The 64,155-nt window shown below is 49.9% G+C and overlaps 3 protein-coding genes across 5 annotated transcripts; 2 read left to right on the forward strand and 1 right to left on the reverse strand.

The window, feature by feature from the left end:
• The first annotated feature begins 1,288 nt into the window (after window positions 1–1,288).
• NKX2-2 (NK2 homeobox 2) lies at window positions 1,289–3,607 on the forward strand. Its single transcript, XM_066314399.1, has 2 exons — window positions 1,289–2,308; window positions 2,767–3,607. The coding sequence occupies exons 1-2, from the start codon at window positions 2,053–2,055 to the stop codon at window positions 3,327–3,329; spliced, it is 819 nt and encodes a 272-aa protein (XP_066170496.1). The 5' UTR covers window positions 1,289–2,052; the 3' UTR covers window positions 3,330–3,607.
• Window positions 3,608–24,486: 20,879 nt separating this feature from the next.
• NKX2-4 (NK2 homeobox 4) lies at window positions 24,487–25,673 on the forward strand. The gene is given in 3 exon segments (XM_066314400.1): window positions 24,487–24,635; window positions 24,637–24,857; window positions 24,972–25,673. Coding segments are annotated over 3 exon segments (1,020 nt in total). The 3' UTR covers window positions 25,622–25,673.
• Window positions 25,674–28,079: 2,406 nt separating this feature from the next.
• XRN2 (5'-3' exoribonuclease 2) lies at window positions 28,080–60,748 on the reverse strand. 3 transcript variants are annotated; one of them, XM_066316653.1, is made up of 30 exons: window positions 60,610–60,748; window positions 56,479–56,606; window positions 56,290–56,401; window positions 55,898–56,009; window positions 55,093–55,151; window positions 54,924–55,013; window positions 53,860–53,932; window positions 53,712–53,762; window positions 53,397–53,554; window positions 52,929–53,003; window positions 52,709–52,842; window positions 52,565–52,622; window positions 52,368–52,475; window positions 52,024–52,068; window positions 51,594–51,725; window positions 50,474–50,592; window positions 47,906–48,041; window positions 45,662–45,769; window positions 45,486–45,575; window positions 44,958–45,030; window positions 44,109–44,192; window positions 43,417–43,514; window positions 43,251–43,330; window positions 42,067–42,123; window positions 41,440–41,508; window positions 41,210–41,341; window positions 40,235–40,362; window positions 35,972–36,032; window positions 32,020–32,158; window positions 28,080–28,855 (listed from the first exon to the last, which is right to left on the reverse strand). In XM_066316653.1, the coding sequence occupies exons 1-30, from the start codon at window positions 60,682–60,684 to the stop codon at window positions 28,793–28,795; spliced, it is 2,847 nt and encodes a 948-aa protein (XP_066172750.1). In that variant the 5' UTR covers window positions 60,685–60,748; the 3' UTR covers window positions 28,080–28,792. The 3 variants fall into 3 exon arrangements, 2 of the variants coding, with proteins under 2 accessions (XP_066172750.1, XP_066172751.1); XM_066316654.1 differs by lacking the exon at window positions 54,924–55,013; XR_010743324.1 differs by lacking the exons at window positions 28,080–28,855; window positions 32,020–32,158; window positions 35,972–36,032; window positions 40,235–40,362; window positions 41,210–41,341 and having other exon boundaries at window positions 41,443–41,508; window positions 43,233–43,330.
• Window positions 60,749–64,155: the final 3,407 nt, after the last annotated feature.

A 64,155-nucleotide genomic window follows, 5' to 3' on the forward strand; every position in this document is an offset into this window, starting at 1 on the left:
AAACAAGAGAAAGGGAAAAGGAACGGGAAAGCGAAAGAGGAAGGAAGGAGGGAAGGAGGGAAGGAAGGAAGGAAGGAAGGAAGGAAGGAAGGAAGGAAGGAAGGAAGGAAGGAAGGAAGGAAGGAAGGAAGGAAGGAAGGAAGGAAGGAAGGAAGGAAGGAAGGAAGGAAGGAAGGAAGGAAGGAAGGAAGGAAGGAAGGAAGGAAGGAAGGAAGGAAGGAAGGAAGGAAGGAAGGAAGGAAGGAAGGAAGGAAGGAAGGAAGGAAGGAAGGAAGGAAGGAAGGAAGGAAGGAAGGAAGGAAGGAAGGAAGGAAGGAAGGAAGACGATGAGAGCCCTGCCCCGTGAGCTCCTGGGGAGGGGGGTGCAGAGAACAGGAGGAAGGAAGAAAGGAAATTAAAATAAAAGTTGGTGGCAGAGAGAGAGATTGAGGCGGGGGGCTGTTGTCTCTGTATCCGGCGCCGGGCGGGGCGAGCCCCCAGGGCCGGGAACGCTGCGGGCTCCGCGGAGCCGAGCGCGGCTGTGCGAGCATGACCTGAGCTGCCGGCCTTCCACTGGGAAGGAACACCTTCTTTGCCCCTCTTCCTCCTTCCCCAGGTCCTGAAAAAGAATGAAATAAGGAAAAAAAAAAAAGATGGAAAAGAGAAAAAATAATCAGTCGTGCATGTGTCCATCGGGTTGCAGCCCATCGAATGATCCATGAATCCAACTGGCTGGATTCATTCCCCTGGAAGAAGGTGGCAAAATCAATGAGACCTCTTCAAATAAGCACACACTCCCCCCCCCTCCCCAATAATCACCTCTCGGATCTCGCCGGGTCGCGCCTGACGATCGCGTTTTGCCAGTTCGCCTAATTTCGGAGCAAACTAGAATCAATTACTCGCTGTTTAATTTCCAGCGCTCATCCCTAAGCCCCAACCAAAATATTGACCTAGGCGGGTTAGATAAGTTGGGCTCTTGCCATCTGAGCCGCCTCGGTCCCACGCGGGGCGGGCAGCGCGGGACGGGCAGGTCGAGCGCCTGTGAAAGCAGCCTCCCTCGTAATATATATATATATATATATAAAATTTTTTCTTCTTCTTTTTTTTTTTTTTTTTTTCCTCTCGGAGGAAAACACGGGTGGAAAACACACTTTGGATAGTCCGGAGCGTCGGGCTAGTGCGGAGCTCTTTGTATGTAAATAGTGCCCTTAAAAGAAGCCGGGAAGTCGCCCCCCGCTCCGTGTCTGCCCCCCTCCTTCCCTCGCCCCCTCCCCCGCCCGGCGCCGCCCGTCCCCCCCGCGCCAGGGCCCTCCCCGCGCCGGTAATTAACTGACACGTTATACCACTCATCACCAATGGTGGAAGCTCGGAGCTCGCCCAAAACCCGCAATTTCACATCTGCAAACACTGTCTTCATCCACTTGACTTCCAAGACCCGCCCACACGTGGCCAACCTTTCCTGGGTTTAATGTAGTTTTTTTTTTCTCCCTCTTCTCGGCAGGTTCATCTGTGGGGACCAGCCTTATATGGACTCCTCGCTCCAGCAATGGCTCGGGATTTTCCAGCGGCAGGCGCGGGTTCGGCGCGGCTGAACAAGATCCAGAAGTGATCTAGTGATCTTTTCTCTCTCTCTCCCACTCCCTCTCTCTCTCTCTCTCTCCCTTTTTTTTTTTTTTTTTTTTTTTTTTTTTTTTTTTTTTTTTTTTTTTTTTTTTTTTTTTTTTTTCCTTGGCGGCTTTTCGCCGTTTTTCCCTGGAGTTACAAACTATTCCCGCAACCAGCTGCTGCTCCTGCTCTCGGAATTTTCCCCCGTGGCAGAACAACCACCACCGCAGAGACCTGTCGCCGAGGCAGCTTCTCCCGCACAACCCCCTGCCGCTTATTTTTCTATAAATCCACATTATAATTCTATTTTTTTTTCCTTCTCTACGCGTGCCGTGCCCCCCCTCCCCTCATCCCCCCGTGTCCCTGCGCAGTGTCGCTGTCGCCGCTCGGCGTGTGCGTGCCCAGCCGTGACCCGGCGACTCGGCCAAGCTGCGGCTCCAACTTTCTCAGGCGGAATTTGGCCGGAACATGTCTCTGACCAACACAAAGACGGGCTTCTCGGTGAAGGACATTTTGGATCTCCCCGACACCAACGATGAGGACGGCTCGGCGGAGGGAGGCGAGGAGGAGAGCGAGGCGCCCGAGCCGCCCAGGAAAGCGGGAGTTTTGGGACAAACCCCCTTGGACACTGTTCCGACGCTGCCCTTGAAGAGCCCTTTCTATGATAACAGCGATAATCCCTACACGCGCTGGCTGGCGAGCGCCGAGGGCATCCAATACTCCCGTGAGTGCCGGGGGGATGGGGCAGAGGGGACCGGGGCCGTGGGGGACGGATGCGGTGTGCGGGGGGACTTGCGGCTCGTCCCGGCCTGGGACGGGGCAGCGCGGCTTCTAGCTGGGAGTTGGGAGGCAACGGATGGATGGATGGATGGATGGAGGGATGGAGGGACGGATGGATGGATGGATGGAGGGATGGATGGATGGATGGATGGATGGATGGATGGATGGATGGATGGATGGAGGGATGGATGGATGGATGGATGGATGGATGGATGGATGGATGGATGGAGGGATGGATGGAGGGATGGATGGGGGTTTGCCTCTCCCCGCGGCTGGCCTCTATCCCGCTACAGCCGGGCAGCGGGAGCGACGCGGGGCTCGGCGGAAGGGAAGCAGGGGGTGGCGGAGGGGCTTCTCCCCGGCCAGTCCCCCGCAGCTGACCGGGCACGGCTTGTCCCGCAGTGCACGGGCTGGCGGCCGGAGGCGGCGGCCAGGACCCCTCGGCCAAGTCCCCGGAACCGTCGGCCGACGAGTCTCCCGACAACGAGAAGGAAGCGGCGGGCGGCGGGGACGCGGGCAAGAAAAGGAAGAGGAGGGTGCTCTTCTCCAAGGCGCAGACCTACGAGCTGGAGCGGCGGTTCCGACAGCAGCGGTACCTGTCGGCGCCCGAGCGGGAGCACCTGGCCAGCCTCATCCGCCTCACCCCCACGCAAGTGAAGATCTGGTTCCAGAACCACCGCTACAAGATGAAGCGAGCGCGGGCCGAGAAAGGTATGGAAGTGACTCCTCTTCCCTCGCCGCGGCGGGTGGCCGTGCCGGTGCTAGTCAGGGACGGCAAACCCTGCCACACGCTCAAAGCTCAGGACTTGGCAGCCGCGACGTTCCAGACGGGCATCCCGTTCTCGGCGTACAGCGCGCAGTCGCTGCAGCAGCACATGCAGTACAACGCGCAGTACAGCGCGGCCGGCAGCCCCCAGTACCCCACAGCGCATCACTTGGTACAGGCGCAGCAATGGACTTGGTGAGGGCTGCGGGCCCCGAAAACGGAGGAAAGCACAGAAATAACAGGCACAGAACGAGAGAAAGAGAGAGAGAGAGAGAGAAGGAGACAGACTGATGCTCCAAAAAATTTGAAAAAAAAAAAAAAATCGAAACTGTGGGGGAAGGAATGGCGAGGGAAACGCTATTATTATTATTATTATTATTATTGCTATTATAATTATTATTGCTATTATTATTATTATTATGGGATCTGTTCCCTCTGCCGTTTCTTTTCCCCTTTTTTGGGGGTGTTCGGTTTCATTTCGGGGGGAGGCGGGGGGTGAGGGAGGGGAGGTGGTTTTTGTGCGTCATTGTTTACAGAATTTTTTTGCGCCATTCAGAGTGGTCCTGTCTACCTACAACTAAAATAAAAGAGGAAAAAGGGAGGGCGGGGAGATCGTCAGAATTAAAAAAAAAATAAATTAAAAAAAAAAAGAAAGAAAAGAAAAAAAAAAGAAAAAAAAAAAAAAAGAAAAAATAAATAATAAACACCCCCCCGCTGCTCCTGTAATTTTTGTGAGGAATGAGGGTGCGGCCGCCTCGCGGGGTACCCCAAAAGGTACTCCGGCGCTGCCCTTGGAACGCGATTTTCGGCCCCGACAGCTGCTAGCGGGGCTGTTTTTACACCTTGTCGCTGTCGTTGTAGCTGCTGGGAGCCGCGGTCGGGGTGCTCCGTTCGCACTCTCCGATTTGGGGGTCGCCTCAACCATTCTCGAATGTAGGAAAAAGCCCCGCGGACGCTGAAATCCTCCCCGCCCGGAGAGGGGCTCCTTGTGTGCGCCCCGCCCCGGCTTCCCAGCCATTTAATACGAATTTTATTTTTTTTAAAAAAAAAAGCTGCGTTTCTAGGAAAAGTTGTAGAGAAATAACCGATAACAACGAGCGGAAGATTCTGTGCCACTTCTCGTGGCGGCGGCGGCCCGCATCCCTCTGGCCGGTTCTGCCCTGCCTGGGGCCGGCCGCGTCCCCGCGGGGTGACCCTGCCCAGCGGGGCCGCACGCACCCCTCTCCATCCGCCGGGCTTCTTTATTTGGGCAAAACCGGCTTTTTATTTGTGGGGCCAGTCAGCTTCATCCCCGCCACTGAAAAACCGGAGCGAGGGGAATTTTTGTTTTCCTGTTTTTTCATCTGTCAGCGCTCTTTTCTATTCCTCAGTGCTGCTGAGATTTGGGTACCGCTATCCCCACGGTGTCCCCATGCCGGGCTGGGGGCCCTGCCAACCGGAGCGACAACAAAACTTCGCGGCCAGCCCTCGGGGGATGAGCCGCCGGCCCAGGCAGGGCAGGGGAAAGGGTTAACACCTGAAGAAACCCCCTAAAAAAATCAGAGGAGGAGGGAGAGGGGCCGAGAGAGAAGGCGAGGCGGGGCTGGGCTCTGCCGGGCTGTAACGAGGACCGGGACCGAGCCCGGCGGCACCGGGCGGGAGCAGCCCTGGCTCGGAGCGGGTTGCGGCAGAACCGTGGCTTCCTAGCCCGCCCTTGCGGCTTTTAGGCTGCTAAAGATGCTTGAAAAAACGAAAACAAATACAAACAGGCTTTTGTCCGGAGGAGCGATGCGGCCGGTGCAGCGCCCGCCCCGTCCCGCGGGGTTGAGCCCGGCCAGGACGGGGCAGTTCAGTGCCAAAGAGACGATCGGGACCGGCCCCGCAGCATCCCAATCCTGCAAAATCCCGACCCTCCAACATCCCGGCCCGCAGCACCCTGTCGATCCCGGCGCGCTTCTCCGCTCCCAGCGCATCCTGCGCCGGCCACGGGTCCCCGCACAGCCTGGGATATTTTTATCTTTTTCGCACATTTTTCCTCCCCTCTTTTCTCATCCCTCCTTCCCCCGCCTCCTATCCCCAAACCACCGAGGCTCCGCGCAGCGGCGGAGCAGCCGCCGCCGTTCCACTCGGCAAACACTTCCAACCCTGGGAAGCTCCGCTGCTGTCCCGGACCCGAGAGGGGCACAGGGACGAGTGCTGGTTTTCCCTTCTCCAAGCTCGGTGTGCGAGCCAGGAACAGAGAGAAGGAAAACCATCAATTTTTTATTTCTTACTTATTTTTGTTTTTTCATTTTTTCCCCTAATTTTTTTCTTTTTCTTTTTTTCCCCCCCACTTTTTTTTTTTTTTTTTTTTTTTTTTTTTTTTTTTTTCTCCCTCCTTCCCCTCGGATTGTGCCGAGTCTATCAAACCAGTTGTGTGGCCCTAACCTCCGTGGCCTTATATCTGCCCTACCGCCGGGCCAGTCTATCTTTGCACAATATACAGTAGACTTCAGAGAGCAGCACAATGGGGGAGGCAGGGAGGTGAGCATGTTAGAGGCGTGCATTTTAACGAGTCGCAGCCAAGGGAGCCAAAGGAGCTGGCGAAAAACCGGGAGAGACGGTGCGGGAGGGGGCAACACCCTCCCTGCGCCTCGCCTGCCTCGGTCTTGGCTGTTTTTGGGGCTCGGCATTGATGCGAAGCGCGGAGTCAGGGAGCGGTGTCCTTCGCGTTTTGTTCGGGCTGTCACTCGCGCTCATTGTTCGGCATGTTCTACATGTTGTATCCCATATGGCCAGCTGGGCCGGGGACCCCTCACAAAACCCAAATTGTGCCCAGCTTTCAAACCCAGCATTGTTGTCTGTGAAAGGCAGGCGAATTAAAAATTCGTGCTATATCTATTCTGGAAAAAGAAGAAAAAAAAAAAAAAAAAAAAAAAAAAAGGGGGCGCAGGCAAAAAGAATCCCGCTCTCTTCCCTCCCTCTCTTCTCTCTCTTTGAAGGCCAACAGAGACTCTCCTCTTCTCCCACTCCCTGCTGACAAGTTTCTCTCTCATTTCACAGGAAATTACCCCCTCCCCGAAGCTCCGAGCGCGTCCACCCGCAGCAGCCCGCGGAGCTGCGCTGAGCCGCCGCGCTGCGGCGCGGATGCCGGGGCAGAACAAGGCTGTATTGAGGGCGGGCTGGGCTGCAGCTGCCGCCTCCCGGCGTGGCCCGGCCGTACCGCCAGCCCGGCTGGCACGCCCGCTGCCTCCCGGAGAAATGGCCCTTTCTTGTCCGCGCTCCTGGTTGTGCAAGGCGGGCCGGCCGAGGGAGGAAGGGACAGGGAGGGACAGACATTAAAGAGAAAAAAAAATATAAAGGGGAAATAAATAAATTCTTTTAAAAAAAATAGGAAAGAAAAAGAGGGGAGGGGGGAGGGAGAAAATGGGGAGAAAAAGAAGAAAGAATGAAGACATTTCAAAAGGAAATTCGATGGAAAGGAAAGGAAAGGAAAGGAAAGGAAAGGAAAGGAAAGGAAAGGAAAGGAAAGGAAAGGAAAGGAAAGGAAAGGAAAGGAAAGGAAAGGAAAGGAAAGGAAAGGAAAGGAAAGGAAAGGAAAGGAAAGGAAAGGAAAGGAAAGGAAAGGAAAGGAAAGGAAAGGAAAGGAAAGGAAAGGAAAGGAAAGGAAAGGAAAGGAAAGGAAAGGAAAGGAAAGGAAAGGAAAGGAAAGGAAAGGAAAGGAAAGGAAATAGAAAAATAAAAGGAACTAGGAACGAGAAATAATGGAGAGAAGAGAAGAGAAGAGAAGAGAAGAGAAGAGAAGAGAAGAGAAGAGAAGAGAAGAGAAGAGAAGAGAAGAGAAGAGAAGAGAAGAGAAGAGAAGAGAAGAGAAGAGAAAGGAAAAGAGAGGGAAGAAAAAAATAATGTGAGAAAGAAGAAAAAGAAAACTAACGGATAGAAAGGAAAATAGGGGAGAAAAGAGAAAAAGAGCCGGGAGCAGCTCCCAGCCCGGCCATCCTGCGCGCCCCAGGCGGGGCGGAGGCGCTCGGCGCTGCGCGGGATCGCTGCGGTGCCCGAAGCTGCTCAGGGCTCGGAGCCCGCCCGCAGCGCTCGGAAGAGGCTTTCCCGGGGGGGTCCGGCCACTCCGGTCCCCAGCAGCCCCGGCGAACTCCGGGAGCCCCGGCCAGCCCCTCTCGGCCGCCAGGGCGGGGCTGAGTCGCGACACTGCCCCCGGGTCGCGATCTGGGGAGCGAGCGGGCAGTGAGATCTGAACCCGAGCTTCAGGACCCCTCTGCGTTTCCCTTTCCCCCCGGTTTTCCCGGTTTTCTCCTCCGGCCGGATCTCCGGGACGCCGCGGTCCCCGCTGAGCCCGGCGGTGACTTCCCCCCGTCCCCTATTGACTGTAGGGCTTAGGCGGCAGAGCTGTGGGTTTTTCGAGGCTGCTCGAGGAGCCGCTCGAGGGGAAGCTAAGCCAATATTTACCGAGCGCAAGGGCAATTCTCGGCGGGGTTCATTAAGGAGCCGGGGGGGCTCAAAGGGCTGCGGGGGGGTGGCGAGGGTTGGAGCGGCGAGGCGCAACCCTGGGCCGAGTTCCGGGATATTTGCGCAAATAACAACCTCCAAGCTCCCCGAAAAGCACCCCCGAAAGGCTTCCTCGCTTTACACCAGAGCTTGCGGTCGATTTCTTTGCCGAGGGCCGTGCTGGCCGCGGGGAGGCAGCAGAGCCCCGCGGAGCCCGGCGCAGGACGGGGCACAGGCTGCGCTGCTCTCCGCGGCCCCGGGCACGGCAGAGCCGTGGGGGACCCCGAGGAGCCTCGTCCTTGTCCCCAGAGCCCCCCCAAAGCCGGGCTGGCCGCGCGGCGGCGCTGCTGGATAAGGGACGCGCAGCGGGGAGCTGGCGGGGAGGGGATCTTCGCCCGGTGACACGGAGAGGAGGCACGGAACGATGGGGACAGCCCCGAGGGGCAGGGGGTGCCCTCCCCCGCCCAAACCCCTGCCTCGCCCTGCTGCTGGAGGAGCGGGTTTCGCCCTAAACCGACGGCCCCGGGGACATCGCTTTGAAATCCAGCGCAGAGCTCGTGTCCTGACTCTCACGGGGGGCAGGACACCCCTCAAGCTCCCCAAGTCCCAGGACCGCACCTTTGAGGCAAGCAGGGTCCCCCCCAAACCCCGGGAAGGGTTTGGCCCTGTGCACTCGCCCTTTCCGTTCCGGAGGAACAATCAGACCGATGGCGAGGACAGCGTGGAATTCCGGACGGCTGGAGAGGATAAGGCAGTTCATCCAGGGCGTCCTGCCAGCGCTCCCACCCCACAGGGAGCCACAGGGACTGTGACAGCTCCCTCCCCGCCCTGGGGACACTGGGGACAGCGCAGCCCGCACACCCAGAGAGAACCAGGCACCTGGGCACGGCAGGTGAGTGCCTCAGGACAGACTTGTGCTTCTCCCTCACCAGGTGATGCCTCACTGAATTTTGGGTTTCGTTCAGTGCTGGCGAATTTACTGCACTTTGCACAATACCGTTAATTAACGGTAATTATGTAGAGAATCAGGGACTCTTTGACGAGAGGGACACAGGAGAGACCCTTCTCTTCAGCTCCCCTACGGCCCTTGCAGGCAGTGGTCTCCCTGTTTCCCTCTCTCCCTCTGTCCCTGCGTCCCTCTCTCCCTCTCCACCTCCTCTCCCTCCCCAAAATTTAAATAACCAGCAGACTCGGAGAACCCGGGATGCTCCAGCTGCAAAGCACAAGCGCTTGACTGGGGAAAATAAAAAAGAGGATTTAAGGCTGCAGAGTGGTTGGGCGCAGCATCTTTCCATCCCACAGGCCCCACAGGTCTCACCAGCCACAAAAACCAAAGTTTGTCTGAATCTATTTTATTGGGTCATACAAAGGTTTGGGCAGTTTCAGTGGTGTTCATGCACTGCCCCTGAGTTCCACTGACACGTCTGGGGTTAAACCACCAGGAGTCACGTCCATGCTCTCGATACAAAACATCCCAGATCTGATGGGAAAACACAAGAGCTCACACAAACCTCCCTGGAATTTTTCCAAGTTCACTCGGACAAACAGAGTGCCTCGTTCCTGCCTTGGGATCTGCTGCATTCCACGGGATTTAGCTCCAGTTCAGGTAGAAAGTTCTCCATCAGATTAAAACGGCAAGAAATAAATTGTGTCAAATCATGCTGTCATTGCCTCAGATCAGGTCTGGCCAAGCAGGGTCAACTATTTCAGGGAAAAAAACAGGCTTAAGATGTGCCTGTGTCCTTGTATGTGCAGGGACAGAGCTGCTCCTCCCCACCACCTGTGGAATGCATCACTCTGGGCTTCTACACACATATCCTGCAGGCAAGAGGGGTCTGAAGGAAGAATCTAGCTTTGGTTGTTCGAGAGCCTGAAAAAAACCAAAAAATCCCTGAAATATTTCCCCCATCTTGGAACTTCCCAGCTGTTATCTAGACATTATTTTCCCCCTCTTCGGTTAGTGTTGTCCCACAAAAAGTCACTGACTCCTAAGAGAGCTGAAAGCACCACACAGAATTCTTAACCCAAAATCAGGCCAAGTGATTCAGCCTCAACAAACTTTTGGTATAAATGGCCATAAATTCCTCCTATTTTTGGGTGATGTGTCTCCTGAGTTCTTTCCCAACAGCACAGCAATCCGATTTAAAGTGGTTTTGGAACCCCTTTGGTGTAAGGCAGAGCCCTTGGGGTGAGCCCAGGAGTAAACCAGTGACTCCTAGGCCATCCTTGCCCTGTCCCAGGAGCGAGAGAAGAGGCTGCCCCACGTGTATCCAGCGGGCTTTGGAATTCCTCCAGCGGGAGAGAGGCTCTGGCTGTGCATCAGAGCTGTCACAGGTGAGAAAGGGAAGGGATCAGCAGGGATTTTGGACACGAAGCCAGATCCAGGGGCCACCCTCCTTCATGAGCCTTCAGCACCTCCCAGGGAATGATGTTGGGAATTCCCTGCTACCCACTCCACCCTCATGGACACCCTTGGGCCCACTTGCACTCGTCGATCGTGGCCATCCCAATCTGTGTGCACTCCTCTGTGCCAGATCCATGGATTTCCACACCTGAGGGAAGTGCTGTCAGTGCCAGGCACTTAATCAAGCTCCTCCTGCCACACTGCAGCCAGGATGGGAACACCTTGTGCGAACCTAAATATACAAAATGCCCAAAAGACAAAGGCCTTAAAGGGCAAAACTCTCTCTGGGTCATGGGATGCTTTTTAAGTGCTGGATAAATGCAGGATTTGGCTTTGATGTCCCTCTCAGAATCAGGGTACAGCTGGATGAAAACTCATGACAAAAGTGGATTCAGTGTTGTCATTAGGGGTGACTTGGGGTGGGACCTGTTTGTTGTGGGTTTCAGGCAGCTCCTTGATTGGTCCTTCTCAAGTGAGGCCACTTAAAACTACAGAGGGAAAAGGCAATGGCAACATCCCCAGCTCTTTTTGTATTTTAGTTCTCTGAAGGGCTTCTGGATGAGAGGAGAATAAAACTCACCCCAGAGCTACCAAAGAGCAAAGGGAGCTGATTGTGGCGAGGAGTGAGGGAGAGGAGGAATGGTCATTCAGCGTGTATCCAATCCCTTCCTGGTGTATCCTGGAGGAAACCACACCCAGGAAATCCAACCTCCCTTCCCATACAAAGAAGTCTTGGGTGAAATTAATCAATAAATAGATCACATGATGTATCTAAAATGTCAGAGGAATGGTAATGTTAAACGCAATTTTACCCTGGTGGAGTCCATTCAGGATAAATTTTTATTCTCCTCCCTTCCTCTTGAACCCAGGGTTTGCAAATAATCAACAAATAAGAAACATCTGAGTATGAAAGAGCAGCCCCAGCGCTGTGTGGTCCTGTCTGACAGAAACCTGCCCAAAATTTGGCCTGTCCAAAGCCACTCTGGAACACATCAGGGTCTCCCAGCTGAGCCACACAGCCACATCAATATAGTCACCTCCAGTGCCAGCAAAAACGTTCAGAGGGGATTTGGCGGCACAGTGGCAGTGGGTACTACCTCTGCAAAAACTCGTATGACATCCAGCTCCATCTATCCTGGTGCATGTGGGTGCCCAGAGACACCAACTCACCTCATTTGCCCTTGGGAGACTTTGACTTTGGAAAATGTGAGGGTTTTTTTCCCCGTGGATCTCCTGGCACCTGTAAAAGGATAAATCAACACAGTGGCATGCCTGAAGCCACCTGGCTGTACACATCATTGGGTTTTTACCACTGGAATGAAGAAAATAATAAATAAGCCCAGATTTTCGATGTGGCTGTTGCTGTTGTGCTGAGATTCAAACAGGAATCCAGGAGCAATCCCTGTGCAGCTTCACCCTGTTGTCCCAAAGGCAGGCTTTGTTCACACCCCTGTTCAAAGGCAGGTGAGGCCAGGGAACAGCATCTACCTGAGATTGGGATTTTCCTGCTCCAGCTCAGCCACAGGGGAGCTGAAGAAACTTTGCTGTTCCTGCTCCCTAATTGATGATAATCATTGATTATCAGACAGGGAGAATTCCATGTGTCCTTCCAGCAGTTCCTGCCCCTGGTCACCAGCAGGGACAGTGGGGACCTCTGTCCAGTGGCCCATAGAAGCAGCAATTATGCCCCTAAATACTCACTCTCTACTTTCTGCAGAAAGTAGATTTTAAAGGCAAACAGCAGCTTTTCTCCTCACCATCAATAATTTATGGGCTACTACGGATAGCCCAAATATATATATATATATATATATATATAAAATATATAATCAAAATTAAGTTAACATATCTTGAGGTGTGCAACCCAAGGTTTCCTGCCTCAGCCCACAGGACGCCTGCCTCTGTTTGGGTTGCCACTTAATCACTGCACAATATTTGTTTTGGCTTGGCTGTGTGTGAGGAGAGATTTATCCTGTCCCATCTGGCTGCAGTGCGGGAGTCCGCAAGGGGAAAAGCCACCCTTAACTCCTCCACTGGCTGCCTTAGGGACCTTTGGGGATGAACACCACAGTGGAGCAGCTAACAACCTTCAGGCTACCTGCTTTGACACGTTGTTTATTCGCACTGTCAGTTTTTAAGGAATAACTCCCACCACTCCAGGCTTCTTCCGCCTCCTGAGCTGCCCACACAGCTCTCAGAGGTAACTGCACTCAGAGCAATCCCAGCTTCGTCTGTGCCCCTTCAAACCCCCTAAAATAACGACAAGGGTATCATCTGCATTTATTTGGGATTATTTCGGCACCGCTCAGCACAGCTCCTGGGGAACTCAAGAGGAACAATGAGCCCATTGTGCCTCGTGTGCCACACTCAAAGCCCATCAAAGCCAGCGCTAGCCTGGAGGAGCCTTGACTTGAGATCCACTGGAAAAACTCCCAGTTACTTCAGGAGACTCTGAATCAGGTGCTCCAAGGAGGATAAGCCACACTGGTGGTGGCAGGCTCCATGTTCATTGCCATTTGGAGATGGTACAAGGAGTTCTGAGAAGCCACAGAGGCAATAAAACAGAAAATATCAACAATAAACCTCGACACCATTGTCTGTAATCAAGTGTGAAATGAGAGGAGAGAGCGTCAAGTGCTTTCCCAGATCTGCCCTGAAAACTTTGGGATTAGGGAGTATCAGAGCAGAGAACTCACACATTGAGCTGGGTTTGCCACAGGCTGGGCACAGAACAGCTCCCAAGGAGGGAAAACCAGGAGCAGAGAGAACATCAGCCCAACCCCACCTGCTGGGTGAGGCACGGGGGAGGAATCAGCCCCAAAACAACAAAAAGCAGAAGGGCGGGCACCTCGGTGCATCCTCCTGAGAGACCAGCACCTTCCTCAGGCAGCTTTGCATCCAGAAAACTGCCTGGAAAACCTCTTATCCTTGGAATGCTTGCGTAGGGTCTCCAGCCAGTGCCTGGGTGGGGAGGGGAAAGAGACAATTTCAGCTGTTATTCCAAAGGAGGGAAAGTGGTGCCAGCAGGAGAGGATCCACTAAGCAGCAGTGGCACTTTTACTCCTTGAGCAGTTTTTACTCCTTGAGTGGCACCTGAGGCACCAAGGTTTGCGCTGCTGAAAATTCCTGGCCCCCACTGTGCAATAGAAGTCATTCCACAAGACCATTCCCTGGCTCCAAGCAGAAGGGATCTGAATTGCCACAGAGACCCTTTTCCCTCCCATCTCTGGATCTGCACTCCGTGGTTCCTGTGCTTGGGAAATTGCTGCTCTCTCCTGATTAAGTGCTTAATTGTGACCAGAGCTTCTCAAGTGTTTCCAGTCCCGAGCTGAAGTCCCACTTCAAGCACATGCTGTTACTGACTCTCTTATCAATTTGCTCCCCAGGGATCCCTTCCAAAGGGGGTCTGAGGGGCCCCGAGTGCATCCCTGTTCTGCAGGGAGCCAAGTGGAGAGCTGGGTGCACCAAGAAACAGGGAGCGCTCACTAACGTGGGCTCCAGCCAGATGTTTTCCTTCAAGGAAAACCTGGACGAAACTAAAGGAATGATGTTGGAGTCCAGGACATCCCCTTGGATGGCCTGGGACCCAGGGAGGGAATTTGAGCCCTGGACAGGGGGTGTGGAGCTGGTCCAGGGGGCTCAGAGACCTTGGCACAGAGCCCAGAAGAACACCGGGTTTGATTTTAATCCATGGGAAAAGCTTCCAACACTGGGAAAGGAATTACAAACCACCGGGATGTGAAAACAGTAGTTTAGTACAGTAGATGATACAGAATTCAGTAGTTTTAGGGTTCATAGAATAGAGGTAAATGGGGACAAGATGGTGGAATTTGGGTGGTACCTCATGTACTTCTCCTTCTTCCTCGTCCTCCATCTTTTGGGGTGGTGATGGCACAAAGGAGTTAGAGTGGATTGGGTCAAAGTAGAAATGTCACTTTTAGTGTGGGCACTGGGCACTGGCACAAAATAGTAAATAACCAATATGTAGTTATCTGTGTAAATGTTAGGGAACATCCCCTCAAGAGGCAGTCTCCTCATGTCCCAGCCACTGTCAGCACCTCGGCTGGGAGAGGAGAATATTCTGAGCTATCAAATAATAAACATCACGAGAAACCTGAAAACAGACCTTGAGGACTCTGCTTTTTTTTATACCAACACAACTCAGGGCTTTTAGAGGGCCAAGGACTTGAAACAATCTAAATCTCGGGTGAGGAAACCCTCCCTGAGAAATTTAACCATGATTTTAGCAGGTGTCCATCCCTGGAAATGCTCAAGGCCAGGTTTTGAGTACCTTCGGTTTTTTTCAGACAGTTTTCACCTGTGAACTGTCCAGGATCACCTACAGCTCCCCAAAAAGTTTCCAGCCACGGGGAAAAGCTGAGGTTAAAATCCACTAAGGCCTCATAATGGTAACACCAGCCCCTGCTCAGAGCTGCTTAACGGTTAATGGAATAATATTTACATCCATTGTAGATGAGAAAAGATAATTACTTGCAGGGTTTAAGAACCAAATGTGTTGATCCAAATGTAATCTCGGTGTTTTAGCATCTAATTATTACATCAGAAACACAAATGTCAATGGGCTGCAGCAACCGAGTTGTCAGAAGGGGGGAAAGGGAGATGTGTGACTTAAATAACACACCAGGGGAAAGACACCACCAAGGGACTTTTAACTGGAGTTAATTAAAAATACTCAACTTCCCTGAAGCATTTTGGGAGGTGAGAGCTTGTGGTTTTTTCCTCAGTGATCCTTCTGCTACACCCAGAACGAGATACAACTAGAGGGGACAACTCTGGGTCTTTCCCTGCTCACCCAAATCAGGGATACAAACCCCAAATGGCACATTTCCTACAGAAAAGGATGGCTGCAGGAATGTTATACAGTGAGGTGTATTCGGTGCCTCCATCCTGGATCTCTTTTTTCTGGAATCCAGCTGGCACCTGCCTCCGGTATCTTCTGTCACCTCCGTGGACCCAGATGGGCCTGTTTTTCCCTGCTGTCCCACACCTGCTCTGACGAACCTGGAGAACACAGCAGAGGTTTCCTTTTCAACCCCAACCCCCCTAAAACCTGCAGCAGCAGCCCATCCCTGAGGCAGCTGGGACAGGATGTGCCAGGAATCTCTGTTTTCCAGGAAGAGTTCCCTATCCCGATTCCTATCCCGCACCCACAGGGAGCGGTGCACAACATTAACACGAGCGTGCTGCCGAGAACCGACTGGAATCGTGGTGCTTTGCTGCTGAACAAAGCCCTTACCTTGATTTCTCCCCCAAGTTCAAGTTCCCAGCAGGCTGATTGTCCCCCCCCCCCATCCCTGAAGCACACACTGCTGTATGGAATTTTATTAAATTGCCAGCACGGGCGGCCGTTCAAAGTTTGTGTGGCTCAATGCGATCGATGGCAGCAAAACATGGGAAGAAAGGAAGGGGGAGGGGGGCACCCCTGTTTGTTAAAGCTTTTTCTTTTCCCTTTTGAATAAAATGTCAACTCCATTATATAGATGTCAACTCCATTACTGCAACACTCCTGTGGCAGCCTCAACATGGAACTATCTGCTAATAAAACAACTTTCTCGCAGGGGGAGCAGAGGGCAAGTTACCTGCTGGAGGTTCCAATCTGGTTAAGAAAATTCCTGTTTATCCCTGCAGGCACAAACACCATTTCTATTATCCTGGTTTCCTCCTCGTCTTTGTCGGCCCCAAAGTAAAAACCTGCTCTTGTACCCCGATGAGCCTGCGGTGGTCACGGACCTGTCCTTGTTAGAGAAGGCAGAAAATGGGGAGAGTTCTGCCTGGCGTGCTGGAAAAAAAACATCTGGGTTAGAATCGTGGAATGGTCTAGGACTGAAGGCACCTGGAAGATCCCCTTGTTCCTGCAGCAGCAAAGGTGGGGAAAAACAGAGGAGCAGCTTCCTGGGGGTCCTGCTCCAGGGGGATGTGCTGCCAAACACTCTGAGGGGAATCTGGGGACAGATGCCCCACAAAAGCAGCAAGATCTGCCCACAGGCAGAAGGCACCACAAGCACCACACCAAAAACACTTCCAGAGAAGCCCCCTGGATGGAGGGGTTCGGCATGTTTGTGTGCCTGGGAATACAGGATACACTTGGGAAGAGAATTTGGGGATGTGAAACTGAGGGCTCCTTTGGAATATAAATTCTATTTTCAAGCAGCCAGGAAGGCGGGGAAGCCCCTCAACCTTGCCAAGGCAGCAGCTGTGAGAGACCAGGGCTCCTCCCTCGCTCTCAGGTTTGCTGGCTGCACACAGCCCCACGCAGACAAAGATGAGCACATATTTAGAAAAGAATAAAGAAACCCATTCCACGACAGGAGTTGTTTAGATAATTGATTTCCATTGGACTTACAAGCACTAAATTACACCTAGTGAGCCACATCTCCCAGATAACCTTTTCCTTCAAATCTCTCTTCCAAAGGATTGGCCTTTGACAGAGGCGTCTCTGGGAGTGCGGCTGTGGCAGGCTCTGAGGCAGCTCGTAGGTAGGACCTTGCTGAGAGAAGGCCGTGATGATTCCTCAAGCAATTATTTTTCCCCGGTATCCTTTGCATAGAGAGAGCTAATTAACTGCCTGCCAGGCTCCGCAGATCCAGGGCGCAGAATGAAGTACCACAAATGTCATAATTAATTAGCAGTTTAGCGGCAGAACGAACACAGCGAAGGTGCTGGCGAGCGGAGGGCCATGCCGTGGGGCAGATCCAGCCCGGACAGCAAAGGGAATTTCTTCATGGAAAGGGTGGTCAGGTGCTGGAAGCGCCCAGGAAGGTTTGGAGCCGCCATCCCTGGAGTGCCCAAGGAAGGTCTGGACGCGGCACTCGGTGCTCCGAGTTAGGAACAAGGTGGGTGTCGGGCACAGTTTGGACTCCGTGGGCTGGGAGGGCTTTTCTGACCTCAGCGGTTTGGTGATCACACCACAGAGCCCCAAACTGTGGGAAGCTCAGCTGGAAGGACAGAGAAATGACGAATAACCTGTCATGTCCCCCTGTGGAACTGCGCAGGGACAGCCCACGCCAGGCCCGGGTCGTTCCTGTCCCAGCCCCAGGCCCTGCCCTTTCCCAGGGATGACACCCTCCACCTCTCCGCCATCCACCAGGACATCTTTTTCCCACGTTTTTCGTGATGTTGACCCTGCCAGTGGCCCCCAGGCAGCTCCCAGCCCCTCTCCCGGCCCACCTTGCAGCGAGGACAGCGATGTACTTGGCACAGAGACCCAAGGCTGGAACACAGACCTGAAGCTGTCAAACACCTCCCATGGGCAAGCAGCTCCTTTCCCAGAGATGGAAGAGGGGCTCAGCAGCATGGAATTACCAACTTCTCCCTGGACCAAAGCTGACAGAGCAGGGGTGAGACCTTGGGCAAGCCCAGCACCAGACCTGTCAAACAAATTAAAACCAATTCAATTAAAGTCATCAAGGCTGGCTCCTAGCAAGAGCCAAAACCCAAGAATTCCCTGAGAAAACTCTCAGCCCTACCCCTCTTCCCTGAACAGGTGTTCCCAGTGCTGGTGGGCACTAGGGAGCGTATCCCACATACCTGGAGCCCCCAGCATGTGGAGTCCCACCAGGGGACAGCTCCCCAAGGGACACCTCAAGTGGCCCTTGCACGCTCCACAGCCCTGCAAATAACACCCCCAGGACACAGGCAGGATTCCCAAGGGCTCCAGAGCAGGGCAGATTCCTGCAGGAAACTACGAGTGAGGACTTACAGGCATCCATGTCTCCTTCCATCCTCGGCTCTCTCTTCCCCATCCACTGTGGGAGAGCTCCAGGGAGAAAGAGCAAAGCAAGAGAAGCCCCCCAGGCCTGCATCCATTTGGAATCATCTCAGAGCCAGCACCAGGCTGTGCCAGGCGGAGAAGGCAGTGCTGCGCCTGGTTTGGGTTACTGAAGTGCCACTGCCGCCTCGCAGAGCCAACTCCATGGTGACAAACGGTGCTAGGGAGCTGTGACACCAGTGGGTCAGAGCCGGCACAGCAGCACCGGGAGGGAACAATGAGCTGGAGCAGGAACCCGGGCTGTGGGAAAAAGAATGGCCTTGAGGAGAAAATGTACGGCACACGGGAGAAGGTCCTTAACTTCAGTTTCCTCTTTTTTTAACCTAATGAATTCTTTCATTAACCCCATCTGGAAGAGGCCAGCACCTCTCCAACATCTGCTCAGGAGCTTTGTTCAAGTGTGAAACTTCTCTGCAGTTTTTCCAGGCGTGGCTTATTACAGCACTTCAACAATGGCATGTTTTCAGGGATTCCTCCCCTCTCCCCAAAAGTCCTGACTCCTGCAGGTGAGAGCCCAAAGCAGTGGTTCAGGAATGTCTGTCAGTTGTGAGGGACCGTGCACCACAGAGTTCCACGTGGGAATGTTGCTCCTCACGACGGAGCAGCCAATTCCCAAAGCTTCCCAAAGGAAGTCATCGGCAAGGCGCTCATCCTGTCCCTGCCTCCCACGGCCCAAAGGGAATTTTTCTTTGGAACAGCTTTGTATCCAGGCAAAAGAGGCTACAGCAGCAGGGATTTCAGTGGAAGAAGCCTGAGAGACATCTCCCACCAGCATGTGCTCATCTGAGAGCAGAACTCATCTCCTTCGGGGTGACATCCTTCATAAATCTGCTTTAACAGAGTCCTGCTGACCCCATCTTGTCTTGCTCTGCTGTTCCCAGCTCTGGCCATTCCCCATCCAGGATCTGGATCACTTCCACACCAGGCTGCCCCACAAACCACGGGATGCTGCCCCACAGCTTCTCTGGGTCCCTCAATAGGCTTTAAAGAGTGGTCGTGGGGTGTTTCCCAGCCCAGCACAGGACGGAGCTGCCGGCAGGACCCAACAGGGCCAGGAGGAGTCAATATCCGACCATGGAGAATCCAGCAACACGAGAGGCCAGCTCAGGGGCCCTTGGCCACGTCCTGTCTTGAGGTGATCCCACAGCAGGCCTGGCTGTCACACCTCAGCTCCCACAGGTTTGTTTGTCCCAGGTTTGTTCCACCTCTCCAGCTCCTTCTGCTCCAGGGACAGCAAGCAAGCCCTGAAGTTGCTCCTTAGCTGCCATTGGCAGGGGGATAAATATCCCAAAATCCCAGCTAACCTCCATTTCGTACCCACAGCTGCACCACTGGACCATCTTCCTTGGCTCTCCACATCCCTGGGAAATGACACATTCCATATTTCCCTGTCAGGTCTTGCACCCATCAGACACAATCCTACTCCTCAGGGTTGCACGGAAAACAGGGATGGATTTTGCCTCACTTGGATGTTCCAGAGCCCCAAGTCACTAGAGTTACTCCTAACTGTACACAGAATATTGCTCTGAATTTAGAAGTCATAGAGATTATCCTTCAGGAAGTCTCTCTACTTCATGACTTCCTTGCACAGTATCTAAATGTAACACAAACGGAGGTTTCTCCATTTGTTTTCCCCCTTTCCCCAAGAAAACTCACGTGCTTGTCTGGGTTTTTGTGTGGGTCCAGCTGTCAGGAAATTAACTTCCTGGCTGGACACAGGCCACCTCTGGCTCCTTTGCCCTCCTTGCCAACACAAGGATCTCTCCTGGGCGGCAGAGGCAGAAATAGAACTCATCCCAAGTCCCCAGCAGCAGTACAGTGTCCTGGACATGCACTGAACCCAGCTGCCACAGAGCATGGGAACGCTGGATAACACTGGAAGTGCCCCAGGCCAGGCTGGATGAGGTCCTGGCAATCTAATCTGGAGCTGGCATCTCTGCCCATTGCAGGGAGCTTGGAACAGGATGGTCCTTTCCGTCCCTTCCATCCCAACCCAGGCAGAAATTCCATGGTGATCCTACAGCCCAGGCCAGGTAAAACTACTGGAAAAACATCCATGTGCCATGTGGAAGGGCTCTCATTCCAAAGGCAGGAGCAGTCGTGAGCAGAACAAACCAGGAGAGAATTTAAACCTGAGAATAACTCAGAAACCCGGATTTTCCTGGCATTCCCTCACCCACACTGCAGCCACAGGGAAAGCCAGCCTTGTTATTCCCACTAATTAAACTGGGAAAACAATGGGAAATGAAAAACACAGCCTCAACAAAGGGAGAGAGGAAGTGGCCCCAGCACAAAGGAGCCGGTGACACACGCTGTTGCCAGGTGGGAACAGGGAAGGGATCAGGGATTGGGGATCAGGGATCTGGGCACAGAGCTCTGTGGTGCCAGAGAAATATCTGTGTTCTGTTATCTGAGGAAAAGCTGGAGGAGATGCCACAGGAATATCATGCAGCACTGGAGTATTTTCTGCAGCCTCAATCATTAGGAAAGCCTTAAAAGCAGCTCTGGGATATTTCACTTTCCTGCTGCCTGCACTGGAACTGGCTCTGCTCCCATCCACACACTTTTCCCTTTCCAGAAATTTTCCCAGCTGGATCTGAGGACACAAGACATTTACCTGGGAGCTCAGTGGTTGGAAACATCCTCTTCCACAGGCAGGAGGAAAGCTAGTTTGTCTCCTCTCTGCCACCCAAGCCCCACAGGAAAACACATCCATCCAACAAGCGGGGAAAGGTGTAAGAGACTAACATATATTTATTGGGAGGAGGGGGGGAATTCACAAAAAAAGTCGCACGACAAAAACCTACAACCACAAAACCCTATAACCACATTATGCCATGACAGTCATCATCACGTAAAAGGGGCAGGGAACCCTGCAGGTGGACAGGGAGATAACACTCCCTAAACCTGACTTAGGGGTAAGCAAACCCCCTAACCTGCCACAGGGTCTCCTGGTGGGGCCGTGCCACCGCCGGGCATTCCTGATGGGCATTCCTGATGGGCATTCCGGATGGGCATTCCGGATGGGCATTCCGGATGGGCATCCCAGCCCCCAATTCCTTGTTCAGGGCTCGATTTCCCCAGGCAAGGGAGAGGCGGTGGCCGCAGGAGCGGCCGTGTCCCTGTGCCAGGTTAATTTCTTGCCTCGCCTGTGAACAGCCCATTTAGCGCCACTTCAAACTCTTAATTCCGGGCTTTACGTGGAAATGATTTTAGAGTGCGCTGGAAACCCCGGGTTCCTTTTCCAATCCTGCGACGTCTTTAGAAAGCAATTCTTTAAGCCTCCGTTTCCGAGACCCTTTTAATCTCTGCAAATTATTGGTGAGAGCTGATTCAAGGAAAATTGCCACCGCAGCGCTGTCACCGTGTGGAAAAAGGCCACCGCTGATTATTTAGACAAAACCACCGCTTTCGGGGCAAGAAATAAATTAGCATTTATACTAGATTATTGAAAAACGCCCCCCCCCCCAAAAAAATCAGCCTCCATCTCTGTGTCAATTGTGGCTCACCGAGGTCAACACCTCTGCTGTGACAGGCACGGGCTCGCACAGCAAAGGACAACTTACGTGTGGAAATGAGCCCCGAATGTGTCATTATTATCAGGGAGACAAGACGGGCTGGGAAATAACATCTGCACTCCTGGAAATAACATCTGCACAGCCCGGGATCCTGGCGACCTTCCATGGAAGGGGGGGGAAATCAGGAACGGGGAAAAATCGCCCCCAAAAATTAAAGCCCAGGAGTCTGGGTTCTTGGCTCTTTGCTGTTGCATTTCCTATGTTTTGGTGGGGGGTTTTTTGGTCGTTTTGTTTGGTTGGTTTGTTTTTTAATTTTTTTTTTAATTTGCTTTTAAACTGCTTCACTTGGAATCTGCAGCTTGATCCTCCCAGGGTAGGGAAGGAAGAAGTCCTGCTCCGTGTGAAACCTCCAGGTGATGGAGGGTTAGGTTAGAAAAGCACGTCCTATAAGCGAGAAAGATTTCGAGGTTGAGAGGTTGTTTTTTTTGCGACACATTTGCCACATCAAAAGGATTCTCTTTACAAGCACGAACGAAATGATGCGGTGCTTTTTATCCCAAACATCCCAGGTGTTACTGACATGGGGAAAATTCTGGGGTGTTTTCAGCGCAAAATGGCCACAAGCGGTTTTGCTGGCTGCATTTCTACCAGCTCCCACCCCGAGCTGTGCTTCCCCCGGAGCTCTGTCAGGGGATGCAGCGATTCCTCTGCCCCTAAGACAGGGGTGAGGCATGTCCTGGTGGGCAGGAACCCTGCTCAGCCCCCGCTGTGTCCCAGGGACCTTCCCCAGCCCTGCCAACAGGAAAGCTTCATATCGCTCCTCATCCCAGCTCCAGCAGCAGGATTTGGGGACAGCCGCGGTGTTCAGGATCCCTTTTCCCCCAGCTACCCCTTCCCGGGCTGCTGTCCCTGGGTACCCGGGGCTGGATTTCACTCCCCAGGTGCCCAGCCCAGAGTCCTGGGGTGTGAGCAGAGGCTGTGAGCAGAGGCTGGTACCACATGTGTTCTCAAAATCCCTTCAAACCACCTTGCTTGTGCTACATCCCAAAATCCCGGTTTACAGGGCCAGTCTGACACAAACAGGACCAGTCCCTTTCAGCCCTTCACCTTATTCTCTCTGGTTTGTCCCCAAAGCAGCACTGGGGCCTTGGTGACATCCCAAACTGCCCCGTGGCTTGTAGGGAATCATCCCTACAGTGCCAGAAGCAGCCAAAGGCAAAGCAGGGACACCAATGTCTTTTCTCTCCATCCATCCATCCATCCATCCATCCATCCATCCATCCATCCATCCATCCATCCATCCATCCACCCACCCACCACCCATCCATCCCCAGGGAAGGGTCCCTGCTTTGCCAAGCTGCAGGTTCCTGTCAGGGCTCTCTCCCTGCAGGGCTGAGGGGCTCCAGCCTGATCACCTCTGCCGGGAACCTCCTGTCCCAAAGCACACAGGCACCTCTGTGTCTGGGGAGGACGGAGGTTTCAGCAGCTCCTTCCTGGAGTGTGAGCCCCAGAAAGGAGGGGACCTGCTCCAGGAGGGATGGAAAACTCCCAGGTGAAAAAATAAAGTGAAACCAAACCAAACCAAATAAAATAAAATATCAGCTTTTGAAGGAAGAATCTGGTGAAGGAGGAGCTGGGCTCAGCAGTTCACTGGTATCACTGGTGGGCACCCAGGTCTGTGCTGGGGGCCCTACCCCAGGGACAGAGCTGTGACCCCCCCAGGTTGTGCTGAGGGGCAGCAGTGTCCCCACCCATGGGGCAGCCCCTGTGCTGCTCCAACAGGGATGTAGAGAGGCGCTTTTTGCCCTTTTTTTTTTTTTTTTTTTTTTTTTTTTTTTTTTTTTTTGGGGAGGGTAAAAGAGATGCAGGGGGAAATAAAGGGATGGAGGTGCCAGGAATTCTGCCCGAACGGTGGGAAGATTGCAGTGAATAGACCTGTCGGGAAAGCAGGATTAGGCTAGCAGTGCGTGGAGATTCGGGACTTATTTAACTCCTGACCCTCGCCGGGGTCTCAAGAGTTTCAGCGGGGAGCAAAAACTTTAAAACGCAAAACCGTTCTCGCTCTAAACTTTTATTTTTAGCCATCACCACAGAGCTGCAGGTGCCTTGCCTCCAAAAAGATCAGTGAAAAGACGGGGTTTGAGAAGGGAACGGTCCAGTCTGGAGGGCGTGGAATACCCCTGGCTCCCCAAAAAGGGGAGTCCGGCAGCAGCTCGGGAACCGGTGCCCACTCTAGAGGGAGGTGCGGGTGCCGGTCACCGAACGCACCGACTTTCATCAGCCTGTGGGGGAGGCGCAGCCCCGAGGGCCCCCTGCACGGCCCGGGCGCGGCCAGGAGCGCACCCAGCGCATCTCCCCGAGCAGAGCCTCCGCCCACCCCGTCGCGGCGGTGCCCGGCCCGGGGGACACGGGGACAGCTTTAGCCGCGGGGTCCGGTCGTGGCCCGGCCTCAGCCCGGCAGAGACCGCGCTGAGCCCCTCGCTGACCGGAGCTGCCTCCGACGGGCGCGGGGTCCCGGGGCAGAAGCCCCGCAGCCGCTTTCCGCGAGTTCGGGCTGCCCCGGGGGAGCCTTTCGTTGTGCCAAAACCGACGAACAAACGAACAACGACCGAAAGGATCCCCAAAACCGAACCGCAAAAGAAGCCCCGGCCCTAAAGGGTACCCGCTGTAGCGGGGGTCCCGCTGGCCTCGCACCCCGGCGGTACGGGCTCCGAGGGGCCGAGAGGGCGCCGCGCAGCCCCGGGGCCGTGCCGGCAGAGGGGACGGGGCGGCCCGGCTCCTGCCGTCGGGGCCGGGCGGGAGCTCTGCCCGGGGGCGGCCGCGCACCGTGGAGAGGGGATCGGGGGAACGGGCAGGTACTTACGGGCGAGGGCGGCGGGGCCGCTCGGAGCCGCTCCGGCGCTGCCCCGAGGTGGCCGGGCTTAAGAGCCGTCGGGCGGCCGCAGGACAATGGCCGGGAGGAGGGGGCAGGGGCCGGGGGCCGGCGGGAGGAGGGGAGGGGCCGGGGCCGCCCGCCGCCGCTCCGCCCCCCCGCGTCTGGCGTAAACCCGGCGCCGGGCTAAAAGAACCGGCGAGCTACCGGCGCCCGGGGCTGGTGGCCGCCGCGGACGGCTCGCCGGTGCCGGCGGCAGCACCTGGCCCGGCCCGGCCCTGCCCGCCCCGTCGCGTCCCGCCCCGCCGCGCCATGTCGCTGAGCCCCAAGCACACGACGCCCTTCTCGGTCACCGACATCCTCAGCCCGATGGAGGAGAGCTACAAGAAGTTCGGCGGCATGGACGGGGCGGGGGGGCTGGGCGCGCCCCTCGGGCCGTACCGCCAGGCGCCCGTGCCCCCCCGCCGCCGCCGCCGCCGTGCCGCAGCACGTCCCCGCGGGCGCGGCCGCCTACCACATGCCCCACGGCGTATCGCAGTTTCCGCACGGTGCCGTCGGGGGCTACTGCAACGGCGGGCTGGGCAACGTGGGCGAGCTGCCCGCCTACCCCGAGGGGATGCGAGGCGGCGCGGCAGCGGGCGGCGGCTGGTACGGCCCCGGCGGCGACCCCCGCTACTCCAGCAGTAAGTGCGGGCGCGGGGGGCGCGGCGGAGGAGGGAGGCGGCGGGGCGCGGGGGGCAGCCGCGGCCCCGACGGGGCGGGCGGCCGGCCGGCGCTGAGTCGCCCGTCCCGCTCAGTCTCCAGGTTCATGGGCCCGTCGGCTGGGATGAACGTGGCCAGCATGGGCAGCCTGAGCGGCATCGCCGAGGGCGCCAAGGCCATCGTGCCGCTGCACGCGGCGCCGCGGAGGAAGAGGAGGGTACTTTTCTCCCAGGCGCAGGTCTACGAGCTGGAACGGCGCTTCAAGCAACAGAAGTACCTGTCGGCGCCGGAGCGGGAGCACCTGGCCAGCCTGATCCACCTGACCCCCACGCAGGTGAAAATCTGGTTCCAGAACCACCGCTACAAGATGAAGCGCCAGGCCAAGGACAAGGCGGCCGCCCAGCAGTTGCATCCCGACGGCGGCGGCGGCGGCGGCCTGTGCCAGCAGCCCTCGCCGCGCCGCGTGGCCGTGCCCGTGCTGGTGAAGGACGGCAAACCCTGCCCGCCGCCGGGCAGCGGCACCCCCGGCCCCGGGCAGGCCGCCCCCGCGGCCCCTGCCGCCGCCGCGCCCGCCGCGCACCCGCACCCCGGCTCGCTGGGGCAGGCGGCCGACCTGGAGGAGCTGTCGCCCAGCCCACCCGCGCTGCACGGCCCCGTGGCCCCTCTGCCCACCCTGGACTCGGCCGGCGTCGACTACAACGGCGGCATGGTCAGCCCCAACCTGCTCTACGGCAGGACGTGGTAATCGGTGCGTCCCGCGTGTGTTCCCCCGACGGCCCCGCTCCTCCGGCACTGGACGCTCCGCCCGGCCCGGTGCCCGCGGGGATCGCCGACGGCCGCCCCACCCCCGGTCCCCTCCCGGCCTCCCTTCGAGTTTGTTTTTTAAGTCTCCCCTGTTCGGACAAACGGCCCCGACAGCAGCGCCGAGCGCTGGCGTGAGCGTGGATGTGTGTGAATGTCGGTGTGCACGCGTGTCCGCGCCTCCGTGTCCCGGCGGCCGAGGGCTCTTCCCGACGGGGCGGGGGCAGCGTGGGCGTCCGCTCCGGCCCCGCTCCGCTCCCCGGCGGCAGCGCAGCCCCGGAGCCCCGGCGCGCACCGCGACAGCCCCGCGGAGCTCCACAATAAACCCTGTGAAGCGCAACTCATCTCGGCCGAATTAATTCCGTGGGGGTGCCCCGGAGTGCTGTTCCGTTCTTATCCCCGTCTGAGGTAAATACGGAGTGGCAGCTCGAAGTGGGAGCAGTGGCAGGAGAGCCCTGGAGCGCTGGTGCTCAGATTTAAGGGGGACCCCCCGTTTTTCTCGTTGTTGTTAAATATCGCGCAGTTCGTGAAAGCCCGTGTGTGGACGGGGCGCGCGTCCCTCAGAACCGCCTCAAGTCCCCGGCCGCTGGCTCAGCTCCCGACGAGCTCAGAGCCCCGCGGGGGTGACGGAGAGCCCGGGAATTCCCGGGGCTGGACCCCGCTTCCCGCCGGGGTCGGGCCCCGCAGCAGCCGGGGCCGGAGGATGCGCCGCACCGGAGCGGGCTTTATCCCCGCGCCGCTTCCCGAGGAAATCCCGCACATCGGAAAACGCTCCTCGGGACTTTCCGGCAATTTTTCTTTCTTTCAATTTTATTTTTTTTAAATTTTTTTTTTAATTTTAATTTTATTTTAAAAAATAAAAGGAAACCTTGTTCTCACGAGTCGGCTGCTTCGTTGTCGGTGTAGACTTAAGGGCAACCTCCAAATCCTCTTTTTTTCTGCCTCCCTCTCAGCTACCAAGGATTTAATTCCGCGCCCCCCCGCCGCCGCCAGGCTCCTCCATCCTTGGGGGACCTGCGGAATCCCAGTCCCGGGCAGCGCTCCACTCCCGGCTGTGCCACGAAGGAACGATTCTGAGGTGGAAACATGGGCATTTTGGCCTCTGCGAGACCACAGACCCACTCCCAGACTCTTTCCCAAGCCCCATGTGAGAGCCTGGAGGGGAAAGGGATCTCCACCGTTCTTCTGGGGAAGAGAACAGAATCCCTTCCCCTCCCGGCAGGTGCCACATGGGGACCCTGTGGCTCCCTTCCCTTTCCATGAGGGAGAATTTCTCCCTGCTGTCTTCCACGGGAAACGGCTCAGAGTGCCTGGGGTGGGACTGAGCCCGGCCTGATGAGTGGTTTCCCCCTAAAATTCTGTTACATCCAAGGGGGGTATATCTGGCTCAGCTCCAGCCTGGAAAAAAAAAATTTCTATGGGCAGAGCAGCGTGCCCAGGGCCTGGGCTCTGTTCACCCAGAGCGCCCAGCAGCCGAAGCAGAGCCCCAGGAGCGGTGGTGCTGCCCGGTGAAGTCCTGCATCCCAGCCAGAGCTGAGGAAACAAAGCCCCCGGGCTGGTGCGCTGCTCCGAGCATCACTCCGAGAGCGGAGTGGGCAGCGCAGCTCACAGGGCCCAGGCTGGCTCCACTTGGGATCAGACTGCAAAAGGGTAAAGGGCTGGGCCAAGGGAAGCCTGCAGGGATGAGCCTTTCCCACAGCAGCCCCCCAGAATGTTTACCCAGACTTATTTTCATGCCCCCAAAAAACGCGAGCGAGGGAAAAAACCCATCAGGAGCCGGCTCCATCCACTTTTGGAACATAGGCGACCCACCCCCCTCCTTCCTGCAGTCCGTTCCCATGAAAACTCACCCTTAAGAGTTCATCTTGTCCTGCTGGAAAAGCAAAATAGCTCTTTTTGAGCCCCCAGTCTTTTCCTGGTCTCGGGAGAAGGCCCTGGGGAGGGCCAGCAGCTCCCAGCCCCGGGAACAGTCCATTACAATGAAGGATTCTGCTCCACCCTCCATCACTTGAAAATAATGAATCCAGGTTGATGATTTCTTCCTTCCAAGGTTACACAGGCCTGTCTGGGCTTTCCCCCCCGTTGCTGGTGATTAACATCTGGATGTTTGGAAAGAAGCGAGCACCAAGGAGTCAGGGCAAGAGTGGGGCTGGGAACTCTACTGCTTTACACAATACCTGGATTTAATGGAAAAGTCCAAAGGGAAAGGCTGAACTGGATGCTCTCCTAATCCGTTGTTTTTTGTTTTTTTTTTTTTTTTTTTTTTTTTTAATTAAACAAAGACTTTAAATGCTAAAGGTTGGGTGGAATTATTTTGTAATAAATCAACAGGAAACTGTGCACACAGGTGAAAGATACAAACAGGCTCTGGAGAGGTCTGGAAATTAACCACACGCCACTGCTCAGAATTTCAAAAGCCACTTTATAAAGCAAATAAAAATATTTACTGATTTGGTACAGTCACACAGAAAATCCCTAGAAAGAGTGCTAAAAATGAATGGAATCTCTGTCCTTCGCAGCTATTTTAAATTAGGTATCAAACAGACAAGTCCATGGCCCCTGTCTGGTCATGCCACAACAAAATCCACACCAGAAACAGGCAGATGTTGTAAAAGTTGAAATGTTTTGCTTCAGAGTCCGAAAAACTCCTTCTCTGTGAGAAACCGAAAGAAGCATCTACCAAGGAGCAGCGAGGGCCATGTCCTTCAGTGCCACCGGCTGCCTGCTGGCTCTGCCCTGGGAGTTGATAGAATTCCATTTCTGGGCATTTGTTGCAACTCCGTGTCTGTTTCCAGGCTCTTGTGTGTGCAGCAGAGGATGTTTGGAGTTCAGAGTGGCGGGCAGCGCTTGGTCGGCACAGCTCGGATACGAAAGCAGGACAACACAGCACTCCCACTGCGTCTGATGGCAATCTGTTCTTTCCAGTCCCTCCCCAAAAAATCATCGTTAGGTCCATAAGAAATGTGCACATTTAAAACAGGCATCAACTTTAAAACTACAAGGACGGTGCTTAACAAATTCATTTTTGTTCCCCCTTGCCCCACAAATAATAAAAAGAACAAAAGCAAAAAAACCGGACATTTTCTATGTTTTTAAAAAAAACGGGATGCAGGAGCTAATTCCAGCTGTACCTTCCTGCGGGAGGTGGGAGCGGGTAGGGCCTCCCAGGGCCATATGCCTGCAAACAAACAAAAGCAAGCATTTATTTTTGGGATTAGCAGCACGAATAAACAAGTGGGGCGAGCTCGAGGCGGCACGCAGCTGAGCATCCCTCATCTGGCTGCGGAGTCTCCCAAAAACACGAGCTGGGGCCGAATCCCTTGGTGCAGAGCGGAGCTGTGCGGCACCGGCTTTGGAATCTCAAATAAATCCACCTGCAGCCAGCGCCGTGGGCAAGGGACTTCCCACCTGTGACACCTCTGCTGTGCTCCGTCTGCAGCAAAGGGACAAATGTTGGAGCCGGGGACAGACAGCGATATGTGGGGCAGCTCATACTCAGTATTTTCACACACAAGTATTTTAAAGAAAAGCTAAAGCCGTATTCGTCGCAGAAATGGCGTTTTCCAGCACTCGTTCACTTTAATAAGAGGTCAAAGAGATCTAAATCCCATTTTGCAAATGACTCCAAATTAGATGTATATTTGTACTTATATTCAGGTATTTGGTACATCAAGTATCCGGGGGAAAAATCCATTGGAAAATATCACAGAGCACCCCTGAAGCATTTAAAATTATTTCCAAACCTGGTACACTGCAGAAACCAACAAGTTAATGAAAGGTGATGCATCAACACCAGGCTAGAGGCTTGGTCTGCTCTTTGCTCAGGAATTTTTGGTGTGGAGGGAAAAAGGAGCTTCCTTTCTTTAAAAGAAGAAATCCCTCTTTATTCCAGCCCACAACGGCCAGGATAACCACAGAAACCGTGGAGCCAGGGAACAGACCTGCCAGGGAGGCTCCTGCAGCCTGCCCTTGCAGGCAAGGTTTGTTTCCAGGCTTGATGAACTCAATTAAAAAAGGAATCAAGTTGTCTACATCCTTTAAAAGACCCTTGCAAACCATCAGCAGAGAAGGACAAAGCAGCGGTCCGGGAGCACTGCACCAGCCGCAGATGCGGACGCTCCGTTGTGTGCTGCTCCAGGCTGCACTACCCCAGCAAGTTCATTCTTTGCTTCTCTGGGAGAGCTGGAAGGCAGCAAAGCCCCACTCTCAGGGAGCCCCCCAGATCCATGGCAGCTGCATTAATTTTGTAAGCACTCTGCAGCAGCACGTTTATTAACCTCTTCAGACCATGTTCTGTATGCTGTAAAAAAAGAATTCAGAGGTGAAAGGGCCCAAAGATAATTATTTATGCTGCTACGTGTCACCACTTCCACTTGAATCCCTTTTCAAGGCTTTAAAGCTTTGAAATTTTCAGGCAGCAAGGCCGGATTCAATGATTATGTTGGCACCCTAAACCCTTTCAGGTACCTTCTCATTTCACTCCAGCCCTGAGGAAATAATGACATCTGAAAGTTCATTTAAAAAAAATAACAAGAACAGGAAAAAGAAACCAACAAAAAATTAAAATTAAAAGCAGATAAACAGTTGCAGCACAACTGCAAAGGGGATTTTTTTAAAGAAGCAAGTTCACTGGAGCTACAAGATTTCTGCTTAATCATAAACTCATCATGTATGTGAACAAAAATAAAAGGGTTGTCACTAGTGGGTTTTAATGTTTCCTGCACCTGCAGGTGGGTCCATGCCAGCACCAAGGGAATTCTATTTTGGGCAAGACCACACCATGACCCAGGCTGTAGATGTCTACAGGGCTCCAAGGCAGCTTTCCAAGTGGGAACTAACTGGGATACCCCCCGAGCCCCCGCTGCAAACCCTGCCAGGAAACCATTCCTGCTCCCACTCATTATTCCAGCTGTTGGGCACCACGATTTAAGGCTGAGAATGAAGTGTTCAAAGCACAGCTTCCTTTAGCAAGTATATCCTGCCCAGAATGAAGGGCAGAGCAGGGTGTACCCTGGCAGACAAACATTTTCAAATGTCCATTTCCCAGACTAATTAAACCCTGCCCAGACTCCAGCAGCACAAAGATCCTCCCCCGATTTTTCCCTGGGAGTACAACAGCCCCTGCTATGGATTAGTGCAATCAGGCATTTATTCCTCTGGCTCCGGGGTTTTGGGTAAACCTGTGTAGCACAAAATGAAAGATTCCTGAAGTCTGATCGTATCAATGTACCTCACCCAAATTTAAAATGTATTTTAGAGCACCAGTGGTTGGGTCAAGGTTCAGGCCCCATTATTTCCCTGTGATTATAACCCACGCTGTTGAGTTCTGCCTCCAGTCACAACCAGCACTGGCAGGGTTTATACTGGTGCTGTGCCACGTAACACACATCTGGGTACTGTGCCCACCACCACTGGGGGCAGATGGGCAAGCTGGGAAGAAGAAAATTAAAACTAGGAGTGACTAAAAAGTGACTTGTTGTCACTGTAGTAGCTGAATCAGGCCCTAGCAGAAGACACATTTCCAACAGTTCGTGCCTTAATTTTTGTGCTCACTCCCCCTCCTCCTCCCAGGGACTGGTCACTAACCAGCATTCCCACAATGCTGACCTCCCTAAACAGCAGCAGAACTAGGAGCTTAACCTTGATATGCAAAATTTATTTAAAATTAACTGTGTAAACACCCAGAGCTGTGGTACAACAGCATATGAAGATCAAGTTTTACTGGGATCACATACCCCAAAAAATTCCCTAAGCAGAACCAAGTGCTGCTTTTAAGCAGCATTTTCACTCTGTGGCATTTTCATGGACTGCTGACCAAGTAATTTGTAATTCTGGATGAGATTCTCACCTCATGTTTGCTTGTTTCCTTTTAACCACACAGACCTATTTCCAGCTGCTTATTCCTCTGGCTATGAGGAAATGTAGCATTACGTAGTTTTCTAGCTCAGAGAAAGCCAGTTGAGGGGAGAAATTCAGGAAGCTGTAAGAATCTACATTTCAAACATGCTGGGGAGAACCCAAAAGGTCCAGTGGGCAGATTTCCTTGAGGAAGACTGGTTGGAATGCTTGCCTCAGGCCGCAGGAGGAATGTGACTTGGGACCACATTTGAGGGGTGTTAATGGACACTGGTGCTGCAGTCCCAGCACAGGCCTTGTGCCAGGGATACAGCCCAAGGGCTGGCCAAGGCTGAGAAGTCACTCATCCGTGCATGGTGACACAGTGACACTAAAACCAGCTCAGCAATGCCTGCACCTGCCATACTCCCTCTCCACAGCCACAGGAGGAGGGAGCCTTCGCTGGGAGGAGAACATGGCATAGCACATGGGGCCCTGCTTTCCTACCTGTCTGCCCCTGTCCATGCGGTCCTCGGGTCTCTGTGGGTATCCCATTGGCCCCAGCCCCTGGTACTGGGCTGGCTGGAACTGGTTTGGGGATTGCAGCATGCGGTTCCAGGCGAGGAGAGGAGAAGCTCCGACGGTTCTGCACAAGGAGAGAACGCTGCAGTGGGCACTTACCTCCTGCACAGAGTCCCGCAGCACAGACCCGCTCCTGGGTTTGTCTCTGAGCAGAGCACAGACAGCCAAGTGCCAGTGAGAAACCAGGAGCGGAGAGTATCTTCCCAAATCCTCCTAAAGGCCGCTTTGCTGACCACTTCCTTCAGCACAGCTTGGAAGCTGCGAGGCCATGAGCAGCAAACTCAGCTGCACACAGCAGATTTTTCCAATTCCCCAGAAGGCTTCCATGCACCTTTCATTGCAGGGGCGGATTTGCTGATCCCAAAGGCTCCCCAGCACCCTAGGAGTAAACATGTGCCACACGGGAGCGGGAGGCTTTCTTCTCTGAATGCCCAGACTCTTTCTGGGAGCCCATTCTTCCCAGTTAATTGCAGGTTGCAAATGAATTCTTACGGCGAGTATTCGGAATCTAGGGTAGGGGCCTTGGCTGCTTTTTCCCATCCATTATTCTGCTCAATATGTCAGGAGGTCTGATCGGGAAGAAACCTTTTTAAGTTCTATTGATGCCGTTTTCAATTGACCACGGTGACCTAGCAACATAAGCACTAATTGGCACAGGCTGACTGACATTTGGTGTACAGTTTATATGGGAACGCAGATCCAACGTCCATTATGGCCCAGTTTGCCATCCTGGATTACCCACAGCAAGAAATGTTTTTATTTCTTTCAAGTACCTATTCCAACAGGACAATTAGAAAGCAACAGGTAGAACGCGTCCAATTTGTTTAATTCAAAATATTTAGGGAAATGCTATGGCCGTGACTCAGTTGTTACAGCTGAATACAGCTGAGGGACAGTTTCTTAAAGGATTCAGAGCACGTGGGTCCTGCAGGACAGTATGATGTTGTGAGGGAAAAACATGGAGAGTGGAGACAGTTAATCCTTCCTGACCCCTGCTGAAGAGGGACTTGGCTGAGCAGAGCAGAGCCAGCCTGGAGGGAGCTGTGGACAGCAGAGAACATCGGCTCTGCGTCCCAGGTTTGGGATGTGACAGCAGAGAGCAGGAGCCCTGCATCCTAAGTTTACCTGCTGCACTACATGTCACTCCTCAGAAGGAGTTAAAGCTAAGAGCACTTTACATTTGTGGAGACTAAACTCTCAAAATCAACATTCTAAGTTCATACTTGGAATGAACTAAATTCATACTCACTCCTTTTGATTGAGTATTTTGAGTACTAAGTTTTTTCCCCCCTCATGATTCCTAGAAAACAGCATACTCTCTAGGAAAAAATACACTGCTCAGCCATAGGGAAAACTGCTGGGAATTACCCATCTCTGGGGCTTTCATTAACAATCATTCTATCCACAACAAGTGCTGGTGATAAATATGACTGAGGCTCAGAGGCGAGCACTTGCTCCATGATTGGAATTGGGAAGTTTGACACAAATTTCTTTTGACATTAATATTTACTTGGCATGGAATTTAAATTCTTTAAGTGCTATTTAGTGAAAAGTTGGCATATTTAACAAACCAACACAACATCGCTGCTTTGTTAGGGCATTGATTGGCTATTTAAATTGCCTGAGGGTGGAGATCTGTACAGAGCAAAGCTGTAACCAAAAAAAGAATTGTGCCACTTGGAACACCCCAGGAGCTCATACTGGCAGTTACCCATAGGCATAATCCAGAGTTACATCAACTCAAAAACACTCAGCCGGGTCAGCTAAATTCAGGAGATTTTACACAGGAAAACATTCCTGTCTTCACACCCCAGCCACTCTGGAATTTATTTTTACGAATACGTTAAGCAAAAAAGATCTGTTTAACCAGATAACACATTTCCATCAGCCAGGTAGCAAATCTCTCCATTATAAATTCTGGACTGGCTCAAGAGCATGACAAGGACCTCTGCAGTGCCCAGGAATGTCAGGACAGGGGGGAGGAACCTCAAAATTCAGTTTCCCTGCTGTACACCAAGGTGCAGCACTAGGCTTAAAAGCAAGAAATCCTACACAGGAGACAGGAATGGCTGGATTATGAAGAAGCAGCTTTACACTCCTGGTTTTTCCCTGCAGGCCTGAGAAGGAAGAGCCAGTTTAGCCCCCGCTGCACCACTCCATCCCTGAAATAACATACACAGGTTTTGAGCCCTGCTGGCAGGGACAGGGCTCCTTGCTCATCTCTCACTCGATGTGGTGAATCCAGGATATCCCCAGCCTCCTGCCCACCCACTCCACACCACAGGGCTGGAGCAGGGCAGGCCTCTCCCTCAGTTCTTTCCTTCCCAGAGCAGAAATCCCTGGCTGCACTCTCTCATGACACCTATTGCTCCTGGAGCTGCAGCAGAGAGACGGGGCAGCAGTCTGGGGAACGAGCAGCTCCCCAGGCAATGAATGGGAAGCTCAAAACGCCTTCAACAGGTTCAGATGCTTTTTCCTGCACCAAGTGTCTCTGTGTTTAACCTTCTGCTTAAGTCTCTGTGCTTGCCTCTGTACAGCAACCAAACATCAGCTCTAAGCACGTTTGATCTGCTCCCCAAATCCAAAACCTTCCAAAAACACGACGAAACTACTTATCCTCAGTGCTGGCAGAGCTTTTCATAAACCCTGCACAGTGTAACAAAGGCAAGGCAGTGACAGGTGACAGACCTGCAGCAGTCCTTCACAAATAAAAGTACATAAATTGGATTTAATTAAGGGCTGGGAGTGGCAACTCCCAAGGCCCAAGTAGTATTAAAGTTTGCATTATGAATGAATCTTGCCTTACAATATTCCACAGAGATGAGGCACAGGATAAGGGAGCCAGTCCTACTTCAGTGGGGATCAAAATGGTTGCCATGGAAAGTGACTCTGGAGAGCTCAATAAATTCCCCCAAAGCCCATATTTCCAATGGTGAAACACTTGCAAATAAACCGAAGGGAAAAAAAGCAGGGCCTCAGAGCAGGAACTTCTCTCTCTCTCCTCCAAAACATAAATAAATGTCATTATTCATAGCTGCCACAGGTAGCCGGGTTTATTGAGCCCACCCCACCGGAGGACACACAAGCCATCAATGAGGGGATGCATGTAAAACATCCCTGATTATCAAACCATGTCACATTCCTTCTATTCGATGGCACTTATTGGGCTGCAGATTCCATAATCCTTCCCTGAGTCCCTTCTGCATTTAATTCAGTTCAGCCTTAAGTAGTTAAAGAAACTGTTTTCAGTGGCAACTAATAACTACTGACCTACAGTGACACTGCCCTACAATGGGCTTGTCAGGCCTGAAAAACTTGTACCAAAGAAGCTGATTAGGACTTCAAGAGGTTTGTAGCAAGAATCAATGGCTGGTCTGTGCTAATGTTGCGGCTGCGGCACAGGAATGATAAAAGTGGAACACCATTAGTTATGCCTCATTAAGCTCCACAGCCCTCCTAAAAAGAAATTTGTTTAGCCTGTCCAAAATCTAATGCAGTTTTAAGCTCTCTGTGTTCAATTTCATAGTATCTCAAAAGCTTCAATAAGATAAAGGCCAAAGAACCAAGAACAGTACCAAAGCACCAACAGTAAAGTTAGTTTTGAAGCCTGAGTTTTAATGGAAAGTGTTTTTCCCTCCTTTTTTTTTTTTTTAATACAAAATGCTCAAGCCTTTTAAAGAATGAACACCATGTAGTGGGCTCTCAAAATCTCAATAAATTATGGACATTAATTAACTCAAAAACCTGCTGTATAGCATCATTTCCACAATTTTTAACCACAATATCCCCCACCCAGAGAGGGGAAAATCAAACATTGGGAAGGCTGGCAGAGCCCAATCCACCCTCCTGGGCACATTTCACATCCTTCCTGCCTTACCTTTGTGGTGTCTGCTGGAATAAGGGTGTGGGACCTCGCCAGGACTCCTGGGGGCGAAGATCTGGAGGGTGAAATGAGATAGTAAAATAAGAGAGGGCAAATACCACTCATGAGCTGTGCTCACTCCTCTGCATGCCCCAGAGCTACTTTTGGGAAGCCAAAGAGGAAAGCTCAGGCTGGATGTATCACAGACACACTCCAAGTCATGGCTTGCTGTCAACTGAGAAAAGGCAACTGTTTTGGCTCTAGCACGTCCAATAAGCTTCACAGTAGAAAATGATGAATTTTAATTGCTAGAACTAACATTGGTTAGTGCCCAGATGCTTTGCAGGTGTCTCTTCCTGAATGTCTGAAGATGCAAAATCTTGTCTGTGACCCTAACAACTCGGTTTAATATTTATATCTCTTACCAGTACACTCATTACTATATAAAAAAAATACAGGCAACTCAAATACACACCCACCACTGTATTACCACTACACACCACATTTGTGACCAACAAAGATGTCAAAGTCAAAATATGGGCCAGTTTCCCTCTGATTGGGCTAAGTTATTCCATAAAGGCAACTAAAACAATGGCCAGAGCACGGAATAAAGTGGATGATTCTGTTTTATTCACGTTTAAGTAAATATAGCTATATTTAGGATGCAAAAGATAAAAAATTCGTTAGAGTAAAATATAAACACATTATCACTAAAGATAGTAAAGGTGCATTTAAAAGTTACTGTGGGCAGCGATAACACACTACTAAAAACCTATTAATGATGTCTCAGATAATGGAATCAGACTGAATTAAGCCTTTTTGGGTAAAACCTTGGCCAGAGCCCCAGTGCTGCCGTGCAGGAGACCACCCACTCACCCATTGTTTGTGCCACCCAAACCAGTCCTGCACAAAGGCAAGGCAGGAGCAACACTGCTTTAACAGGGCCCGCAATTAAACGCTTGTTGTCCTTCTAAATAACCTGGTCAGCAAACAGGATAAAAGCAGCAGCTCCTCAATAGCACCCAGGCAGCCTCCAGCACTCAGGGCCAGCGTCAATCAAAAGCTCCAGTTTCACTGACACCTTTGATGGCTTTCAATGGCCTTCAAGTGTGACCTAATTCCAACAGCTGGTTCCAGCAGCTGGATAATGGCCGGCACACGGACACCCTGCCATGCTGCCAGGGGCCAGGACATGGAAGCCTGGCCTCCTTTGGAAAGGGGAAGTGGGAAACAAAATAAGTAAGTCTGTGCCTCTCTCCTAGCTCTGGCTGGATTGTCTGTCCCAGCCCCAGCGAGGAGAACACCAAATAAAATTCCCAGCCCCAGCAGCTCTGCTCTTCCTGGGAGCCTGCTGGGCAAAGCCAGCCCATAATTCTGAATTTATTCCCCATGCAGGGTTATTTATTCAGCTTTACACCTATACACACAACATCATCAACCATGATATGAGCCTGGTTTTACATCCCCCCCACCACACACAGCATTACCAGCCAATACTCCTCAGCTCCTCTTTTCCAGTCAATCTCCAGCCTGAAGCAGAGCAGGACTGAGGGTGGGGAAGTGCCACTCTCCTGCTGATTAGTCCGGGAATCTCAAGGGCTTTTCCAGGCCTGAACAGGCTGCACCCATACAAAGCCATGTTTATTTTGGAATATAAGGGGTAGGCAACGGAACCCACGGTGCTGCTTTAGGGGAAAATGCACAATTTTTCAATTGGAGCTTAAAATGTATTAAAAAATTTGGGACGGCCCTGAGTGTTACAACTTTCAATCAAAAATACCCTAAAATGACTCTGTTTCTGATAATTTCCAAGTTTCACAGACAGCAGCAGCACAGAAACAGGCAACATCTTGTTTCCAGACCCTTCCTCTCCATGGAAGCAAGGACCCAGCTCTCCTGTTGTAACCACACATTTCTGCAGCTCAGTTTAAGCAAGACTTCAATGAAATAATCATCAAAACATTTAAAGCCCCCTATTCATTTGTATGGCTGACAGAATAACCTTGGAGGGAAGAGTCTGGAGCAGTGAATTGCACTTCAGAAAGGTACAAACAGGAGAAGGAATGACAATTACTATTTTCTTTAGGCTGCAAAACTTAGGCATTTCCCAGAGCTATAAGGCCAAAGAAATTGCCTTGTCTAGCAGCTCCTCAAGTAACAATTTATCTAATCAGGGTGGCAATCAAAGACAAGATTTTGTGTTTACTGATTGCACTAATCAAAATCACTTTTCCAAGGCAGCTAATTGACAAATTTACTGCCTGCCACACAAGTCATAAATCAGATGTCCTGTGCTGCAGGAGCCAAACCTGCCATTCCCAGAGCACTGCCACCCTGCACTTGACTCCCCAAGTTATCAGCACAGACAATTATTCATCAGCTGAAAATTGGCACATCCAAGGCACATTAGGGAGCACCGGTGAGTAACATCCCCAGCCTTGAAGCTCTCGAGGAGGAGATGGCTCCTGGCTTGACCGTGTCACCTTTCCAGAGGCTGTTGTTACTGCAGCATGCATATGAAAACACCACACACCAAGTGGAAAGTTGCTCTTCATCAGTCCCTCTGAATATGGGGATTTCAACCTGATCAGCTGTGGTTTTTCAGGAATGTGTGGGTTCCAGGTGCTTCCCAGTCCACCCACACCATTAACTGCAGTTCTCTCACACTGACAGAGCTGATGAACACAACTTGGGACACTGGAGAGAACCTTGTGTCAGCCCAAGTGGCCTTCCCATTTCTCTGATTGGATTTTCTAGCTGAAGGTAGCAGTGCTTTGATGGAGACACTTGTGATCTAAGGGGTGACTGCTAAAGGGAAGAAGATGGTTGTGCTGCCAGACCTAGGAACATCTCTGGGGACTCCAAGCAGAAGGTTGTTGTGGGTACTGGCCCAAGCGCTTGTGAATTCCCAACCACACTGTGCAGGCAGACTGCTCCCCCTCAGCAAGACCCTCACTGCAGGGTTTGGGGAGCTGCTGACACCCCTCATCCTCACAGCACTGGATCCAAACAATCCATAATCCAGGATGTGCTATGATCTTCAGGCAGGTGAACATCCAAAAGGCTGATCCCAGCAGAAATCTGAGGCTGTGCCACCTGGAGGTGTTCTTCTAACAAGGGTTTAAGCAGGTCTGACTCTACCTGGTAGGAGCTGAGGCACACGTGGTTCACTCAGCACTGACAGTCCCAGGTGAGCTGGGCTGGGGCCTGACCCTCCAGCCAGGCAGCAGGATGGTTTTTGGGAATGGTTCTAGGGAGCAACACAGCCCTCAGGCTGTTTGATCAAACCTCCTGATGGACATGAGCTGTCCAGCTAAAGAGGCACTGAAAGGAACAATCTCCAAACTCTTAAGTCAAACGCTGCCGTAAATCAGTCGCAAAGACTTCACACTGTAGTCAGTGCAAACAAGTTAATTGGAGTTAATTAGAGTTTAGGTCTAATCTCCTAGGGCAGCTCAGTGTCTTAGCAGAAAAGGAGGAGAAACACAATCCAGTGAAGTGCCAGAGAACACCCTTGCAGCGTGCAGCACAAGAGCAGAGTGCCAGGAAGTGGCTCCGGAAAGCGCAGCTGGCACACGACCCTGCGTGGTGAAGGAGCCTTCACAAGACAGCTCCACCTGGCTCATCTCCCTGCTGCTCCACACAACAGCAGCACAGCAACTTCTGCCTTGTGGAAAAAGCAGCACATGGGGGAGGGAAGATAAGCCCAACCAATTGCTCCAAGATTTGCAGGGCACACCTGCAGAACAGCGACCAGGGATGGCTGCGGCACTCCAAGGGGGAGGGAGGCTCGCATCAAGGAAAGCCACCAGACAGTTTTCCAAGGCCAACAGCTGGACTGGAATTTCTCCCCTAGCAGTGGCTCCACGCCTCCTCAGTTCAAACCAGTCTATGGCACTTGGGGATATTTCCCTGCAGAGTGCTGCCTGTTCAGCACAAGGGGACGAGAGTTTGGGAAGTGCTTCATGGGCAGGATCAGCTCGAGAGACGTGGGACAAGCAGAGAACTTTGGAGCGTTTCCCACAACACACCAACACTTCACGGGAACAGCAGCAGAGGAACTGCTGGGATCCCAAAAACCTCCCCAAAGCCACATAAATATTCTCTTTCTGGAGATGAATTTGAAATTGCCGTGCCCGTCTGGTAGTTCTGCCTTCCCATTCCCCACATTCTTCTTTCCAGGTCATATTTAAGCACAGATAAGTAAGTGAAATAGATGAAGAGAGATGATGTTTAGACCAACCCAGCTGTGAAAAGCAGGGAGCAGAGGGCACTTACTTGACAGCAGTTTGGGGATCTGCTGCTGGCCACCCATGAGGGGCCTGGCGTAGGGACTGCCGTAGGCTCCGAGCGGCATGGCGCTGGGGTACATCCCTGGCATGCCCCTGTCCCTTGGCATCGTGTGCCTGTTACAGGAAGAAATGGCAAAGGAGCAGGTGAGGATGCTGTGGTGAACTCCATCTCCCACCCCATCCCATGCCCCCTCTCTCTCCACTGGGCCAGGGATGCACTGGTGGATCAGGGCTCAGGCCCATCCCGACTCACACACGGGCCTGGGGAGTTACTCCCAGGGAAATGCTCAGGTTTCCAATGGCACAGCTGTGTTTTTTATTGTGGCTGTGACGTGCAAGAGGGCTCTTCAATGCAGCCCCAGGACAGTCCTGCTTTTCCTTCCTAAAAGGGGGTGCTTTTCTTTCTTGCAGCTCCTCCAGGGCCATAAGATGAAGAAGGTATTTTCTCTTCCTAAGGAGACACTCCAGAGTCAAACTTTATTTGCCAATCTCCTTTAAAACATTCCCTTCTATGGCTCTGACAAATGCATGACTCCTTGCACTCCCCAACATGGAAACTCATTTAATTTTTAAAGCTTCTTTGTTTATAAAAGCTTAAAAGACATTTGTGTCCTCATTAGCAGTCTTAATTATCATTTGTGCACAATATTCTCTTTGTACCTTCTATACTACAAGCAAGCATCCACTAAACGAGTTTTAAAAAACCCCAAACAACAGGAAAGTGACTTAGAACTATCTAGGACTATCCATTGAAAAGCAAACAAGGTGTTACTGCAAAAATCACTGTAATGTTCAGTTTTCAGTAATACTGAATTTAAATATCACAAACTGAGGTTTCCAACATGGAAAATCAGCACCTAAGCTTGGTACCAATGCCCATCCCTTTCTCTTTTTTTTAATTTAAAAAGGGAAAAAGGAGGGCAGTCACCCCAGCAAGGCAGCAGTAACCCCACAGCCTTACCCCAAGGTTCTGAATGCTGACTGATCCAAATGCACTGGTTTCCTGTCCCTGTTAAAGCCAAGCTGTGGTCTCCAAGGCCTGCCATCGTTGTTTTTTTCCCAGTCCCCTGGCTTCAGAACTGGAGCAGGTTTCCTTAACAATAAGAACAGTTCCATAAGTACGTATCAGAGCAAATACTCAGATGAATATATCAGAATGGAATTATTTGAAAGCTGGCAGCTGACACTTACTTTGCCCCAGGTAACACTGTAGCCTTGAAAATGAAGTCTTCAGCAAATTGTGGATCTTTGAATGAGATGCTAGAAGACAGTATTTGAGGATTAGGTTCTTTGGATAATGGAGACAAAGTGAAACAGTAATCACTGCTTTATTACCAAGAAAGCTAAAAGCAAACAGATGAGAAGAATAATCTCACTCTTCCAGCTGGAATTCATGTTTTCCAGGATCAAGAAACAATGAGGCTACAAGGAAAGAGAATAATGATTCCCTGGAAAATTCAGCCTGAGTGACACAGCCTGAGGAGCAGCACCCTGACTGCTCACACCACTTCCAAAGACAGAAGGAAAAATCCTTGTGACAGAGAAAAGGAAGGAAGCACAGAACAATTCCAACCTCCTGACACTGGCAGATGGGAAAGCCAAACCCTTCCTTTAACTCATCACTTATAGGGACTACATCCCCATTTAGGATGTCCTTCCTACAGTGTCCTGACAAAGCATAACTCAGCATTTCTTACTGCTCTGCACAGTCACTCTGTGCCTCTCTGGAGATAAAAATTACACAGATGACAAGTGATTTTCAGTGTTTTGAGTGCTGAATGTTGCACGCCCTTGCATGAAATCCCTGAGTTTACTGACCTGACTGCAGAGTTCTGTGTCAGATCCCGAAGCATGGGAACAGGAGACTGCACCACCCTGGTGAAAAGAAAAATCTCTGTCAAAACACCATGGAACACATTCCTCACCATCTGCTGCTCTGCCAACTAAGCCTGCAAAACATTTATTTCAAAGTTAACTCGCCTTTTCCCTAAACCAAGTACTTCTATAAGCACTGGAGCGACTGAATCCTTATTTCTTAATGCCACTTGTTTTGCAGCTGATCTGTGGGGATTCTCTAGGGTCTGTCTAGGGAAGGCAAGGCCAGAAAAGGTTTCTTGTTCCCTCCAGTAACAACTTTGACTTGATGATATTCTTCACAGCCATGACAAGAATGAAGAAATATCTATTAGAGTGATCTGGGGAACATTTTCTGTCCAGGCAAAGCAGTGTTTGTGCACCTAACACAAACGAGGCACTAAACACCTCTATCTCTGAGCACAGTCAGAGAAACGAGTGTGTGTCCTACAAGGTGAAGATTACACTGAATCTTCCTCAAACTGGATGCATTCTCTAGAAAGCTAAAAATATGAGCATTCTTGGTATGTGTAGCTGGGAACAGCCCTGATTTTAGCGCTGCACACTAAATGGACACAGCCAAAATATATCTAAGCTATCACTACCTGGATTTTTCTCTGATGTAATGTGGATTAGCATATAAAAAGCAGAGTTTTGGGGATTTTAGGCAACGTGCACTAATAGGAAGTCACATCAGCCCATGCTAACATCCACACTAAAGCAGAGAAGCCAAAACATGACCCTACTGAACAAGGCCACTGAACACTACTACTTTTATTACCCAGGCCTTGTTTACCTCATAAAACAATAACTAAACACATAAAAAAAAAATCAGCCTTCCACAGGCAAAGTGACAAACAAAGATTCCTCAGCAAATAAACAAATGCATTAGAATGTTTTAAAGACCCCTGAGGCTGCTTTAAAAGCCAAGTTGAGAGGTTAAAAAAAATGGGACCACAGAATGCAAATTTCACTTGCTGGGGGTTTTGCCCGTGCTGGAGGTAAAACAGGCCTGCTCTGAACCCTCAGACCTACTGACCGTGTCAGGAGCTTTAATTTACTCCTTGTGGGCACAAAAACATTTCTGCTGCCGTAAGTGCAGGAGGGGTCCTTTAGCAGCAAGAACCCACCCCAAAGGCCACACTCACTGATCCGGGAGGACAGCGTTGTCGTTCAGGGTGAGCTTTCCCTGGATGCCATGGCACAGCTCCGGAGGGATGTCCACTGCCTGTGGAGGAAGGAGTTTTCAGCTGCAGCACTTTAGACCTCCCACCTCACCCTTTCCTCTGTTTCCAAAAAGCAAGTGCGACCCACCTCTGTGTTCTTGGTCTTGTACTGCTCCACAATGAAGTCACAGAGTGGATGGTGCTTCCCCACAAAGAGAACATCACCACCAAGGCTATTCCTCCTGCCTGGAGAAATTATGGGAATGGGGCAAGAGTTCAGAGGGAAGAGGGAAGGAAGGAACACAGCAAACCAGCAACACTTTCCTGGTGACACCTCCACGAAAGCCAAGTTTCACTGTGTTTTAGGAGAAAGCTTTGAACGTTCCCTGAGAACATAGGAAAGACAATGTTTGCCCAGAGCAGGACTTATCTAGTCCCAAGGATAGCTGGCAGGCAGTAAAAATAATGGGTATCTTGTGTTCAGTGGAGGAATGCTGAATTTAGAATAGAGTAACACTGCAGATACAGACAGAATTGGCAAAAATCCAACCCCAAACCCCACACACCTCCACAGTTTACCCACAAAAACCAGATGTTCTTTCTGTACAACAGAGAAACAAACAGTGGCCTTTAAAAGCTGAGCAAGCGTTACAAAACAAATCCACTGAGGATCACTCTGATTACCAGCATCACCCTTGAGGAAGAGTCTGTCATAAACTCAACCCAACCAAACATCAAGGACACCTTGTTCATTTACAGTGAATTTCATAGGTGATAGTGAAATACCCCAATTCTTTAACAAAACAGCCCAATTCTTAAGCCCAACACCCCAACTCTTACTCTCTTCGGGAGTGAGGTCGGGGTACACTTCCTCCAGGGCAGCTCTGAGGCGTCGCTCATCCACAAAGGGCAACAAAGCCACACCTGGCAAAACCAAACCAGCATTTCCTCACACTTGTTGAAAAAACCCAGAATATCCCCAAAAAGAGAAACCAGCATGGCAAGTTCCCATAAGATTCCTTAGCCAAGAAACAGCTAGAGCAGTGTGATTCTGAAGGAATCACGCTTTTGCTTCAGAAGTCAGATCTTCCTGTGGCTTTATTCAAACAAAACTGTTGCACTCAAACTGAAAACCTAAAGCTTTACCTGCAGTGTAAATTACAGCCAGCCACAAAATCTGGCAGACCTTGGAAATTAATATTCTCTAAAGAAAGGAAAAGCTGCATAAATGCAGTAGCTCTTATTCCCTTCATTGTGTGCTCCAAAATATTTCTATATTCCCCGAAGTATTTCTGGCACAGTACTAATGAGCTACTGATTGAGCAGAACAAGATCCATTAATTAAATGCAAAGGAGACAAAAGACAATTACACACTGAGGCTGATAAAAACAGAAGAATGATTAATCTAGTTCAGGACAAATAAACAAATCTAGAATGCCTGCTGAAATTACCAATAATCACTGCCAATCCAAAACCAGTTACTGAACCATAATTTGCTCTTCATACTAATTTCTTTTCAAAAATACACTTGCTGTAAAATACTTGTCCCCACAACAAGTGACACAAGTTACCATTGTATTGGTGCAATGATGTCTCAATAAGATAATTTTCCAATTTCTTCCTATTTTTACAGGTTTTTAAGACTAATGTCTAAACATTAAAAAAAAAAAAAAAAGGGAAAGTTTCACCTTGCCAAGCGTACTTCTTCCCATTCAAATCAATAGCAAAATCTTCAGGGTAGAAGTCAATGATGCTTGATTCCTGGAATTGAGAAAACAAAAGTTAATCTTAAAGCCAACTTTGACATGGGTTCAGCATGTCACGTGGTGCCAAACACAAAGGTCTTTCATTAAAAGCCATTTAAGCCCAAAGTGAGGATGTGCACTTCCATTACTCAAGAGATTTAAAAAAGGAAATTAAGGAGGAGAGAAAAATTAGGAAAGGCAGGAGAGCTAATTAAGGCACGTTATCTGCTCCCCAACTAAGTTTTGTAAGATTCCTGTAAGAAAACCATCTGACATGTAAGAGAGCTGGGAAATGTCATCTGAATTCCAATAAATCATTTTTAAGGATTTTAAAGAAACATTACAATCTATCAAAACCTTTCCCTCCTGGTCTGCAGCATTTCTCTGCCTGAAGTGAGAAGCAGCAGGTCCCGTTTGCACCACTGCAATACAACCTGAGCTTCCAGCCAGGAATACAAGAGAGATTCTCACCGGGTCCGTCATGAGTTTCCTCCACGTCGGCGGCAGGAAGTTTCCACTGGCAGCTGGAAACACCCCCATCAGCTGTTCAAGAGGCTTGAACTGTTGAAGGCAGACAAGCAGGTGTGGGACACTTGGAATGAGAGGGCAAATCAGCATTGAATGAATAGATACATCAGAAGCCCTACCGGTTTGGAGCCCTTCTCAAAGTCTGAAGGCATGTCTGCAATGCCCTCAAAGTCCGAGGCAAACGGAGCGTAGTGGAAAGGGTAATACCAATTCCAGGATGCACAGCCCTGGGGCAAGGAGGTGAGAGACACAAAATCAGACACATCAGCAAATGGAAATCATGCAGCCCAGTCACCAAACATGATAACATGGCAGAGAGCAGTTTACACTCCTGTTTTCCACAGCAAAATCCCACCGCTAACTTGGGGAGGTGTGGGAGCAGAGACTCCCCCAGCACACTCTACTGGGTGTGCAAATGTGAACAGTATTTGCTGCAGATATGCTGAGAAAAAGTCTGGTTTTCACTAGTGCTTCTCTCTCCAGTACCAGCATTACTGCACACTTAGAGTAGCACTTTGCTCTTCCCCTCTCTTTCTCCTGCCTTGAGCAGCAGGGAACACAAAGTGTGTCCTCAGAAAGGAGAGAATCAAGCAAACTCAAAACACACCAGAACACCGTGCACCTTGTAAAGGAAATGTGGCTCCTGAGGGTCTAAGTCAAGCTTTCACCTCCTCAGCTATTTTTCTTAGCAGCACCACTTGAAACAAAAGCCCACTACTATTTTGACTTCCATTTCTGAACAATTAAATGTCAACGAGGCTCCTCCAGTGATATTTTTGGTACAAAATTGCAGCACCTATAATTATTCGCTGCAGTCCTTCAGACAGACTCAGAATGTTTCAAAAGCCAGGTGGATTGCTTTCATTCCTTTTTTTTTTTTCCCCCTCTCCAAACAGATGTTCCTTCTAGTGCAACATGCCCTGCATTATTAGCTTTCTGTAGTAATAGAAAGGCATGTAATGTATTCTGGCAGAAGCTTTATGGACAGCCAGTAGTAGTTATTGGAGTCAATTTTTATTACGATGGAAAGAAAAAAAGCCAAACAAATATCCTCGAGCAAACCTACCTTGAAGCTCCCCCAGCTCAACAGCTTCCTAAATGCATTTCCATATGAGCAGGGAACAATCTTCCAGCTGCTCCATCCCCACACAAGAGACTGGAATGTTTTTGTGCTCTTGTACTACTAAAGGGGACACTTTTACCTACAGCTCACCTGAAGGCTCATTTCCAACCCTGAAGGCAGATAGCAACATAGAGAGTTGTGGGAAAATACCCTGGCATAGTGAAAAAAACCCACAGTTTCCTTGTGCCCAGGATCGTGGGAATTCCCACCTATAAAGGCATCCAGATGACATCTGTCCTCTGCAAAAGCAGATCATGCACACAAGGATGTGGATAACTCAGCTTTCCTGCAGATCAGCTGCACAGAACTTACAAACCTTAAACTTGATCATTTTCATCCCTCACAGCACATGGGCCAGAGCCCAAGCTTAAGGAATGGTTAGAGCAGGAGGGAAGCGGACACATTCCCATTTTTATTCCAAGAGGGGAGTGAAAAAACCTATCGGAAACTGCATTTTGTAAGCACGTGAGGTATCTGTCCTGCCTGTGCTCCCAGCCGGAAAGCTGGCAGCCACTGAGGAAAAATCTGAAGTTTTAAGGACACAGCCCTGTGTGGAAGCTCCAAGTTCCTGCTGAGACTGACAAACTCCATGTGCTAGAGCACATTGTGCTCTCAGGTCACACAGCCAGTCTAACTGACTTTGCCTTCAGTGCACGGAGCTCCTTATTAACCATCAGTACAAAAAACCCCACCATGGCCTACTAATCTCTTACCAATCTGACATCTCAATTATCAAAAGATTTAAATCGGATACAGATTACTTCAATCACAACACATTTCATGGAGCAGCATTACAATCTACAGAGGAGACTGACAACTCTGTCCCTTGCAAATTCTTACTGGCATTTCACAGGCTTTGTCTTTTGTTCTCTCATTTAGTCACCTGCAATGTCATTATCTGTGGGAAAGGGAAAATAGCAGCAGTTCTTGCTGCACCAGAAAGTGCTGCTACTGGATATGAGAAGCAGAATCTCCAAATCACTGAGGCTGGGAAAGACCTCTGAGATGAGAGTCCAACCTGTCAGCAATTACCACCTTGTCAACCAGATCATAGCACTGAGTGCCATGTCCAGTTATTCCTTCAGCAGCTCCAGGGATGGTGAAACTGGATTTGAACCCCCAGTGTCAAACAGAATGGGCATACGTTTATTTGACACCTTCAAAAAAAAACCCAAAACCCACAGCTTTTTCAAAACCAGCAACAGACTGAAACAAATTCAGACAACAAACTTTGGGGTACCTGATAATAATATCTGAGAACCCAGCAAAGCCCTTCCACATAGGACTGCACAACCTTGCGACGGAATTTCTCATCCGAGGCATCCACATCAAATTTGTTTTTATAGTAGCGCTGCTTCCAACCAGTTTCCCACAACCTGCAACACAATCAGGCATGGGTAAAACATGTTTATCGTTTTGATTTTCAGCATTTTGATGCCTTTACATTTTTGTATTGGAGTTCTCACACATTGAAACATAAACAAGTGGATTGTTTTTGCCTTTCTCCCTGTGATGGACTGCTGGTTTGACCACTGGGGTCAGAGGGGTGTTCCTCTCATCCGCCAATCCTTGACCAAATCCCAAAAACTCTGTAAGTTGAATTTCCCAAAATAAAGTTCCTTCTTTTCTCACTCATGCAGACGGGTGAGTGTGGTTCTTTTCATGTCCTGACTGTGACACATGTTAACATGGACGGGTGCCTTAACAGATGCACATCTTCAGGTCTGAATTACAGTGCAAGGAAAAGCCACTTGCTACTTCAGCTACCGTTTGTATGCAGTTTAAATGAAAGCAGAAAAAGTGATGCTCAGTAGCCACAGAATAAAATGTGACTGCTGGCAGAACTGACAGAGTTTTCCCACTACCCCAAACATAAAGGCAAGTAAATGCATAAGTCTCTGTGTTCTGCTGCTGTTCACACAAGCTCTGACAACCAGAGGCAGATCTGCAGCTCAGCACCCTGTGTTTGCTGCCTCACATCACATGAGCTCCCTTTCACCCAGGATTTTCAGTCTCTCAGGCTGGAGATCGACACTGGGATCACAGGAGACACCTTGGCCAGTTCATCCTTCCTTCACACAGCTCCCCCTCATGTCTGTCCACAGATGGGGCAGGGAAAACAAACACTGGTTCATCTTTCACACACAGGCAGCTGCACCCTTCAGCTCTGCTGTATCATGTCGGCAAAGAATCAAACTGGTTAAACCAAATAATCCCTTAATAATGATTTGTTTTCTTACACAGAATTTTACTCCAAACCACTCCAAGAGGTCACCTCAAGCTGACACTGCTCAGATTCTCCCAGAGCCCAAAATCCTGTGTATGGAGCTTTAGGAGAGACCCACGACCCCTTTATGCTTCCTTACAGGACACACATCCCTTTGGCTCTGCAAAGAGGATCTTCCCCTTGCTTCTGCTTTGAGACACTTGCTTGGGACACTTTCTAAATCCTTCCAAGAGGATTCACACTGACGAGCAGTCAGAGAAGCCAAGAGATGCTTTCAAGACTTCCAGAAAAGCTGGTGAGCAAGGACGGAGCTCCTGACACTGAAAGCTTGAGGGATAGAGTCAAGAACATCTGCAGGCTCTGAGCTGCCTGGCAGACAGACACTTGCATAAATTCAAAAAACCTTTCCGTGAGATATAACCCATTTGTAGCCAACTGCAACAATTTGTTCTGGTTTCAAAGTAATTCTAAATACAGAACATAATTTCACAAACAACGTGGTTGTATCTATGATATCAATGCAGTTCTTTTTATTTACAATGGCAAGCACAGAATTAATTTCCACTCAGAAAAGGACATGAAAAAATAGTCCGAGTTACAAAAGCTTAAAAATCTGTGATTCAATGTACCACATCCTTTTCCTTGGCAATACCAACTCTGACAGAACCACTGCTGCTTGTGAATCATCACAGCTCATTCTTACTGTTCAAGCTTCTTTTAGCAGCTCTGCTAATACTCAGATGGAAAATTTTATCCTTAAAATTTATGACTTTATACAAAAATTCTGCTTGCTTGAGATTAAAAAAAAAAAATCAGTCCATTTAGATATAGACACACAGGAAAGAAAATAAGAATGAGAGCAAGAATTGTGATATTGGAAGAGCTGATGGGCCAAATGTCACAAATACATTGTGATGACTGTGACCAGAACTCCACAAGGAAAGAATCCCAAGTGTTTTCCCACATCCACCCATGTCCTGACTCCATAAGAAATGAACCCCAGTGGCTGCACTTCTCAGGAACAGCTGTAAGGGCCTTCACCCTCAACTCAAACAGCAAGAACTCCACTGAAATCCTTGATCAGGGAAGACTCACTGGTGGTTAATTCCAAGAAAATTCCTGTCTCAAGCATCCCAGGCTTAGCCTTCCTGAGACAATGCAAGAACTCAAGAGACAAACCAGGGCCTGCTGCAAACCAAAGATAGAGGAGAGCACTGGAAGTGAGGACGAATGCTGTGCTGCCTTGGTGTACACATGCAAGTCACAGTGGGTTAAACAGCTCCTAGATTCCAGGAACAGCAGCATTCCACTCACATCATCAGGGAATGTCTCGCCAAGCTCAGTCTCAGAGGGAGCAGTGGCTTGGAGGCTGCAAACCTTCACACATACTAATCTGGATACTTAGCTTGAACAGCCAAGCTCACCCATCTCACTGGAATTCACCCTCCACATTAATTACCACTGAATAAAAAGACCACAGAAAAGCATCTGAAGGCACCGCTGCACTGAGCTAAATGGCAATAATTAGGCTGCATTTGTCTCAGCAATTTGCTAACAAAGTGCTACAAAAAATGGCTTCACCTGATATTATCCTCTGGCTCAGGTTCACTGTCACTGTCCTCAGATTTCCGCTTAGCTCTTCCTCCCAGGGATGGGCTGCCATCAGGAGTCAGGCTGGTGTTTGGAGATGCTGAAGTGTTCTAGGGTCAGAATTATTACGGATAAATAGAGGAAGGTGGAGGGGAAAAGGAGGATTTATTAGGCTTTTAAAATTCAAGTTAAAATTAACAGCTCTGTGATAATCACAGGCCTTGTCTTCAGTTCTAAAAAAAACTACAGGCAAAGGCTGCACAACTCTTAACCTTAAAGTCAAGTGGCAAAAGGGAAAACCTCATCCCTGTTAAAAGGGAGGCATTGATACACAGAGCCAAAGACGTCACTGGCTTTGAGAAAGAAAAAGATGCAATAAACAACAAAGTATGAATTGATTCAAAAATGCCATTCTGGATATATTACAATTTTGGAACACCACAGCTGCTTCTGTTACAACTTCCTTTTGCAGCACCAGTGAAAAAAAGGCCCTTCCAGCTCAGAACTGCCAGAAAATACTCTGAGGTCCTTCACAGCTGGCCTCTTAAACTCCTCTCAAATTTATCTGTTTTAATATTAGAGCCTAAAAGAAATGTATCCTGTTCCATAAAGGAACTAATTTGTGTAACTCAGGTGCAAAAAAATTTTGAGATTAAAAGGGAAGAGCAGCAGAAATTATAACTTGAGAAAGCACATTGTATTTAGACTTCAGAGACAGAACACACATCTGTGATGAAAAGAACTTCTAATTTGTTCATTGTGTTTGGATGAAGATTTATACTCAAAAAGAAAGTATTTGTCATAATTGTTATTTAAAGTTAACAAGACTTCTAACAGCACTTTTTTCCAGTTTTCCCCCACTAATCCTTGCCTAAAACTTCATCCAAGCTTCTCCCTTCCCCAGGGAAAAGCATCATTCCAAACAGAAATAAAGACGAAAACTTTATTCAAGCTGGCTTAGAAACATCAGTTATTAAAAGCCACTTCCTTGAAGAATAATGTTTGAGGTGTCAGCTTTTCAAGAAAACTCGATGGGGCAGAGAAAAAGGTGCTTGGAGTAACACAGGCTGCGATTCTTCCTCTCCACAAACGCCTCTGAACATCTACTCACAGAGCTCTGCCTGTCGTGCATCCTCATCTCAAAGGCAGCTTGCCGAGGGTTACAGATCGCCTGAGGGCTGGATCGATTTCCCAGGGCTTGAGGGGAAAACTGACCACCAGGAATAAAGGAAGGCTGATCCCTCTGCAAGATAAACACAGACAAGGCTACTGAAAGAGATGTGTGATCTTCTGTGCACCGGGATTATGCTGTCTCTCAATTTTCAGATTAACATTATAGGGAAATGAATGTACAAAGGCACTTTTTTTTTAAATATGGAAGAGAAAAAAAGCCCCAACCTAATTTAAATCTTTTAAACTTGGAAATCGTTTACACACAGGCCAGCAAACACCATGATTATACCTGCAGTTTCAACCTCCAGAAACTAAAATAGACATTTTAATTCTTGCTAGTTTCTGCATTGGGTAAGGAATTCACTTACCTTCAATCTCTTCCGTTTTTCTTTTTGCCGCCTTTTAAAGTTATCCTAAACGAAGAACAAAGGGAAATAATGTCAGTCAAGGACACAGATTCCTTGGCAAATGATTTCACTATACTCTTCAACTGATCACTCCACAAAGTTTTTAGGGAATGATGTTCTGAGTAAGACATGGGTCGATTATAGTGTCTGTAAATCCAACAGAAATGGGATGGAAATTACTACCCTATCCTGAAAATCTATGGCGGGAAAAAAACCAGCTGCGTACTCAAAGCCCCAAAACTTTAGTAATGATTTAAATGATCTACTAAATTTATCTGTCAGAACAACAACAACAAAAAAATTACATCATCATCTTTCCTCTTTTTGAAAATACTGTCTTCAACTTCCCCAACAGCCAGCATGATCATCTGGACCCGCTGCAGGTTCACAAACCCACTTTCAGTCAGGTAGCCCTGCAGGTGAGAGAATAACAGAGTTGAAAAGCAAGCCCGTTTTGTGGCAAAGCCCCAGATACTTTGAAAGGAAAAGGGAAAATTCTCACCCCAGTTTTGTGCACCACGTTTTTATAGATGTTAACCAAGCGATCGATTGCTCCCTCCCTAAACACAAACCACAGCGTGAGACTCCTGGTAGTGAAAAGCACGGGAGCTGTTCTTGCAGGAAAAGGAAACAGATTCTCATCTACCTGATCTCCAGAGACGGCAGATGAGGGAGGAAGTCATTCCCCACAAAGAAGCACATGAAGACCCAGTCATCAACACTCCTTTCAAAATCAAAAGTGAAAGGCAAGCTGGCCATGGTGAGCTCTTTCTCCAAGTACTGCAACACACAAGAAAAAGGAGCTCAGAGAACACTGCACAGGGTTTGAATGGTATTTACAGCCAGCAGCTGCAGCAGCACCTCACCTCTCGCAGGACACACAGGCGGATGAAGATGAACTCCTGCTCTGAGATCGGCAGCGTGTCGGCAAACTGATCGTGCTGAAAGAGAGGACACGAGCATCAGATCCAAGTGCATCCCAGAGCTTCTCCAGCACCACTTGCAAGGCTTCCTTCAAGAGGAGTTGAGAGAGATCCAAAACCAGGCTCCCAAGCCCTTGTGCCAAGCATGTACTCTGTTTCTTTCCACATCTGATCAGTTACTGATCATTTGTTCTCATTCAGAGGGAAAAAACCCCAAACAACAAAACACCGCAAGTGTGGATATCAGGTTTGGCATGAGACTTTTGTATTTTTACTCCCAGGGGGAAAGCTAGGTATTCCCAGCAACAGTTTGCATCATGCCCCAGCTAAAATCAACAGCAAGAGCAATTTGATAATCTCCTTATGCACTAAATCTAGATTAGAAAGCCCTGGAAATAGCAAAATTCTTACCTTTCCTTGTTTCTCTCTGGGCAGACCTTGGCAATCTTTAACCTCATGCCCCATCTGGTTACAGAGAGCACACGGTTTGGGTTTGTTTGGTTTGAACTCTTCCCTAATGATAGTGAAGTTTGGTTCATGTGTAGCTAAGCCAAGCATGATCAGATCAGCTACCAAGCAAAAGAGAAGAATAAAATGTGATTAGGGATAAACATCATCAAGTTCTGGGTTAAAAAAAAAAAAAAAAAGTTTAGAAGCGAAGTGAATTCCACCTCAAGCAAGATGTTGATGTGATTACCCAGGAACCACAAGCAAGAGAGAACTCACCATCAGCCCCACACAGACAGTGGTGAGTGTTTGGGTCATGGTTTGGTTGAGCTGCACAAAAGAAAATTACATTTTGTGAAAGTCATGCAATGTAAGTTATTACTGAACATAATTTAAAACAAAATGTCCACATTAATTGCAACTTTACCCCTTTGTCTCCTGATGTAATCCATGATTTTATGCTCCCCTTCACCAGGAGCACTGGCATCTGACAAAATAACCTGAAAAACATTCAAATCATGGCAACAGTTAATGCTGCCGCAGGAAAAACCCCAATAACTTATACACTGAACACAGCACCTGACTTATGAATACGTGAAATTCTAATTTGTAGTTTGAGCTAAAATATTGTATTGAAGATGAAATTATTTACAAGCAAGGAGCAGTGAAGAGACCTTCACCTTCCTCTACAGCTCCAGGCTGAAGCTGACATTGATTCAATTTCCACCGAAACGATCACGGCACAGTTGACGTGTCCTGATAAATTATCAGGGCAATGAAACGGGCACTAGAGAACTTCCAGATTCAGCTCACTGATATGCTGAAGCATTATCTCATCATACCCTCCTCACCCTGATGAAAATTAGTGTTTATTAAAGCCCCATCTGATGGGGGGAATCAAGCAGAGCCAACTGCCCTCTAATTAGAGGGCAGCTGAACAGTCAACTTGTGGCACACAGCTCCATTTCCTGCCTGCACTGCCCTCTGTATGCAGCAGGGCTGTCACAGACAGAACTGGGGGAGTGGAGTGGCCAGGCAAGACCAGGGGAGAATCTCCAAGCCCAGAAAGGCAAGAAAGCTGACACCTGTTATTTGCCATTGGAGCAACAGAGAAAATGCAGCCTGCTGACAGAGCGATTATAAGAAAGAAATAGTGCAAAAGATACAACTACAATGTGTCTTCACACTTTCCCCAAAAGCAGGAAAAGTATTCTTAAAGCCCTGTTTCCCATTATATGAAATTGTGGCTTTCAGCAGCAAACCTGCTCCTTGTCCTTCAATGAAATCACAGCAAATGGTGCTGGGAGATGGAGTTATCAGCATGGAATGGATCCCTGAAGCCTCAGCAGGATGTGCATGTTGGCCCACTTTTAATAACAGCTCACAGCCAGGCCAAAAGCCAAATCTGTTAAATTTCTGCTCTTCAGCTGGAACCCAGCCCAGCCCAAACACCTCCTTCATCTCCCTCAAGTGTGAAATTAGGAAACTCACTGTCAGGTTCTTCCAGCCTGGGTCACTGTTCAAGCGGTCAGCAATGTAATAGCGGAGGCATTTCGCAAGATTGTCCATAAACTCAGTTCCCTACAGAGGGTTGGAAGGAAAGGAATTAAACCAACATTCAACCCTTGGCAATTGCTGGGTACAGAGCCAGGCCACTCACCGGGGTGATACAGTTGCTGTCAAACCTCTCCTTCACCTCCTCTGGAGGCAGAAAGCCACCTGAAGCAACAGAAACAGAGAGCACAGTTACATCCAGATGGACCACTGCCAACATTTTTGCATGGAAAATCCCAGACAGCTCCCCTGGGAATCATTAGCTCACTGAAACCAGTTTGTTTAATAAAATTCCCACAAAACCACACCAAACCAACTCTTACTATTGCATTATCTCCATACTACAAAGTGTTACCACATTTACAAACACTGTTACCTCAGCAAGGTGATTTCAAAGCCCAGACCACAGCAACACATTCCCCTCTCACTCCAGCTGTTGTCACCACCGTCCTCAAATTTGCTCTGAATTTTATTTCCTCACTGAATTTAGAGTTTCCACTGTCAAGTAACTCCCCTTGCTGGCAGCTTATTTACCCTTGTGCAGGAGTATTTCCATCTGATCCCGCTTTTAAGCCTCAATCCTCCTTTCATCAAGCCCTACAAACATGTACTTCCTTCCAGAAGGGTTTTGGTTGTTTCTCACTGCATTTATCCCTGCTCTTCTGTTCAATTTATTTTCAAAAGGAATTAAGAGCACTCAGCACAAACTCATTTCAGGCAAGAGACTGAAGAAAAAAGATGACATTTTGTTTTGTCTCAGTTCTTAACTTTGAAAAACACAGATCCAGTTTTCCCCAGGCTTGTTCTCCCCTTCTCCCAGCAATGCACACACAGCCCTTTTCCAAACCTCACTGAAGTTATCAAATAAGGTGATTCTCATGGAAAAACCACTGATAAGGCCACTTCCCTACCTTTGGCCAGAATTTCTTCTCGGATTTTTTGCTTCTCCTTAGCAGCTTCCATACCCTCTTTTGAGGCTCTGAATCTCCTGGACCGCTGTTGATTCATTTTGGCACGTGGAGCCTAGGAGAAGTATAGGAGAGCTTGGGTCACTTTTTGCATCTGGACAATCTCTCCTGTCCTGAGAGCTGCTTTTCACAAGTTATTACAAAAAGTCGATTTGATCTTTCATCAGCCCTACTGATGGCCAGGTTGGACGGAGCAACCTGTGCTAGTGGAAGGTGTCCCTGCCCATGTGGAAGTAGATCTTTAAGGTCTCCTCCAGCACAAACCATTCAGTGATTCTGTGTACTGCGGGAAGATGAGGATTTTCCAGCTGGAAACCCAATGTGTCAATACTCACCACTCCATCAATGGCCATGTAAAGGAGTCTCCTTGGTCTCACAATGTTGAAGATCCTGTCAATATACTCAAAAATTGCCACCATCATCTCATCTTCATTTTTGGGTGCTGGCCTAAAACACAGAGCATTCAATTTAACACCTAAAATGCTGTCAGTAAAGAGAGATATGTCACCTGCAAAGAGCCTTACTTGTCCTCTGGGTGCGTGCAGGGGTGAATGATGCCATTCATGTCCAGGTAGAGGTTGTCGAACTCCACCTCGTTGGGGTTGGGTTTGCTCGTGTCAATGGGGACCTTGACACCATTGCACTCTTTGGCCTGGGGAGACAGTGGAGACAAGGATTTCAGCACAAATAACCAGCAGCTCTTAATGCACACACTCATGTAAGTTTCCTTTGGTTTTAACGGCAGCAGAAGAAAAAGAGCAATAAGTACCTACGTTACCTGTGTCTGCACTTTTCACTATTAAACAGCACTTCTTTCTATAGCTGTTTTTAACTAGAAAATACGATGGTGGGTTATGGCAGAGTGTCCATTTCTGCTGACAAGGGAAGTTCCCATGTCTCATATTATTCCTTCATCCTAAACCACCTAGAGCCATCTGTATTCCTGGACTGCTCCAGCAGTGGATTCTTCAACATCCTCAACAACCACGGTCACTTTTGTTTCCTCACCATAATTTCAGGTTTGTTTTGTTTGGGCCTTTGCTGTCGTTGGGTTTGAGGTTTGGTTTTGTGGTAGTTTGGTCAAAAAGCAATTAGCAACATTGATTCTCCCTTCCACCAGCCAAAGGTGTAACACACCCGTAACACAAACCACAAGAGCATGGAAGAGACAGGAGCTGAGCAAATGAAAGCCTCATGATTTTCAGAAGAATTCTGGCTGGAATGGGTTATAACACACCCAAAGGTGGAACAAAACATGCTCTTGAACAGCTGGGCAGCAAGTCAAGTTTAAAAACGAATGGCATGCTCCAAGGCAAAGGCTATGGTCACAGGATTGCCTGGGATGGGGGAAAACCAGGATACCATTGGGTCTCCCACCACAGGGAGCTCAGCAGCTGCTACTGAGCCAACATCAAGCACTTCCCTGAACTTCTGTCACCAGACTGCCTGCTGGGTGAGTTCTCCACATCTCTGATGGGGATTCAGAAAGAAAAAAACCCCAAAAGTTACAGATCATGCCATCAGCTTCAGATTTTCAATTCAAATTTTCTTCAATGCAGGACTGGCTGACTTCTTACCCCCAAAATTAAATGCCCTAAAGTCTTAATTCCATATTTGTGTTTGTCACAGTTATCCTGACAGATGCCACCCCCAAGCACTGTCTGCCTCCTTTACTAAGGTCTCGAGACATTCACACACACTCAAAATGACTTTGTGATAACAGAAACTAAGTGGCGGTGCAAACATTTATACATTCCTCTGGGCTACCCCTCTGGATTCTCCTCGATTCCCAGCCACCCTCTCTCCCAAGCTAAAATGGGATTGAGAAGGATTCCCAGCCACCCTCTCTCCCAAGCTAAAATGGGATTGAGAAGGAATCCCAGCTCTGTGAAAATGAGCCCCTCCTCACAAATCCACTGGGGTTCTCCTGCAGCAGCCGTGTGGAAGGAGGGATGAAGTATCTGGCAGTGATATCTCTTGTGATATAGCTAAACTGTTCTCTTCTATGGCCTCTTTTGAAACCACTAAAAACAGATCTTCAAACATGGTACTTTAGCTGCAGCTTTATTAATTCCTATCCATTTGATTAAGAATATTCTCTCCTGGATTTTTTGTTATCTTCAAGATCTTCCTCTCATTCTTCCTGCTCAGCTTAAGAAGATTTTTTTTTTTCTTAAATCTGATTAATCTAGCAAGGTAAGAGAAAAAGATCAACTTTTCAATATTTCAAAGAGACATGCTACTAGGAGATACAAAATTTCTGATTAGAAAGATTTACAGCAATCCTAAAACACACATGGAGTTGATTACATCGTGAGAGAAGCTTAAATTCATCAACAGCGCGACGAACTACAGCGTCTCCCTGCTGTCTGTCCAAAGTCCACTCTCAGATTTATGACCAGATTTGAATACTAAAAAAAAGTTAATGAATATGATTTATCCATGTGCTATCCTGGCTGTAATTGCAACATGCTCTTGAGCTGGAACAAGGCAACGTGGATAAGGATAGCAGGAGCTGCCACTTCACTTACGGCAAATCCAACTCAAGGAATTTGTTGTGTCTTTCCACTTACTTTCTTAAAGAACTCTGGCTGGTACAAGCTCAGTTATTAAGGACTCAAAAAAAGGGACATACAATTAGCAAAACCAGGGTATATAAACCTTTGTCTTGCCTAAATGTGAGAGCAGCTTTGATTACACAGATTAATCCAATCATTTACAAGTGCGCTGAGAAAGGCAAACCTGCTCTTAGAGACAGGAACTGTTACCCATGTAATTGCTGTTTAAATTGTGGGTGCTTATCAACGACAGATCTTAAAGGGTTATCCAGGACAGCCCATAAACTGAGTGTTCTCAGGACAGGTCACATCCAGGAGTTTGGTGCAGACACTAGAAGAGCCAGTGCCACTGGAGCTCAGCACTAAGGGAAACTGCTAAGCCCACAACTCCCTCTTTTTTCCTATAAAAATTCCCGGACAGATTCTTAGCCCTTAATTATCCTCCATTAAAAATTCACTTCTTGCAGCAACAGGTGAAATAAACTTCCCACCTTTCTGAGCAGGCCTGAAATCACAGCTTGAATAAAACCACAGCAGCAAGTTACAATTTTAACCAAACCTGTGCTTCACCGCCTGAACCTGAAACACAAAAACATCCTGGAAATGCACAGAGCTGAGCATCCTGCTGCAAGGCAGGGTACACGTGCAGCCTCAACATGGAATTCCACCGCCTCACCCTCTTTTCCCTGATCTCCTCCACCGTGCTGCCACATTTTATCCCCTTCCAGGTGTTTCCCCAAGGTGAGCACACCTTGGGAGGAGGAGGAGAGGGGCAGAAGCACCAGCACATGCCCTGAACTTTCCAAACCAGCGGTAGGGAAGAGCAGAGCATAGCCAGTAAAACCCAACAAAAGAGAAGGACGGGGGTAAATCCAACAAAAGAGAACACAAGCTATTTGGAAAAGCCTATGGGAAAAAGCAGTTCGGGAAGCAAGAACTCCAGTCTGCCTCCTCAGAAAGGCTCGAGTTAGCCCCGAGGAGGAAAACTTGCCACACTCAGGGCACAGCAAATCCACCACAGTGCAGCCACTCAAAGCCTGTCGCTGAAGGGAGAGCACGCCAGTCCTCCACGTCCCCTCCCACCCTGTCTCACAGGAGGGCACAACACTCTCGAGGCTGCAGGATGTGCCTGAAAAATCCAGCCCCCAAAAAAAAAACACGTAAAGAAACATCATTCCAGCTGCAACACTGCCTGGAAAGGCACCTGTGGAATCCTGTGTCAGAGCCTTCACTGAAACCTCCTTCTGCTGCTGCCATGGAAAGACAGATTTTAGAGAACGTCTTTGGAATAATAAGCTCCCTGTTTGGCCAGGATATGTTTATCCTGAGCTAGAAAACACCAGCAATGAGACAAAACCCACTGAGACTGCTCAAGGTTAAAGAGTACAAGCACAAGCTTGTCGTAAATCTCGGATGCAGCATGAAAGCCAGCTACACCCGTGTTCCCAGCAAGTCTCGAGGCTTGGAATAGCTGCGGCTTATAATTCCCAACAAAAAAGTTGTGGCCAAACAGGGACTGTGAAAAACATTCAAGAAACAGCAAAAAGCATTCCCACCGCTCCCTACTCGAGTTTCACCAGAGTCACAAATCCTACTTTTCCGGGCCGAAGTCACACAAAGGCAGAGCCGAGGGCATCAGGAAGGGCTGGAATTCCAGCGAACCGCCTGGAGAAGGGGAAATCGAAGGAGAAGCCCGATTCCTCGCTCCCATTCCCACTTTCTCCAGGTGCCCATTCCTTCCAAGAGAGCTCACGAGCTGAACGAGGAGCTAGGCTAACTCCTCCCGCACAGCGTCCGCTTCCAGCGGGATTAAAGTCCTGAAAACTCTAGCACTCAAAAAAAAAAAAAAAAAAAAAAAAAAAAAAAAACAAAAACAACAAAACAACCCAAACTCCCCCAAATCCTAAACAACACCCGAAGCAAACACAAAAAAAGCCTCAACTCCCCCCCCCACCGACTCGCGTTGGAAAAGCCCCGGGGCAGCCCACGGGGCCACAGCGGGGACTCGGCCTCACCGGCGCCGAGCCTCCCGCGCCCGCCCCGCGGAGCCCCAGGGCGGCCGCCAGCGGGTCCTGCCGTGCCGGAGGGTCGACTCACCCTCTCCTCGACGCACTTGACGACGATGGAGGGATACCTGGAGCTGAGCCAGCGGAAGAAGGCCGGGACCCCCATGGCGAGAGCGGGACGGGCCGCGGCGAGCGGGACCGGTAGCAGCCGCGGCACTTCCGGGGTCGGGGGGCGGCGCGGGGCATGCCGGGAAGGAGGGTGGGCGGGGCCGCGGCCACGTGGGCGGTGCTGCCGCCATGTTGGGTGCTGCCTGAGGCGCCGTGTGGGGTCTGAGGGGAGACGGGCAGCGTGAGGGGATAACTGCTCTCCCCAAACGTGTCTGGGCAGCTTCTGCGCCACGAAAAGGACGCCCAGAGGGAAAAGCGAAGTCTGAAGGCACGAAAGTGATATCCAGGAGTAAAAGCAAAGCCTGAGGGAAAGCTAACTCCTGAGACGGCCCCACTGCCGCCCTCTCGCTCAGCCAAGACACAAGTGTGACTGCTTGCCTTCAAAAACCGCCATAAACAAGCAGTGTAAGAAGAATCACGCTCCGTTAGCACCTTGTTAAAAAGCAAGCGTCAGGTGTTGCTGTGGGATGCTTTAGGCTGCATTTCGCAGTAAATCAGTAATTTATAGACATGCATGATTTATTTCGGCACTGCACAAGCTGCGTGCTCGGTGTATTCCCTAAACCCAGCCCAACCACCAGGCTTCCAGCACCATTATTTATAGTCAGAAATCCAGTGTTGGCAACTTCCCAAGCACAGCCCCTCTTTCAGGACTGATCGGTGATTTCCACATGAATTATGCAACCCCAGCCAACTCTCCACGTGCTCAGGGAAAGGGTCTGCACCTCTTTCTCTCTTGTAGGTGTGAGTTTTAATGTTACAACTAGCATGGTTCAGCTATAGGATACACGGAATTTGGGTGTTTTGCCAAGTTAGGAATGTGCACATAGGCATCAACATCTGGATTTACTACATCCTTAAAGCTTGGTAGGTCCAGGGTGTCCTTGAGGAAGGGATGCACTAATCAGATCTCTGCGTGAAAGTATACAAAGATCATACGTTAAAGAACATCCTTACTTCAGACAGTTTTGACTTATCCCGCATTTGGCAACAGAAGCGATTCAGGGCATGTCTGCTCTGTGCCTTCTGAGGGGACATTTCTAGTGGGAAAATGGCTCCATGTGATTTGTGAGAGCGGCACAAAGCAAAGAGCCCCTGTCCTCTCACTGTGCCTGTGGCATAAGCAAATACTGTTAATTTATGGCCGTTTGATGGCGGTGAAATGGAATTAAACAGTCAGGAATTAAACAGGATTAACATCAGGCAGGTTTTGCTCTGCCATGTCCCGTTGCTGCACACCAGCTCCCTTAGCAGGGCAGCCACAGGGCCAAGGACAGGGAACAGCGGCCTGGGAGTCATTAACAAAAATAACAAAATCTCAGCAGTGCTTATGGAGTCAACGTTGCCAATTTGGGGAGAGGAGGGGAACCTTGGTACCTAATTCTCTGTCGAACAAATTAACCCAGTATTGTGTCTCTCATTATTCTTATCCTCACTTGGCTGTTGTTAAGCCGTTTTCTGTTGTCGTTGCTCTCAATAAAATCTGTGACTTGAATAAATTTCCCCCACAACTTTGTAGTGCCACCACACCTGTGGTATCAGCTGAAGATTGTCCTTTATCTGTTCCTTAGAAAACGTTCCCTGATTGAAGCTTTCTATTGTAGTGCTTCTCCTCCTGGAATTTTGTAGGGAGCACAGCAGCTTAGCGTGAACATTTTGTTTGTATTGATGGGCAATCAGTTGTTTTTCTGATAATGCCGAAGAAAACAGAAGGCTGGCAGCCGCAAATGAAATGCGATCATCTTATCTTATAATTACTTGGGTAAACAAATGCTGGAAAAATTAATACGGCAGCAGATAATTCCTTGAAAAGTTGGTCTGAGCATCAGCAGCTGTGCCAGGCTGTGAGCCCAGGTCTCACCTGCCAACTGTGCATCCATGAACGCAGCACAGAGTGGCGCACCCGCAGCAGGAGCAGGGAAGGCTTCCCGCTCGGGCACTTTCCTCGGATGAGTGGCATGCCGATGGGAATCTGTTCAGGCTGTATTGATTCCAGTCCCCCTGTCCGTCAGCATCACCTGTCACCAGCGCTGGGCTGCCTGTGTGACAGCTGTGAAGGAGCCCGGGGAAGTTGACTGGCAGGATGTTTTGCATCTAATGAGTCTGTGCACAATACGAGTATCATAAATAATGCTCCAGAGGAACCCGGCTATCGCTCCAACACCAAGAGGCAGAGATTGCCTGCGCATGGCTCCGCAGCCATCTGTCACCTGTCACAGGCTGCTGTTGGGGCTGAGCTGGACTGCAGCAGCGGAAAGCCCCACAGACTGGTGTCATGCAGCAGACAGAAAGTGGGCTGACATCAAGAGCCTGGAGTCACTCAGGAGGAGCTCAGAGCTGCAAAGGCGCTGTGCTGCTGAGGCAACATTCCCTGGCAGCACAGGCTGCTGGATTTTTTCAGTGGGGCTGCTCCTCCTCTCCACATACCACCTTGAGCCACGTGCCCACCCCACAGCACAGGGCTTTCTCTGAAGGCAGCAGTGCCACAGGACATGGGAAGTCAGGTGGTAAAAAGGACATTAAAGCCCTCAGTAAAGTCTGGCTTTAGTCACAAAATGACAAAATCACTAGGTTGGAAGAGACCTTCAAAGTCATCGAGTCCAACCCTAACATGTCCTACATCACCTTAACTAAACCACGGCACTGAGTGCTGCATCCAGTCTTTTTTTAAATGCATCCAGGGATAGTGACTCCACCACTTCCCTGGGCAGACCATTCCAGTACTTTATCACTGTTTCCATAAGAAACTTTTTCCTAATATCTAACCTATATTTCCCTTGGTGCATCTTAAGACTGTGTCCTCTCGTTCTGTCAGTTGCTGCAGTCATTTATTTGAGCCCAGCAGTCTCCCAGGATGTCAGCCATGGTCACCCTGTTCTATCTGTGGTGCAGCAGATTTCCCAGTTCCCAGAACACTGGCAGACTCAACTGATGCCAGACTGAAACCCACAGCAGCCGGCGGTGCCAAGGGTTCCTGCTCAGTTCCAAGCCTTCTGCAAATTGTTTGGCGGCGTTGAGCTGTTTTCATGCTGGTTTCATGCTGTTGAGCTCTCAGGCTGCACGTTCCTCTTATTAAACTGAATGTTCCCATTTCTAGCTAGGTTTTGAGGGATGGGGTGCAGAGATTGGTGCCCGTGTTGGGAGACATGGGGCTGCAGCACAGCACAGCTCAATTGGGATGCTGCTTTCTGCTTTTGAACTTGCTGTCATTTATGAACAGCTTTAACATGTCCCCTGGTTTCTCCCTCCCAAAGAAAATCTCATGTTTAATGAACTTAATTTTAGATAAAAGGAATGAAAAGAAGAAAATTAAAAATCCGTGAAGCTCCTGGAGTGATCCAATTACTGTGATGTCCAGACAGCAACGCCAGCACGGATTTCACAAAGTGGGGAAAAGCAGGAAAGCACTGAGGCTTGCCACATGTAAATGCTGCTCTGTTCCAAAATGTGCTGAATTACAAGTGGATAT

Source organism: Sylvia atricapilla, chromosome 3 (assembly GCF_009819655.1).
Source record: "Sylvia atricapilla isolate bSylAtr1 chromosome 3, bSylAtr1.pri, whole genome shotgun sequence".
Lineage (NCBI taxonomy): Eukaryota > Metazoa > Chordata > Aves > Passeriformes > Sylviidae > Sylvia > Sylvia atricapilla.

Excerpts from the sequence above, each read along its gene's own strand:
- NKX2-2 (XM_066314399.1), top strand. The coding sequence starts at position 2,053 with ATGTCTCTGACCAACACAAAGACGGGCTTCTCGGTGAAGGACATTTTG. Across the intron at positions 2,309-2,766 it reads CGAGGGCATCCAATACTCCC|TGCACGGGCTGGCGGCCGGA; the intron begins GTGAGTGCCGGG and ends CTTGTCCCGCAG.
- XRN2 (XM_066316653.1), bottom strand. The coding sequence starts at position 60,684 with ATGGGGGTCCCGGCCTTCTTCCGCTGGCTCAGCTCCAGGTATCCCTCC. Across the intron at positions 52,843-52,928 it reads GCCTGTGTGTCCTGCGAGAG|TACTTGGAGAAAGAGCTCAC; the intron begins GTGAGGTGCTGC and ends TGTGTGTTGCAG. Across the intron at positions 32,159-35,971 it reads TTCCAGCAGACACCACAAAG|AACCGTCGGAGCTTCTCCTC; the intron begins GTAAGGCAGGAA and ends CTCCTTGTGCAG.